This window comes from Salvelinus fontinalis, chromosome 14 (assembly GCF_029448725.1).
Source record: "Salvelinus fontinalis isolate EN_2023a chromosome 14, ASM2944872v1, whole genome shotgun sequence".
Taxonomy (NCBI): domain Eukaryota; kingdom Metazoa; phylum Chordata; class Actinopteri; order Salmoniformes; family Salmonidae; genus Salvelinus; species Salvelinus fontinalis.
Genome location: NC_074678.1, coordinates 53,110,455 through 53,182,543, shown reverse-complemented (window position 1 = coordinate 53,182,543; position 72,089 = coordinate 53,110,455). Strand labels below are relative to the sequence as shown.

General features: G+C 41.1%; 1 protein-coding gene across 2 annotated transcripts; it reads left to right on the top strand.

The window, feature by feature from the left end:
• The first annotated feature begins 13,680 nt into the window (after positions 1-13,680).
• On the top strand, positions 13,681-70,460 carry vtg3 (vitellogenin 3, phosvitinless). 2 transcript variants are annotated; one of them, XM_055862273.1, is made up of 28 exons: positions 13,681-13,766; positions 13,855-13,875; positions 13,979-14,130; positions 14,361-14,612; positions 14,727-14,888; positions 15,043-15,191; positions 15,806-15,956; positions 16,111-16,268; positions 17,453-17,618; positions 18,007-18,138; positions 18,369-18,587; positions 18,972-19,189; positions 19,284-19,381; positions 19,513-19,637; positions 19,722-19,820; positions 19,941-20,060; positions 20,222-20,411; positions 20,515-20,602; positions 22,531-22,716; positions 22,817-22,952; positions 23,043-23,211; positions 23,558-23,667; positions 23,763-23,858; positions 24,088-24,300; positions 29,744-29,889; positions 60,608-60,746; positions 69,849-69,957; positions 70,193-70,460. In XM_055862273.1, the coding sequence occupies exons 1-27, from the start codon at positions 13,727-13,729 to the stop codon at positions 69,954-69,956; spliced, it is 3,843 nt and encodes a 1,280-aa protein (XP_055718248.1). In that variant the 5' UTR covers positions 13,681-13,726; the 3' UTR covers position 69,957; positions 70,193-70,460. The 2 variants fall into 2 exon arrangements, with proteins under 2 accessions (XP_055718248.1, XP_055718249.1); XM_055862274.1 differs by having other exon boundaries at positions 70,166-70,460.
• Positions 70,461-72,089: the final 1,629 nt, after the last annotated feature.

Genomic DNA, 72,089 nt, shown 5'->3' with positions numbered 1-72,089 from the left:
ACAAACCCTGTGAACTGGTTTTGATAACTTGTCATTTCAAATCTTAATAGTGAAGTTAGGTAAGTCGGAAGCTTGTGGAGCAGGGCTTTGTAAAAAAAAAAGAGCGTAATGATGTGATCTACGTGACTTCAAAGATGTCCAGGAAACCTTTTGGTAAATAATACAGTGATGAGTAATAAAACTGTCTCCTGTCATTAAACGGAGGCCACTGTGTTCTTGGAGATACCCTTCCCCAGATCTGTGCCTCGACACAATCCTGTCTCGGAGCTCTACGGACAATTCCTTCAACCTCATGGCTTGGTTTTTGTTCTGACATGCACTGTCAACTGTGGGACCTCATATAGACTGGTGTGTGTCTTTCCAAATAGTGTTAGCATTAAGGTGGTGTGCACTAGTAGGAAGTCCACTGTGTGCAGCTCACCTTGCACTAATGAAAATAACCTGAGGATGTCTACTAGAGAGTTGAAAACAGCAGGTCTGGGACAGGTAGCACGTCCGGTGAACAGGTCAGGGTTCCATAGCCACAGGCAGAACAGTTGAAACTAGAGCAGCAGCACGGCCAGGTGGACTGGAGACAGCAAGGAGTCATCATGCCAGGTAGTCCTGAGGCATGATCCTAGGGCTCAGGTCCTCCGAGAGAGAGAAAGAAAGAGAGAAAGAGAGAATTAGAGAGGGCATACTTAAATTCACACAGGAAACCGGATAAGACAGGAGAAGTACTCCAGATATAACAAACTGACCCTAGCCCCCCGACACAAACTAATGCAGCATAAATACTGGAGGCTGAGACAGGAAAGGTCAGGAGACACTGTGGCCCCATCCGATGATACCCCCGGACAGGGCCAAACAGGAAGGATATAACCCCACCCACTTTGCCAAAGCACAGCCCCCACACCACTAGGGATATCTTCAACCACCAACTTACCATCCTGAGACAAGGCCGAGTATAGCCCACAAAGATCTCCGCCATAGCACAACCCAAGGGGGGGAGCCAACCCAGACAGGAAGATCACGTCAGTGACTCAACCCACTCAAGTGACGCACCCGTCCCAGGGACGGCATGAAAGAGCACCAGTAAGCCAGTGACTCAGCCCCTGTAATAGGGTTAGAGGCAGAGAATCCCATTGGAGAGAGGGGAACCGGCCAGGCAGAGACAGCAAGGGCGGTTCGTTGCTCCAGAGCCTTTCCGTTCACCTTCACACTCCTGGGCCAGACTACACTCAATCATAGGACCTACTGAAGAGATGAGTCTTCAGTAAAGACTTAAAAGTTGAAACCGAGTCTGCGTCTCTCACATGGGTAGGCAGACCATTCCATAAAAATGGAGATTTATAGGAGAATGCCCTGCCTCCAGATGTTTGCTTAGAAATTCTAGGGCCTGCGTCTTGTGACCGTAGCGTACGTGTAGGTATGTACGGCAGGACCAAATCGGAAAGATAGGTAGGAGCAAGCCCATGTAATTCTTTGTAGGTTAGCAGTAAAACCTTGAAATCAGCCCTTGCCTTAACAGGAAGCCAGTGTAGGGAGGCTAGCACTGGAGTAATATGATCAAAAAAATGTGTACATTAACATTATACATGATATTATGTTGAACAACATTTCACTCACAATACACATTTGTAACTGTATGTACAGTGTGTGCAAATGTAGAAGAGTAGGTGAAGTAGGCAAAGAATAGGCCATAGAGGCAAAATATTTTTACAATTTAGCATTAATAAAGGAGTGATAGACGTGCAGTTGATGATGTGCAAGTAGAGATACTGGGGTGCAAGAGGGTAAGTATTAATATGGGGATGAGGTAGTTGGGTGTGCTATTTACAGATGGGCTGTGTACAGGTGCAGTGATCGGTAAGCTGCTCTGACAGCTGATGCTTAAAGTTAGAGAGGGAGATATAAGTCTCCAGCTTCAGTGACTTGCAATTGGCAGCAGAGAACTGGAAGGAAAGGCGGCCAAATTAAGTGTTGGCTTTGGGGATGACCAGTTCCATATACCTGCTGGAGCGCGTGCTACGGGTGGGTGTTGCTATGGTGACCAGTGAGCTGAGATAAGGCAGGGCTTTACCTAGCACAGACTTATAGATGACCTGGAACCAGTGGGTTTGGCGACGGATATGTAGTAAGGGCCAGTATATGGGGTGGGTAGTATATGGGGCTTTGGTGACAAAATGGATGGCACTTTGATAGACTACGTAGAGTGTTGGTGGCTGTTTTGTAAATGACATTGTCGAATTCAAGGATGGGTAGGATAGTCAGATTTTCGAGGGTATGTTTGGCAGCATGAGTGAAGGAGGCTTTGTTGCGAAATAGGAAGCTGATTCTAGATTTCATTTTGGACTGGAGATTTTACAGTCTAACCAGACACCTAGGTATTTGTAGTTGTCCACATATTTTAGGTCAGAGCCGTCCAGAGTAGTGATGCTAGTTGGACGGGAGGGTATGGGCTGCAATCGGTTGAAGAGCATGCACTTAGCATTTAAATGCTGTTGTAGACCACGGAAGGAGTGTTGTATGGCGTTGAATCTTGTTTGGAGGTTTGTTAGCACAATATCCAAAGAAGGGCCAGATGTATGTAGAATGGTGTCGTCTGAATAGAGGTGGATCAGAGAATCATCAGCAGCAAGAGCGACATCATTGATATATAGAGAGAAAAGTCGGCCAGAGAATATAACCTTGCGGCACCCCATAGAGACTGCCAGGGATCCGGACAACAGGCCCTCCGATTTGACACACTGAACTCTATCAGTGAAGTAGTTGGTGAACCATGTGAGGTAGTCATCTGAGAAGCCAATTGAATTTACCACAGGTGGATTCCAATCAATTTTTTTTTTAAATGCTGTAAATTAAATAAATGTGGAAAAAGTCAAGGGGTCTGAATTCTTTCCCAAGGCACTGTACATAAAATCTTGCTATCATGGAAAGGACAACACCTTTCTATTAATCAAATCCCAGTTTAACTGTTTACCTATGACCCTGTTTAAACCTGACAAATTGTTTTTTAAATTTATATGAACAAAAAAAATATTCAATATAATAATATATATTGCACTACCAACATTGAAACAAAGTCAAATAAAATATGTCTAATTTAAATTTAAAATTACAGAATTTCTTTACTATCAAACAGGGACAGAGACAAACTTAACACACGAGTCAGAGTTATCCTTAAACTGTCACGGTTTTCTAAAGTTGAACCCAGAAGCAGACCAGGAGAGTAAGACGAAGATGAGTATTTATTTACAAGTTTGAATGTAGTGATAGAAAAATCCAAGTGACGGAGCGGGCAGCGGAGGTGAGTTGATGGGATTGATTAGGCAGATCCAATGAAGTAACTGAAGTCACCGATGACCAGGTAGGGATGAGATGAGTGTTCCGGGTGAATGACTGTAGACAGAAAAAACAGAGGTGAGTTCAAGGCAAGCAAACCGTACAAAACAACAAAACAAACTCTATCAAACTGGAGGCTGATACACTGGCACAACATACTGTTCATGGCTAACGATCCGGCAGGGAATGGATGTCAGGTCAGTGCTTATGAAGTGGAGGGGTGATGATCAGGACCAGGTGTGCAGATAGCGGATTGGAAACAGGTGCGGTAAATCAGAGATCTCCCAACCAGCTACGTCGCCCGGCAACCAGACAGGGTGCGTTCCAGGACACCGGAAAAAACACTCCAGGACAGAACACAGGCAAAAACAGACTCAGGAAGCGGGATTCGTGACATAAACTAAATCTTTAATAATAAGAGCTTTGCAATATCAATGACTTTCAACAATCACCATTTCTAATGAACCATTGAGTGAAAACCCATTGGCTACTGAGATCTTTTATAGCAAAGATCCACCCCCTAGTCGACATAACAAACCACAGATATTAGGAACAGTTCACAAAGGAAGACTTTATAAATGATAGAGGAGTATCCCGTAGCCAGATAGCATTCGCTATAAATTATCGTTCAGTTTGGTCCCTAAGATAAGGTTCTAATCTCGTTCCTGGTACTTCATAGCACAAAAACACCAACTCATCCAATGGCATAACTCAATTGTCAACTCTAGATACTCCCATCTCAAGTAAAACCCATTCTTGACCCCACTCCTGGACAAGCTCACTGAGGGGAGTGAGCCTCTAGGTCGTACACTATCCCAGGATAAGTGCAACATCAGAGAGGACATACAATGGTTCCAGACACTGCCATACACCTTCCCCCAATGTAAAGGAGGGAGTGACTTGCGCACAGACATTGTGGAGACAAATAATTGGTTCCCCATTAATCACGCCATCCCTTCACATGGTTTAAGAATAGGTAAAGACTTATTCAGATATGAAAACAATGTTCCATCCTGTTCTCTTCCCTTTCTGATATTCTGCATATCACGAGGGTCATGTGAAAGACAAGCCTGACCTCTCCCCTCTCTGGGCCCCAAGTGACTGAGCCCCAGCTGAGGGAAGAAGTACAACTGCCAACTCCAGAGTCCAAAGGGATACATTCTAATAACAAGTATATCACATAAGCATGTTATGCAGATAAGACATCGGAATTATCTATGTTACCCAACTAATTCTGATTCATCCGCCACACCACCCAATATGAAAAGGATTTGTAACGTTTCTATGTGTAATTTTATACTCAACTTCAATGTATACATAGTTTTGATGATTATGTTGAAATCAGATTGATGTAACAACCTTTTAGTCAGGGTAAGTCATTGCATGTAAGTTGAAGTTTTACCATAATTTCAAAGTTTACAACGCTGGTTGAAATTAGATAAACAGTACTGGTTGACTGATAAACAGTACTGGTATGTTTTGTTCGAAAATTTGCATATTTTGAGCTGAAATCAGTGGTTATACATGTTGCTATCGTGGCTACTTTTTCCACAACATCTAAACAGCAACGGTATTTTTCTGACACTATTTCTGATGACACACACATATTCTGACCAAATAGCTATTCATAAACATAACTAAAAAATACATGTTGTATAGGAAATGATAGATCCATTAGTTCTTAATGAAATCGCAGTGTTAGAATTCTAAAAAATAACTTCATTACGACATCCAGCTTCGGTATAGCTAGAGTACCCCAAAGTTGGGCGCCGGCGACTAGTTCACATGCACGACAGATATATGAAATAGCATCATAAAATGTTTCTTACTTTTGTTGATCTTCCATCAGAATGTTGGACAAGGTGTCCTTTGTCAAGAACAATCGTTGTTTGGATTTAGAACATCCATTTTTCCTCTTGAATTAGCAAGCGCACTAGCCAAGTGGCACAAAGCTCTCCATGTCAACAAACGGAAGAGAACGGAACACGGCAAAACTCCCGAAAAATGTTCAATAATCTGATGAAACTATATTGAAAAAACATACTTTACGATGATATGGTCACATGTATCAAATAAAATCAAAGCCGGAGATATTAGTCGCCTATAACGGCATCTAAACAGAAGGCAAATCAAGGTCCCCCTTCGCGCTCTCCAGAAAACAGGAAATGGGCGGACACGTCATACAAAGAGCTTGTATTCCACTTCAGACCAAGATAAACACTAAATTTCTTCTCTCACCGCCTCTTGACATCCAGGGGAAGGTCTACGAAGTGCACGTATACTAATACGTATCATGTCCATTTATAGGTAGGAAGTAGAACAGAGCTTCGATTTCATACTTTCCACTTCCTGGTCAGGAAGTTTGTGCCAAATGAGTTCTGTTTGACTCACAGATATAATTCAAACGGTTTTAGAAACTAGAGAGTGTTTTCTATCCAATAGTAATAATAATATCCATATTGTACGAGCAAGAATTGAGTACGAGGCTGTTTGAAATGGGCACCTTTTATCTGGCTACTCAATACTGCCCCTGCAGCCCAAACAGGTTAAGCATCAAATACATTGCAAGTTGAGGGATTTTCACAACAGTAGCCAGGATATAAAAAGTATATTGTCCTGCTAATAGGAATCATTTGCATGATGGGCTTCATTCTTTATTGTAACACACAGTTTCACACATAATGTGTAATTTTGTCTACCTTTCCAATTACTTTTAGAGTTTGGGAATTACAAATGTGTGCTTTCTTTTTAGTTACTTTGTTTTAGTTCGAATGTGCATACTTTTTTTCTTAAAATTATTGTTTTATGTAGGATGCTACATTTTTGACCAGTTGCAATTGACAGTAGGCCTAATTAAACAAATCCTACCTCTATTAGGCTGTTAGGTCTCATAGCCTACCTCAGCCAGTTATTTTATATAGGTCTAGGCTCCGAAAAAATAGACTCCAATTAAGCCCTCTTGTTGCTTGTAAAGTCAAATTCAAAAGGCACTCGCACATCTGGACTATCTTTGTGGAAATGTTAAAATAATGTAGGATAATATAACACAATATATATGGTAGGAGAAAAACCAACCAGAATCTTTTTTTTTGAGAGACCATACTCTTAGAAAGGCAAGTAAAAGGTCATATTGATAATTAGCTCCCTGGATGCAATTCATCTGGTTTCCACAGGGTGTCAGCAGTCCATGTTCAAGTTTTCAGGCTTGTAACTTCAAAAACAAATAAGAAATATCAGTTTTAGCAGAAAGACAGTCTTGGAAATTCGTGTTTGCGCACACCCCGAAGAAATTACGCACCTGCTAAAATTTGTTTCCTATTGAACATACTTCTTTCCATAAGAAATATTATAGTTAGATTACATTTTAGGGTTTCTTAGAAGTAAATAAAAATGTATTTTGACCTGTTGAAACAAAGTTTAGGGGTAGATTTCTGGATTCCTTTCTCTGCATGTTGAACGGGTGGATTACTTAAATCGATGGTGCCAACTAAACTGACTTTTTGGGATATAAAGGATTTTATCTAACAAAACAACACTACATGTTATAGCTGGGACCTGTTGGATGACAAATCAGAGGAAGATAGGTAAGTGAATATTTGACCGTTATTTGTGAATGTATGAATCCTGTGCCGGTGGAAAAATATTTTGATGTGGGGCGCTGTCCTCAAACAATCGCATGGCATGTTTTCGCTGTAATAGCTACTGTAAATCAGACAGTGCAGTTATATTAACAAGAATTTAAGCTTTCAGCCAATATATATATACATAAATATTTAAAATCCATATTGTTTATGATTATTTATTTGAATTGCGCACCCTCCAGTTTCACTAGCCCGATTCGTTCCACGCATCGAAAGGGGTTGGGGGCAAGGGAAAACAAATAAGTGCTACCAAATATAACAATATGCATAAAAAAATGTAAACTCAGTCATGGGAAGCACAAATAAAACATCATCAATCAACCAGAAAAACAGATACATTCCTCAACAAATAAATCCCCAATCAATGCTTGAAATTACCTGAACATCATGACGAAGTATGTTTTGAATTTTGTTCGACCAATACGGTGCATTAAAACTAAAAGTGTCACCCCCTGATCTGTTTCACTTGTCCTTGTGCTTGTATCCACCCCCCTCAAGGTGTCACCCATCTTCCCCATTTTCCTCCTGGGTATTTACACCTGTGATTCTGTCTCTGTGCCAGTTCGTCTTGTTTGCCAAGTCAACCGACGGTTTTCTCTTAGCTCCTGTTTTTTTCCCCCAGTCTCTCTTTTTCTCATCCTCCTGATTTTGACCCTTGCCTGTCCTGACACTCAGCCCATCTGCCTGACCACTCTGCCTGCCAGTGACCTCGAGCCTGCCTGCCACCCTGTACCATTTGGACTCTGCCCTGGTTATGAACTCTCGCCTGTCCCTGACCTGCCTTTTGTTTATCCCTTGGATTATAATAAATACCAGAGCTCAAACCATCTGACTCATGTGTCTGCATCTGGATCTCGCCTTGTGTCGTTATAAAAAAACAGATTGACCTAGCTCGGTGAAGTCTTAGGAACCTCAAGAGTTAACCAATCCTGTGAATGGGTTAGGCAACTCAGGTGTCTATACTTCAACAGCAAAGTTAGATCAGATGGACGTTTATGAAGTAGGGCCTTGTAAACAAAAAGGGAGTAATGTAGAAATCTACAGGTCCTTAGCAAAATCCAGCCAACCTTTTGATACAGGATGCAATGGTGGGTATCAAAACTGTTACCTGTAACAAAACAAAGTGCACTATGATAGATGGCATCCAAAGGTTTAAGAATAGTAGTAGCTGCGCTTTGATAAATAATATCACCATAATCAAGAACAGATAAAACAGTTGACCGAATAATCTGCTTCCTACTTCTTAGAGAGAGGCACGATCTGTTACTGTAGACAAATACAACTTTAAATCATAGCTTCTTAACCAGCTCATCTACATGGGTTTTAAACGTCAAATCCATATAAATCCAAATGCCTAAGTAAGACATACACTGTGTGTACAAAACATTAGGAACACCTTCCTAATATTGAGTTGCACCCCCTTTTGCCATTAGAACAGCCTCAATTTGTCGTGTATGGACTCTAAAAGGTGTCAAGTGTTCCACAGTGATACTGGCCCATGTTGAGTCCGATGCTTCCCACAGTTGTGTCAAATTGGCTGGTAGTGGATCTCTAAGTTAGCTTGTTCCATCTCATCCCACAGATGCTCAATTGGATTGAGATCTGGTGACTGGGTAGGCCATTGCAGTAAGCTGAATTCACTGTCATGTTCGTGGAACCATTCCTGGACAATCCTAGCCATCTGGCATGGAGCATTATCCTGCTGAAAAAAATCTAATTTGCTCTACTTTTATCAAGGGGGCCAATTTGGCCTTGAAAACACATCATCTCACCAACAGCCTTTAATGTTGACACACGGCATGATGGATGCATGTACTCATGGGGTTTTCTCCGTACCCTAGTCCTTCCATCAGCGTGAAACAGCAGGAACTGGGATTCATCAGACCAGGCAATGTTTTTCAAATTCTCCCGTGTCTACTGGTTTCATTCCTAAGCCCACTGTAACCTCTGTTGTTTTTTGCTGAAAGAAGTGGAACTCTGTAAGGTCGAAGGCTGCCATACCACATTCGTGTCAATGTACGACGAGTTGTGCATTCTTTTATTGGTCTTTGGCCACCAATGTTGTACACAAAATGACGCCGGAGAGAATGGCTGACGTTTTACATGCTCCTAACCAATTGTGCTATTTTGTTAGGTTTCTTTGCATTTTTGTACATAATGTTGCTGCTACCGTCTCTTATGACCAAAAATTACTTCTGGATCAGAACAGCAATTACTCACCTCGAACTGGAAGAAGCTTTCTCCTTTAACGAGTTCGACGCGAAGGATATACTGCTTTCACGGGAACAGGCCCAAATCCTGTCATTACTTGAAGAAAAGACAGATAAAAAGAGGGCGGAGGTCGGGCTGCCTTCTGAGAATTTGTAGGAGAGCGAGTAAACCCCCACTGCCATCCGTTCTAGTGGCCAACAAGCAATCATTGGAAAATAAAATCGATGACCTACGAGATTATCCAACCAACGGGACATTACAAACTGTAAGATCTTATGTTTCACTGAGTCGTGGCTGGACGACGACATGGATAATATAGAGCTGACGGGATTTTCCATGCACCGGCTGAACAGAGAAACTACGTCTGGTAAGACGAGGGGTGGGGGTGTGTTTATTTGTCAATAACAGCTGGTGCGCAATGTCTAATATTAAAGAAGTCTTGAGATATTGCTTGCCTGAGGTAGACTAACTTATAATAAGCTGTGGACCACACTGTCTACCAAGAGAGTTCTCATTTATATTATTCATAGCCATCTATTCACCAACACAAACTGATGCTGGCACTAAGACCAACTCTATAAGGCCATAAGCAAACAAAAAAATGCTCATCCAAATGATGCGCTCCTAGTGGCCGGGGACTTTAATGCAGGAAAAACTTAAAAACAGTTTTACCTCACATTTCTACCAGCATGTTAAATGTGCAACCAGAGGAAAGAAAACTCTATGCCACCATTACTCCACACACAGAGATGCATACAAAGCTCTCCCCGTTCTCCATTTGGCAAATCTGACCATAATTATATCCTCCTGATTCCTGCTTACAAGCAAAAACTAAAGCAGGAAGTACCAGTGACTCGTTCAATACGGAAATGGTCAGATGACGCGGATGCCACGCTACAAGACTGTTTTGCAAGCACAGACTGGAAAATGTTCCAGGATTCATCCAATGGCATAGAGGAGTATGTCATCGGCTTCATCAATAAGTGCATCAACGACATTGTCCCCACAGTGACCGTACGTACATATCCCAACCAGAAGCAATGGATTACAGGCAACATCCACATCGAGCTAAATGCTACAACTTCCACTTTCAAGGAGCTGGACACTAATCCGGACGCATATAAGAAATCCCACTATGCCCTCAGACGAACCATAAAACAAGAAAAGCGTCAATACAGGATTAAGATTGAATCCTACTACACTGGCAATGACACTCGTCGGATGTGGCAGGGCTTAAACTATTACGGACTACAAAGGGAAACCCAGACGCAAGCTGCCCAATGATACGAGCCTACCTACTAAATGCATTTTATGCTCGCTTCGAGGCAAGCAACACTGAAGCATGCACGAGAGCACCAGCTGTTCTGGACGACAGTGTGATAACGCTCTCGGTTGCCGATGTGAGCAATACCTTTAACCTCTCTGGGATCGCGGGACGCTTGCGTCCCAACAGCCTGTTAAAATGTAGAGCGCCAGATTCAAAAAGATTATATAAAATTAAACTTGATTAAGTCACACATATAAGATACCAAATTAAAGCTACACTCGTTGTGAATCCAGCCAACATGTCAGATTTCAAAAAGGCTTTTCGGCGAAAGCATAAGATGCTATTATCTGATGATAGCCCAATGTAAACAAGAGAGTGTAGCCTATTTCAACCATGCTGGAGCTACTCAAAACGCAGAAATAAAATATAAAACATGCATTACCTTTGACGAGATTCTTTTGTTGGCACTCCAATATGACCCATAAACAACACAAATGGTCCTTTTGTTCGATTAATTCCGTCCATATATATCCAAATTGTTCATTTATTTGGCGCCGTTGTACCAGAAAAAGCATCGTCCAATTTGCACAAAGTCACGACAAAATATCGAAAAAAATTACCTCAACTTTGCCAAAACATTTCAAAGTACTTTTGTAATACAACTGTAGGCATTTGTAAACGTTAATAATCGATCAAATTGAAGATGGGTCAATCTGTTTTCAATACAGGATATCAACAAACTCACGGTACTTTTCAAGTCTTGCTCAACTCTCAAACATAAATACAAGACGTCACTCCACTTCCGGGTCAATATCTTTCTCAGTTCTCTAATGAAAAACCTTAACCTTTTTCCATACAATGGCGACATCCAGTGGAAGCAGTAGAAACTGCGTGGATAGTGATTAGAATTCTGGTTTGCCCATGAGAACCCATTGAACACACAATGACTTAAAAAAAAAAAGGTTGGTCCTCAGGGTTTTGACTGCTATATAAGTTCTGTTATACTTACAGATATGATTCCAACACTTTTAGAAACTTCAGAGTGTTTTCTATCCAAATATACTAATGATATGCATATCTTATATTCCGAGGATGAGTAGAACGAAGTTGAATTTGTGCACGCTATTTTTCCATATGTGAAAACTCTGCCCCCTATCCCCAATAATTAAACAGGTCAACATTCACAAAGCCGCAAGGCAAGACAGATTACCAGTACGTGTACTCAAAGCATGTGCTGACCAACTGGCATGCGTCTTCACTGGCATTTTCAACCTCTCGCTGACTGAGTCTGTAATACTTACATGTTTAAGCAGACAACCATAGTCCCTGTGGCTAAGGAAGCGAAGGTAACCTGCCTAAATAATTACCGCCCCATAGCACTCACGTATGTAGCCATGAAGTGCTTTGAAAGGCTGGTCATGGATCACATCAATACCATTATCCCAGAAACCCTAGACCCAGTGTTCAACACCATAGGGCCCACTAAGCTCAGCACTAAGCTGAGGACCATGGAACTAAACACCTCCCTCTGCAACTGGATCCTGGACTTCCTGACGGGCCACCCCCACGCTGATCCTCAACTGTGGGGCCCCTCAGGGGTGTGTACTTAGTCCCCTCCTGTACTCTCTGTTCACCCATGACTGCGTGGCCAAACACCACTCCAATACCATAATTAAGTTGGCTGACGACAGAACAGTGGTAAGCCTGATCACCGACAATGATGAGACAGCCTATAGGGAGGAGGTCAGAGACCTGGCAGTGTGGTGCCAGGACAACAACCTCTTCCTCAATGTGAGCAAGACAAAGGAGCTTATCGTGGACTACAGGAAAAGGAGGGGTGGTGTTCCTTCGTGTCCACATCTCCAACAAACGATCACGGTTGAAACACACCAAGACAGTCGTGAAGAGAGCACGACACCACCACCTCAGGACACTGAAAAGATTTTGCATAGGTCCCCAGATCCTCAAAACGTTATACAGCTGCACCATCGAGAGCATCCTGACCGGTTGCATCACTGCCTGGTATGGCATCTGACCATAAGGCGTTACAGAGGGTAGTGCGTACGGCTCTGCTACCACACAGCAAGTGGTACCAGAGTGCCAAGTCTTGGACCAAAAGGCTCTTAATAGCTTCTACCCCCAAGATATAAGACTGCTGAACAATTAATCAAGTGGCCACTGGACTATTTACATTGACCCCCCTCCATGTGTTATGTACACTGCTGCTACTCGCTGTTTATTGTGTACGCATAGTCACTTCACCCCCACCTACATGTATAAATTACCTCTACTAACCTGTACCCCCGCACATTGACTCGGTACCGGTACCCCTTGTTTATAGCCTCATTATTGTTATTTAACTTTTTTTTTACTTTAGTTTATTTGTTAAATATTTTCTTAACTCTTCTTGAACTGCACTGTTGATTAAGGGCTTGTGAGTAAGCATATTATGTAAGGTCTACACTTGTTGTATTTGGTGCATGTGACAAATATAATTTGATTTGATTTGATTTTGACTGTCAGTTGCTCTGGAAAATTTGTGTCAGAGTCCTTTATCCTCTTTCATCAATGACCCGTTTTCGACAACTGGCCTGAAATTGTCTGGATGTCTTTTGGACGGTGGACCATTCTTGATACACAGAGGAAACTGTTGAGCGTGAAACAACGCTGCACCTGGCCATCTACTAGCATACCCTGTTCAAATGCACTTAAATATTTAGTCTTACCCATTCACCCTCTGAATTGCACACAAGCCATGTCTCAATTTTATCAAGGCTTAAAAAGCCTTCTTTAACCTGTTTCCTCCCCTTCATTACACTGATTGAATTGGAATTAATACCATGAAAGGGATCATAGCTGTCACCTGGTTAGTCTATGTCATGGAAAGCACAGGTGTGCCCAATGTTGTGTACATTCTGTGAATATATTTGTGCAAGCAGCACACTTTGTGCATTCAAATAAGGTCAAAGACGTTGAATTTCAAACAATTCTTTGTGATATACAATATGTGAGTTTCACCAAAGCACTGATTATTAGTGTCCATTTTAGGTCACTGTTTATTTTTCCTGAAATGTCCTCCTTTTGCATGTCATACTGACCACTGTCAATGTCACTGGTTACACTCATCTGACACACCTTTGCCCCCCTGTTACTTTATGTCCCTCATTGTTGCCAAAGATCTGCTGTGCAGACACTGGGTCATGTACTCGTATAGTCATTGTGAACATAGCATTGCATATAAAAGGAAACGCTGAGCTGCAGGATCCCACTCCTGGATTTCACCATGTGGTGGTTCTTTCTTTGTCACCTTGTTGCCTTGGCCGGTAAGTGTGTTAAAAATATGAAAATAATTTTTAATTAGCTAATTATGACACTTTTTGAATCTTTTTTTTTTTCATTTTTTCATTTCAGAATGTGACCATATCAGTTATGGTGAGTTGTTTATCAAGTGATTTGAAATGTATCATTTAAAACTAACGCTACATTCAAATGAGCATGTTTTCATGAATAATTCTATATCAATGATGTATTGTAGAGCCTGGCTTGAACCCTAAGAAAACCTATGAGTACAAATATGAGGGAATGGTGAATATTGGGCGTGGCATGCCAAACCTTGCAGAGTCTGGCGTGAGACTCATGTGCAAAGTCAAGATCATTGGTGTGTCTGCACAAAAATTCCTTCTCCGGGTATGCATTCAATTAAAATTTCCAATGCAAGGTACTTCATAGGCCTTTACCTCATTTTCAGAAGCGAAATATACTGCATGTGTTATTTTAAGGATCTACATTTCTTTTGATGAACATAAAATGTGTCAATATCCTGAGAATTTAAACAAACTCATTTGACAATGTTTTATTTAATCGTAAATAAACAATTCATTCTACCTGGTGATCCAATTATATTTTCTTGTTTTAAGGTTTCAAACTTGAACTTCGAGGAGTTCAATGGCATCCCAGGGAAGAATGCATTTGTTACGTCACCAAAGCTTACCAAACGGATTGCTGCCGAGCTCAGCAAACCCTTCATGTTCGAGTACGCCAAGGGACGGGTTGGTGACATTCACACCTCTGCTGAAGTATCTGACACCATCGTCAATATTGTGAGAGGCATACTTGGGTTTTTCCAAGTCACAGTCAAGACCACCCAAAGAGTGTATGAGCTGGAGGAGGTAACTAAAACAGGTTTTACATAAACAATGCTTACGTTATATTGCATTTTCATCTGTAAAGAAATTGCAGAGAGCACTGTTAATGTGAGGTTTATTCTACGTATTTGTTATCAGGTTGGGATCCATGGATTGTGCCAGAGTACCTATGCCAATGAGGAGGATGCCAACTCCCAAGAATTGTCAGTCACCCAAATTGTTGACATTAATAACTGCAAAAAAAAGGCAGCCATTTACAGAGGAATGGCACTTGCTGTCGACAACAAACTTTCCAAAGAGGTTTGTCTTTCCAATCCATAAAGCTATATGTCAACATGCACAATTCTATTTAAATGAGTATACAGTGCCAATACTACAGAGACCATCGAGGTAAATTGTATACTTTAACAGTCACTCACTTTCAATCATTTTTGTATTCTTTCACGTCATCTAGAGAGGTGACTCTGTCATTTCAACAGTGAGATATGTCTACACAGTGAAACCAACAGTTGACGGAGGCCTGATCAAGAAGGCTCATGCCTTGGAGCGCCAGCATTTCTCCCCATTCAACGTGAAAGGGGGGAACTCCAAACTGCAAGCCATGTATGACAAATCTCATTGTTTTCTTTCATTTCACTATATAAAATTGGGTGTCTGAAAATGAGAACCACCTGGTAGTTGGAGGACTCGAAAGAGATCCCACGGTTAGAGGCGTAATGACTAAACACCAACATACAGAATAATAGGTGAAAGTGGTTTATTTGCCATGTACACACTAAGGATGCGTTTCCACAGGCAGCCCAACTCTGATAATTGATGAAATCCACTAATTGTTCTTTTGACCAATAAGATCTTTTGCCAATAATTAAGCAAACAATAACAATTGGGCTTCCTTAGTGAAAGCACAGCCTAACACTAAGTTATGTGAAGGAATGTCCAGAAGGAGATGTCCAGACATGAGTTATAGGCTGCAATTACACAGACAGCCCAATTCAGTTTTCTTGCCCGATTATTGGCAAAAGAGCTGATCTTATTGGTCAAAAGACAAATTAGTGATAAAAAAAGATGAGAATTTGGCTGCCTGTAAACACAGCCTTAGACGAAATGCACCGAAGAGGTTCTCAGTCTTGGGGCTACAGTGAGGAACAAACCAGGATGACCAATTACCTGCCAAAATGTGTATGTGTAAGGTGCTATTCGTGTTGACTCTCCTTTAGGAAAGAACTTGTGCTGCTCAGGGTAACTGACACAGTGGGGGCACCTACTGTTGGTCCCATGATTAGCCGAGGGAATCTGGTTTACAAGTTTGTGAAAGCGTTGGCCCAAATCCCCATTTTGATGAAGAAGTTGGATGATCCAGTGCCCAAGGTAAAGAACAGCGTATCAATAATACTCACAACTTGCTCGAAAAAGTTTTTTTTTTTCCCCCCTCACCCTGTCATGAAGATGTTTATGGCTCATGATTATTTACTGCTAACATGTGATATGCCACAAACACATGCAACCACATTGTTGTTCACAGATTGCAGACATGATCAAACGTTTGGCCCAAGCGAACATCTACCAGACAGACAGTGCAACAAGTGAGGATGTTGTTTTTCTTTACCAACTCCTGCGCGTGACATCGCTAGAAAACCACGAGGTTCTGTGGAAACAGCTCTCAGGGAATGATGAACACAGGTGCATATTCATGTTTATTAAATGTATAATCATATTTATGACACTACCGTTCAAAAGTTTGGGGTCACCTAGAAATGTCCTTTGTTTTTTTGTCCATTAAAATGACATCAAATTGATCAGAAATACAGTGTAGGCATTGTTAATGTTGTAAATGACTATTGTAGCTGGAACTCTGGGATGCTGGCCTTCTAGGCAGAGTTCCTCTGTCCAGTGTCTGTGTTCTTTTGCCCATCTCAATCTTTTATTTTTATTGGCCAGTCTGAGCCATGGCTTTTTCTTTGCAACTCTGCCTAAAAGGCCAGCATCCCGGAGTTGCCTCTTTGCTGTTGACGTTGAGACTGGTGTTTTGCGGGTACTATTTAATGAAGCTGCCAGTTAAGGACTTGTGAGGTGTCTGTTTCTCAAACTAGACACCGTAATGTACTTGTCCTCCCGCTCAGTTGTGCACCGGGGCCTCCCACTGCTCTTTCAGTTCTGGTTTGAGCCTGTTTGCTTTGTTCTGTGAAGGGGGTAGTACACAGCGTTGTACGAGATCTTCAGTTTCTTGGCAATTTCTCGCATGGACTAGCCTTTGTTTCTCAGAAGAAGAATAGACTGACGAGTTTCAGAAGAAAGGTCTTTGTTTCTGGCTATTTTCAGCCTGTAATCAAACCCACAAATGCTGATGCTCCAGATACTCAACTAGTCTAAATAAGGCCAGTTTAATTGCTTCTTTAATCAGAACAACAGTTTTCAGCTGTGCTAACATAATAGCAAAAGGGTTTTCTAATGATGAACTAGCCTTTTAAAATGATACACTTGGATTAGCTGACACAATGTGAAATTGGAACACAGGAGTGATGGTTGCTGATAATGGGCCTCTTTACGTCTATGTAGATATTCCATTAAAAATGTACCGTTCCCAGTTACAATAATCATTTACAACATTAACAATGTCTACACTGTATTTCTGATCAATTTGATGTTATTTTAAACAAAAAAAAATGTTTTTCAAACAAGGACATCTCTAAGTCGCCCCAAACTTTTGAATGGTAGTGTGTAGATATAGGCAAATTTGTATATTAATTTAAACATTCTATGGTTTCCATTGTAAACATTTCTATGTTAAGTGTAATATATCAAAGGATTGCCTATGTTTCCTACAATGTGAGTTTTTTTTTATTGTCATCCTTCTCTCTTGTCAGACGATGGCTTTTGGACACGATTGTTGAAGTTGCAGACGCAAGAGTTCTCAAATTCCTGAAGAACAGATTCAAAGCCGGTGATATATCAGCCAACGAGGCTGGACAAACACTTCTGATCGCATTTAATCATTTAGCAGCAGAGACTGACCTGCTGGAGATGGCCAAGGTGATTGTCTTGGTTGGAGGTGTAACATACAGTTATTTAAATTGCATATGTTTATAAGAACTGAGGTTGGGGCATTCGTATACTTTAGTTTAACTTTTACTCAGAAGTATGCTGGTATTACATAGTTCATATGGCATATCACTCCCACTGCCTGGCTACTGTAAAACATGGAACTGGAATCCCACCGTACTAATACACAGACTGGATTTTGGCATAATGTTCACTATATTACAGGAGGTATTGTTATACGGTAGAAAGACAAAGAGTACATTGTCCCTACATGGGCTTATAGACTATTTAACTTTTTTTTTTATACTAGATGACAAAATCATGTGGTCGATGTGATGTGTTCAGAGTGATTCATAATCTATCAATCGTCCCTCTGTAGGAGTTTCTGTCCATGCCCTTCAGTAAGTCCCACCCAATGCTGTGGAACACTGTGGTGCTGTCCTATGGATCACTGGTCTACAGGTACTGTACCTATGAGTATGGTCCGTCTTGCCCGGTGGCAGTTGTTCAGGTAATAGGCTACATTACCATTGCATTACTTACTGGTAAAGAAACCAAATGCATAAGCTATGTTCCAGTTTATTCTGGTTATATGACAGAAGATGGAATTGTGAATGTTATGACTACTGCTGCGTTAATCTCGTGTAGCGTTGCTGTTGTTCAGACTCATTCTGTATAGATATTAGCTGCAAATCACTGCGGATTAGAGAATTCAAGATGTGACACGTCTGTCTCAAACAGCCCCTGTTGGACATGGCGATCGATGGCCTGAAGAGAAACAGTGAACTGGACATGTTGCTAGCCCTGAAGGCCATTGGGAATGCTGGCCACCCCTCCAGCATTAAGACCATCAGGCGCTTCCTCCCCGGAGTGTCTGCCACTCCTGTGACCCTCCCAGCCCGTGTGCTAAGTGCAGCCGTGCAGTCTCTGAGACACCTGGCAGTCAGAGACCCCCACAGCGTTAGTAGTAGTAGCAGTAGTTTGGTTTACTTCATTGTGTACACATTCACAACTAAAAGCTGAATTCCAGAATACAAACAAGAAAAGAAAAAGGTGATCATATTTAGGAAGTGCGTCATAGATATTGTGGTTCTGGCGTCAGAGTTGAATTGGTGTCAGTAACATTTCGACATACTCACACTCACATTAGGATATCAAGTCAATTCCCAACGTCAAAATTAATTAAATACCTCATTGACAAATATGCAACTGAGTATCTATTGATTTACTAAATTGACTTTATATCAGATGAAATGATAACCAGTTGACATACAGTCGGATTTTGTATTAGTCCCAGTCTAATCTCTTTGATAATATGACTTTAGCTACTGTATGTGCTTTCAGGTCCAGGACATCACAGTGAGCATGTTTGTGCAGAGGCACCTTCCCACTGAGATCCGTATGTTGGCATGTATGATCCTGTTTGAAACTAAGCCGCCTTTGGCTTTGGTGTCTACAGTGACTGAATTCCTATTGGAGGAGGCTGACATGCATGTGGCTAGCTTTTCTTACTCTCTCATTAGGAGCATTGCCAAATCAAGCACTCCGGACAACCACTTCCTGTGAGTGTTTATATCTGGGCAGAGTGAACATCTGTTCTGTCAATGCTTCTGATTATGCATTTCAATTGTGGCTGTTTTGTTATCTTTGTTAAAGCTCAACAGCCTGCAATGTCGCTGAGAAAATCCTGGCCCCTAAATTTGGTCGTGCCAGTTACCACTACAGCAAAGCTATGCGCCTAGATTGGTTTAATGGTAAGTTCAAAGGACCTGTAAGCGGCATGGGTTTACTTTGAGAGCATACAGCATATGAAAGGCCGAGGAAACTGTTTTCTTCGCTCATCAGCAAAAAACATTGACTGACCACATATCTCTTGAATATCCAGACGACTTCTTGATTGGTACAGCCACTGAGATCTTCATGCTGAAAAATGCTGCAAGCTCCATCCCGACAGAAATAGTGACCAAAGGGAAATTCCATTTCATTGGCAAAATATTACAACTTGTGGAGGTAATGTTCATATGAAATTTTTTTGTACTTGTTCTGTTTCATGCTGAAGTAAAACATTATTTGACTATTGTTTGTGTCATAAAGCTTGGTTTCCGTGCTGAGGGAATTAAGGAACTGTTTAGACAGAACATTCAAGCTAACGGCCATCTCAGCTACACTGACTTCGAGGCCATATTCAAAGTGGTGAGTTCATGACTTTTCAAAACGCATACTGCACTGTTGAGGGCACTAAAAAAGTGCCCTCAAATGTACTGTATCATCCCTTCAAACTAAACTTTGTTCTATTGAATCATCTTCTTTCAGCTGCAAGATTGGCAGACATTGCCCGAGGATAAGCCTCTGTTGTCTGCCTATACACGAATCTTTGGTCAAGAGTTCTTCTTCGCGGATTTGAACAAGGACTTAATTCAGAGTATTATCAAGGTGAGATTTCTACAGTCAATCAAGTATTGCATGTTACTCAGTATAACATCATGTCCCTCTCTATCCACTCTGGGCAATAACGAAACCTCATGATACACATTTCCTGTGGTCTCCATAAGCTGTTACACACTGTGCTCTTCTGCCACGGTCTCTCCATGCAGACTGTCAGTCCATCTGCAGGCAAACAGAGCCCAGTCTGGAGAATGATTGAAAATCTTCAGAAGGGGATGTCATGGCACTGGACCAAGGCCTTCCTTACGTTTGAGACCCGTTACATCCAAGCCACCTCCCTCGGTCTCCCACTGGAAATCAGCAAATATTATAACACAGTAACAACCATTACCGTCAATGGTAAACATTGAATACCAAGGCCATTTGAATTCCAAAGCAGAATACCATTTTTTAAATAAATATATACATAATCAATAAAATGCTAACATTTTCTCTTATGTAGCTGAGGCTGCAATCAGCCCACCACTGACTGATCGCCTGGGACAACTGTTGACCTCAGATGTTTCACTAGCGACTGATGGATTTGCTGGGTAATATATGTATTTATGTTTTGGTAGCTGGGGCAGTCAAAGTCCTTGCATATTTGTATGTTTCTTGTAAAGGATTGTGAGAAAAGAGAGGTAGTGCTAGAGCAGTGGGTTGCTTGGAGCACTATCAAGTAAGTGTGATCGGGAGGCACTGAGGGCAGCGGCTTACACAGCTTGACCACCCCAGGCCTCGGCAAGTATGTATTCAATATTTTGCATCATATTATGAGAAGAACAATACTATGAGGAACCCTCCCAGATCAATCGCTTCATGGCTCAATTATTGTTCAATGCTAATACAGTGAAGTGGAAAAAGTATTTCATCCCCTGCTGATTTTGTACGTTTGCCCACCGACAAAGAAATGATCAGTCTATAATTTTAATGGTAGGTTAATTTGAACAGTGAGAGACAGAATAACAACAAAAATTCAGAAAAACGCATGTCAAAAATTGTCTAAATTGATTTGCATTTTAATGAGAGAAATAAGTATTTGACCCCTCTGCAAAACATGACTTATTACTTGGTGGCAAAACCCTTGTTGGCAATCACAGAGGTCAGATGTTTCTTGTAGTTGGCCACCAGGTTTGCGCACATCTCAGGAGGGATTTTGTCCCACTCCTCTTTGCAGATCTTCTCCAAGTCATTAAGGTTTCGAGGCTGATGTTTGGCAACTCGAACATTCAGCTCCCTCCACAGATTTTCTATGGGATTAAGGTCTGGAGACTGGCTAGGCCACTCCAGGACCTTAATGTGCTTCTTGAGCTACTCCTTTGTTGCCTTGGCCGTGTGTTTTGGGTCATTGCCATGCTGGAATACCCATCCACGACCCATTTTCAATGCCCAGGCTGAGGGAAGGAGGTTCTCACCCAAGATTTGACGGTACATGGCCCCGTCCATCGTCCCTTTGATGCGGTGAAGTTGTCCAGTCCCCTTAGCAGAAAAACACCGCCAAAGCATAATGTTTCCACCTCCATGTTTGACGGTGGGGATGGTGTTCTTGGGGTCATAGGCAGCATTCCTCCTCCAAACACGGCGAGTTGAGTTGATGCCAAAGAGCTCCATTTTGGTCTCATCTGACCACAACACTTTCACCCAGTTGTCCTCTGAATCATTCAGATGTTCATTGGCAAACTTCAGACGGGCATGTATATGTGCTTTCTTGAGGAGGCGGACCTTGCGGGCGCTGCCGGATTTCAGTCCTTCACGGCGTAGTGTGTTCCCAATTGTTTTCTTGGTGACTATGGTCCCAGCAGCCTTGAGATCATTGACAAGATCCTCCCGTGTAGTTCTGGGCTGATTCCTCACTCTTCTCATGATCATTGCAACTCCACAAGGTGAGATATTGCATGGAGCCCCAGGCAGAGGGAGATTGACAGTTCTTTTGTGTTTCTTCCATTTGTGAATAATCGCACCAACTGTTGTCACCTTCTCACCAAGCTGCTTGGCGATGGTCTTGTAGCCCATTCTAGCCTTGTGTAGGTCTACAATCTTGTCCCTGACATCCTTGGAGAGCTCTTTGGTCTTGGCCATAGTGGAGAGTTTGGATTCTGATTGATTGCTTCTGTGGACAGGTGTCTTTTATACAGATAACAAGCTGAGATTAGGAGCACTCCCTTTAAGAGTGTGTTTCTAATCTCAGCTCGTTACCTGTATAAAAGACACCTGGGAGTCAAAAATCTTTCTCATTGAGAGGGGTCAACTACTTATTTCCCTCATTAAAATGCAAATCAATTTAGAACATTTTTGACATGCGTTTTTCTGGATTTTTTTTGATGCCATTCTGTCTCTCACTGTTCAAATGAACCTACCATTAAAATTATAGACTGATAATTTCTATGTCAGTGGGCAAACGTACAAAATCAGCAGTGGATCAAATACTTTTTTCCCTCACTGTATAACTGATTGTGTTTTATATGTAATTTTGCTGCAGTTTCTCAAAGGACCAATTTGTCTTCCATGGGATAAACACTGACATTTTCCAGTGTGGTGTGGAACTGAAGAGTAAAACAGTAGTTGCCATGCCATGGGAAATCAGCATGAAAGTGAACATCAAACAAAATACATTTGAAATTGACCTTCCTGCTTGCCAAGAGGAGACTAAGCTTTTCTCAGTCAAGTATGTTTCTCACATTTCATTACGCCTGTCGAAAACAATAGTTTAAGTGTCGAAATGGATAGTAATTTAACAGATGCTCGATTTCTTTTTGTTACAATAGGTTTGACGTATATGCGGTCTCAAGGAATATTGAGGAGCCATCACTTGCTAAAATGACCCCAATGATGCCTGACTCTATTGAGGCTAATGAGGATATAGAGCCACCTAAGCAAAGCTATTTGACCTCTGGACAAAAGGTACAACCACTCTCCAAGGCAAAGATTATTACACGCAAAATAAGATAGATATGTGTGCACTCCTAATATGCTTTCTTTTTTGCTAAGTAGATTGTCAAATTTGACACTTACCATCCACAAGTAAAGGTGTGTGCAGAGGCTAACATCTATGGGGCAGCTTTCTGTGTTGAGTCAGAGGCAACGAGATCACACTACATTGATGAATACCCCCTTTACTACTTCTTGGGATACACCAACTTTGCATGTACAATTCAACCAGGTAAAGGCATATACAAGTATAAAGTATGACATAATATGCCTTTTCTTGTACATTGTTTTGGACTGTAATTTATTAAGCCTTATTGGATGTGCCAGGAACTGGTCCAGTGGTAGTGCTGCCGACCCCGGACGGCACATCAGCCCTGTGGCAGGGTTCAGTCCTTGCTTACACCTTACTTAACTGGACCTATTCTATACACCCCTCTAATCTATCTTTGCCTTTCATTCTTTCACAATAAAGCAAAAAAACATTTGAAAAGAAAATGGAATTCCATTTTTAAAAAAACAAGCCTCATTACATTTCATAAGTGTGACTATATAATCGAATTCCTCTCTTTCATGATCAGTCCAGTCCAACAAACCTGTTGACAAGATTCACATTGAGATGAACGCCAGCCCAACCAAGGACCCAGTTAGTGTCCGCCACCTGCTTGACACCCTGCGGAGGCTTTCCAAGGTACTTGGTCATGGTTGTACTGTCATGATCTGCACACATGCATTGCTAAGTTCATACAGGATGTGACCATTTCTACTCTATTTTTGTGTTTGCAGGACGCAACCAATAGTTTCCATCTCTCCTCTGGTTCCTCAAGCAGCGGAACGTCTCATCAAGCAAGCTTCAAAGCCAAAGAAGCTTCTGCTTCTGAGGTAGGGCTATGGCTGAAGTGCACCACTGACTACTGTAACTTTTTGTTGTGGTCTTTGTTAAGAGGGGGGGGTGTATTCAATCTCAATAAATATTCAAAGACAGTTTCATTACTGTCTGCATTATTTCAGACATGGCGACAGTATTATGTATTTCACTCTGAAACCTAGTTGTGTTTACAAAACAGTGATGGTGGTATAAAGACCTTTGTGCCTTCTTGTACTCCTTCAGGTTTGGAATGCCAATCCTGAACCATTGTTCACCATCAAGGTTCTGGCCATGAGTGGCAAGACAAAGCCAGAGGGTTACGAAGCAGCTGCTTACTACACTCCTTCTACCCAGATGGACAACACCCAGTTGATCGTGTCTCAGGTTGGGGAGGATGCCAACTGGAAATTGTGCACAGATGCTAATGTGGATAAGGTCCGGCAGGAGCAGCTAAAGGTAATCAGGGTTGGGTAGGTTACCTTCTAAATGTACTCTGTTACTAGTTAACAGTCCAAAATTGTAATCAGTAACTTAACTTTTGGATTACTCAAACTCGGTAACGTAATCTGATTACATTGAGTTAATTTGAGATTACTTTCCCCGTAAGAAGCATTAGAAGACAAAAATGTATGCTACCAATTGAACAACATTTATTGCAGGATAAATCAATGTTAAAGTTTACATAGCTGGCAATACATGGAAGTTAAATATTACTTTACAGGTTGGTGATGTAGGCTTATTCTAACCCATCGCTTTCTACTACATATAAACTACACGTTTAAATTATATCTTTACATTGAAAACCAAAGTCTATCAGAATTCCAGTCATTCCAATAAATGATATGCTCCTTGATAGATTAGCCAAATTGTTCATTTTTTTTATTTCACATTTATTTAACCAGGTAAGCCAGTTGAGACAAGTTCTCATTTACAAATGCAACCTACCAAGATAAAGTAAAGCAGTGCGACAAAAACAGCAACACAGAGTTACATGTCAATAACACAATAGAAAAATCTATGTACAGTGTGTGCAAATGTAGAAGAGTAGAGATACTGGGGTGCAAAAGAACAAGAGGATAAATAACAATATGGGGATGAGGTAGTTGGGTGTGCTATTTCCAGATTGGTTGTGTACAGGTACAGTGATCGGTAAACTGCTCTGACAGCTGATGCTTAAATTTAGGCAGTTTAAATTTGCATCGTGCAGCACAATCTCCAAAAAGTTCTGGGACACTGTAAAGTCCATGGAGCATAAGAGCACCTCCTCCCAGCTGCCCACTGCACTGAGTTTAGGAAACACCGTCACCATCGATAAATCCATAATTAAACAGTTCAATAAGCATTTTTCTATGGCTGGCCATGCTTTCCACCTGGCCACCCCTACCCTGGTCAACTGCCCTGCACCCCCCACAGCAACTTGCCCAAGCCTCCCCCATTTCTCCAGCACCCAAATCCAGATAGCTTATGTTCTGAAAGAGCTGCAAAATCTGGACTCTTACAAATCAGCAGGGCTAGACAATCTGGACCCTCTCTTTCTAAAATTATCAGCCAAAAACATTGCAACCCCTATCACTAGCCTGTTCAACCTCTCTTTCGTATTGTCTGAGATCCCCAAAGATAGAAAAGCCACCGCTGTCATCCCCCTCTTCAAAATGGGAGACACTCTGGACCCAAACTGCTACAAACCTATATCTATCCTACCCTGCCTTTCTAAGGTCTTCGAAAGCCAGGTCAAAAAGCAGATCACCGACCATTTCGAATCCCACCATACCTTCTCCGCTATGCAATCTGGCTCCCGAGCTGGTCATGGGTGCACCTCAGCCACGCTCAAGGACCTAAACGATATCACAATCACCATAGATAAAAGACAGTACTGTGCAACCGTCTTCATCGACCTGGCCAAGGCTTTCGACTCTGTCAATCAGCACATTCTGATCGGCAGACTCAACAGTCTTGGTTTCTCAAATGACTGCCTCGCCTGGTTCACCAACTTTTATTTTTTATTTTTTTATTTTTTATTTTACCGTTATTTTACCAGGTAAGTTGACTGAGAACACGTTCTCATTTGCAGCAACGACCTGGGGAATAGTTACAGGGGAGAGGAGGGGGATGAATGAGCCAATTGTAAAACTACTTCTAAGACAGAGTTCAGTGTGTCAAATCGGAGGGCCTGTTTTCCAGACCTCTGGCAGTCTCTATGGGGGTGCCACAGGGTTCAATTCTCGGGCCGACTATTTTCTCTGTATACATCAATGATGTCACTCTTGCTGCTGGTGATTCTCTGATCCACCTCTACACAGACGATACCGTTCTGTGTACTTCTGGCCCTTCTTTGTACACTGTTAACCTCTCTGGGATAGATGGGACGCTTGCGTCCCAACAGGCATGTCAAAATGTAGAGCGCCAAATTCAAAAAAATTATATAAAATTAAACTTGATTAAATCACACATATAAGATATCAAATTAAAGCTACACTCGTTGTGAATCCAGCCAACATGTCAGATTTCCAAAAGGCTTTTCGGCGAAAGCATAAGATGCTATTATCTGATGATAGCCCAATGTAAACAAGAGAGTGTAGCCTATTGCTAGCGCTACATGCTACATGCTAGCGCTACTCAAAACGCTAATATAAAATATAAAACATGCATTAAAACATGATTCTTTTGTTGGCACTCCAATATGTCCCATAAACATCACAAATGGTCCTTTTGTTCGATTAATTCCATCCATATATATCCAAATTGTCCATTTATTTGGCGCCGTTGTACCAGGAAAAACAGCATTCAATTTGAACAAAATCACGACACAATATCTAAAAAAAATTACCTCTAAACTTTGCCAAAACATTTCAAAGTACTTTTGTAATACAGCTTAAGGTATTTGTAAACGTTAATAATCGATCAAATTGAAGACAGGTCAATCTGTTTTCAATACAGGATATCAACAAACTCACGGAACATTTCATGTCTTGCCCAAATCTCAAACATAAACAAACGACGTCACTCCACTTCCGGGTCAATATCTATTTCACCTCACTAAGAAAAAAACTTAACCATTTTCCATACAATGGCGACATCCAGTGGAAGCAGTAGAAACTGCGCATTTACTGATTAGAATTCTGGTTTGCCCAAAACAATCCATTGAACATAGAGGAACTTAACAATAAAAAAGTTAGTCCTCAGGGTTTTGACTGCTATATAAGTTCTGTTATACTTACAGATATGATTCAAACAGTTTTAGAAACTTCAGAGTGTTTTCTATCCAAATCTACTAATTATATGCATATCTTATATTCTGGGGATGAGTAGCACGAAGTTGAAATTGCGCACGCTATTTGTCCCTAAGTGAAAACTCTGCACCCTATCCTCAAGAAGTTAACTAACCTCCAGATGAGCTTCAATACCATACAACTTTCCTTCCGTGTCCTCCAACTGCTCTTATATACAAGTAAAACTAAATGCATGCTTTTCAACCGATCGCTACCAGCACCTGCCCGCCCATCCTGCATCACTAGTCTGGACGGTTCTGACTTAGAACATGTGGACATCTACAAATGCCCAGGTGTCTGGTTAGACTGTAAACTCTACTTCCAGACTCACATTAAGTATCTACAATCCAAAATTAAATCTAGAATCTGCTTCCTATTTCGCAACAAAGCCTCCTTCACTCATGCTGCCAAACACACCCTCGTAAAACTAACTATCCTACCGATCCTCGACTTCGGCGATGTCATTTACGAAATAGCCTCCAACAGTCAACTCCACAAATTGGATGCGGTCTATCACAGTGCCATCCGTTTTGTCACCAAAGCCCCATATACTACCCACCACTGCAACCTGTATGCTCTCGTTGGCTGGCCCTCGCTTCATACTCGTCGCCAAACCCACTGGCTCCAGGTCATCTACAAGTCTTTGCTAGGTACAGTCCCGCCTTATCTCAGCTCACTGGTCACCATAGCAGCACCCACCAGTAGCACGCGCTCCAGCAGGTATATCTCACTGGTCACCCCCAAAGCCAACACTTACTTTGGCCGCCTTTCCTTCCAGTTCTCTGCTGCCAATGACTGAAACGAACTGAAAAAAAATCACTGAAGCAGGAGACTTAATTCTCCCAAAATAACTTTAAGCACCAGCTGTCAGGGCAGCTCACAGATCACTGCACCTGTACATAGCCCATCTCTAAATAGCCCATCCAACTACCTCATCTCCATACTGTTATATTTTTTTTTTTGCTCCTTTGCACCCCAATATCTCTACTCGCACATTCATCTTCTGCACATCTTTCACTCCAGTGTTTAATTGCTCAATTGTAATTATTTCGTCGCTATGGCCTATTTATTGCCGTACCTCCCTTGTCTTACCTCATTTGCACACACTGTTTATAGACTTTTTTTAAATTGTGTTATTGACTGTATGTTTTATTCCATGTGTAACTCTATGTTGTTGTTTGTGTCGCACTGCTTTGCTTCATCTTGGCCAGGTCGCAGTTGTAAATGAGAACTTGTTCTCAACTAGCCTACCTAGTTAAATAAAGGTGAAATAAAATATATATTTATACCTTGTTTGTTTACATTTACAATGTTTACAAACAAGGGAGAAAAACAAGCTTATATGTTGGGTTCTTATGGAGTGTGACAGTTGAACTAAGCTCATGAGGCATTTACAAGTTTTATTCGTCAAGAATCAATGTATATATATATATATATATATATTACTGTACATATAATGTATTAGTCCAAAAATGGATGTAGCAACTACATATTGCCCCTTTAAGTCTATCAAAAGTGTACGAATTTGAGCATGTGTCCATTAGGCCTATGTATTTTCTTTTCTTATCAGCATAAATTAGATTGGAATAAAGGTGGGCATTTTATTGCTCATAGGCTTGGATCCACACTATGTAGCTGTTCCAAGAGCGCATATTTCACTCGCTGTCCACTGGTTTCAAAAACAATGATTGTTGTGCAAATTAAAATTCTTGAATTCAACCATTATTGGGTTCAAATACACATTTACATTTGTGAACAGCCATCCACAACAACCACAATCCGTAAGGCGCAAATAGCTAAATGAGAGAGCAGCAGTGTGATTCACATCAATGCGCTATGTAGATATCAATAACAATTGATATCCGTTTCGCCATAGACTACAACACTGCTGTTATCCTTACCTCCAAGCGTTTGTTCAAGTTGGATAATCTTTGTATGCCGGCAGTAGTCACACCATTGGAAGACATAGCTTGGACTGTAGACTACAAAAGTCTATTCCTGCTCTTTTCCCGCGATCCATCAAACACATTTGGTGTGTCATCATAATGGTCTCGGACTTGTGGTCAGACACTCAGGTGGAACAAATGTACATTTGAATGTCAATTTAAAAAACACAGAAGTGACAAATATGTTTTTGCAAACATAATTTCTGAATTTAAAAGTGATCATCGAAGAAATCTAGTTTTTCAAAAGTATCTGTAATCTGATTACAATATTTTTGCTGGTAACGTAACGGATTACAGTTTAAAAAAATTGTTACCCCCGCCCCCAACCCTGAAGGTTATAGGCAGTACAATCTAAGAAAAGAAGGTACTAACTAGAACCTAAAAGGTTCTTCAGCTGTCCCCATATGAGAACTGTTTGAAGAACCATTTTTTGGTTCCAGGTAGAACTCTTTTGTGTTCCATGTAGAAATATTTCCCCAGAAGGTTCTACATGGAACCAAAAACAGTTCTACCTGGAACCAAAAAGGGTTCTCGTATCAGGAGAGCGGCAGAATCCTTTTCAAACTCTTTTTTCTAAATAGTGTAGATACAAGGTGGGAAGAGATATCTCTCAATAGGGATTGGAGAAACATGATATGTTAATTCAATGTGATGGCTTCATAAGTGTTCTCTTTTTCATGTTAGATGCACGTAAGATGGGGAGATGAGTGTCAGTCATATGAGATGTCTATGAAAACTGCCACCGCACATCTGCCTGGGTCCAAACCCACTCTGAAGGCCAAGATTCACTGGAAGACTGTTTCAGGGTACATGACAGAGGTTGGAAAAAGGTGAGACAAGCACACATTCAGTACACTGAAAAGTATATTCAGTTTCCCAAACCTACTGCAATCAGAGTAATGTATTAGCAGGTCGTGTGACTATTCACATTGTATATAAACGCTATTGGTTCCTTAATGAAAAACAACTTCACTTTTATGCTGATGACACTGTGATGTACTGACTCCTCTGTGAACCAGGCTATAGCCGATCTACAGACTGCATGTAATGTCATACAAAAAGCACTTGTTGACCTTAAACAAGTAGTTTGGAAAAAAGTTGTTTTCTAGAGAGCCCACAACATTGACGCCACTGATTTAACCCTTTGGACCCCAATAGAATTATAGAATGCTGCTGTAGATTACTGAGAATTTTCAAGATTAAGCACATTTTCTCACAAATTTCAAATAAACAGACATAGCTCAAGAACAAAAAACAAATGACAATCACAAGTCAACTTAGGTTAAATATGACACTACATTCATGTCAATAGGAATAAAATCAATTTTGTCTCCCATTGTGTAAAGACACTCACTATCAAAAAACAATTAACACTCGAGTATTTAAATTGTACAACATTTCACCAAATTACTCATTCAAACTGTACCAACTATGATATATTTATATTATTTATATATACAGTAGCAGTCAAAAGTTTGGACACCTACTCATTCAAGGGTTTTTCTTTATTTGTACAACTTTCTACATTGTAGAATAAAAAGTGTTAAACAAATCAAAATACATTTTATATTTGAGATTATTCAAATAGAAATACGTTGCCTTGATGACAGCTTTGCACATTGGCCTTGGTCTGCAAGGTGACCAAGAACGTGATGGTCACACTGACAAAGCTCTAAAGTTCCTCTGTGGAAATGGGAGAACCTTCCAGAAGAACAACCATCTCTACAGCAGTACACCAATCAGGCCTTTATGGTAGTGTGGCCAGACGGAAGCCACTCCTCAGTATAAGTCACGACAGCCCGCTTCGTTAGCCAAAAAGGCACCTAAAGGACTCAGACCATGAGAAACAAGATTATCTGGTCTGATGAAAACAAGATTGAACTCTTTGGCCTGAAAGCCAAGCGTCACATCTGGAGGAAACCTGGCATCATCCCTACGGTGAAGCAAGGTGGTGGCAGCATCATGCTGTATGGACTGGGAGACTAGTCAGGATCGAGGCAAAGATGAACAGAGCAAAGTACAGTGATCCTTGATGAAAACCTGCTCCAGTGTGCACAGGACCTCAGACTGGACCCCGAAAGGTTCACAGCAAAGGTTCACCTTCCAACAGGACAACGACCCTAAGCACACAGCCAAGACAACACAGGAGTGGCTTCGGGACACGTCTCTCAATGTCCTTGAGTGGGCCAGCCAGAGCCCGGACTTGAACCCGATCAATCATCTCTGGAGAGAGCTTAAAATAGCTGTGCAGCAACGCTCCCCCTACAATCTGGCAGAATTTAGCCAAGAAGACTCAAGGCTGTAATCGCTGCCAAAGGTGCTTCAGCAAAGTATTGGTCTGAATACTTAGTATGTAAATGTGATATCTGTTTTTAATACATTTTCACACTAAAAATATATTTTTTGCTTTGTCATTATAGGGTATTGTGTGTAGCTTGATGAGGGAAAAAACGATTTAATCAATTTTAGAATAAAGCCGTAATGTAGCAAATGTGGAAAACATCAAGGGGTACGAATACTTTCAGAATGCACTGTATATGTTATGGACAAAGTATATTTTACTTCAGATATCTTTTTTTTTGTCCAATCCTTCAGCTACCCACATTCCCTTCCATCTAGGTGCCATATATTTTCCAACTGTGTTGTGATGTTTCACTAAAGATTTTAACCTTTCTATTCTTATAGTTTCTATGGATAGTAAATGAAATATATTTTTTTGTTATTTTTGCAATTTTTTGCTATTATATTATTGATTGTGTTGTGACTTTACTTTCATTAATCTGAAGACTGTTATTTATCTAATGGACCTAAATATATTTTATTGTTACTGATTTAAATGAATGATGTAACAATTAACTCATTAAGATCTGGGGCACCACGAGAGCGGTTCTTTAGAGTTTAATTTGTTAGATGATAACTCTATAAAGGGTTTCATAAACAGTCAACTTATTAAATCATAACCTCGTATCATATCATAATTCAGAACAGTCGTAACCTCCTTGTATCTGCAAAAACCTGAGTCTTACCTTACTTATGATTCAGTACTACACAAATTGGAATAATGATTTCTTTACTAGCTAACAGACAGACATTTCACGTTGTTACATTTAGAAACTACTCTCAATTATAGTAGCCCGCTTGGAGTAAGAAATCATTAAATTATTTACGTGAAAGGTCATATCTGTCAGAACCGGGCCACATTGGAAAGGGGGTTGGGTCTTTTCGTGGCATGCTTGTAAGGCTCTTATTGTCCAAAATGGTTCCGACAAGTCTCATACTGTTTGTAGTTGTCATGTGGTCCTGAACAGAACTACAGAGTTGATTCTCCTTTCGTTCGCTCTGGAAGATGCTTCTTTGAAGATAGGCTAGCCAGCCGTGTCAATGGTTCCCAGTGGGGTGATGAGAATAGCGTAATATGATGATTTGAACAGAGTAATGGGATGGTCCCACTTAAATTCGCTTTTCTAGATAATTTACTTAGGACAGCTAATCAGCCATACCAGGGATTGTCTGAGAGGTGACAATATCGTCTCTACCTCGTGTTGAGATTCAGAGTTCGAACCACATGAGCTGCAGCTCTACATCTCTCTGGTCTGATATGTTAATTTCGTAACCCATCATTTATGCAGTTTGTTTGAGAGGGGCGGTTCCGTCAGGCTGACACGCTCTCTGACCTCACTCAGGGGCGTTACTTGTCACTTGTAGAAAGTTATGTACAACTATTATCTCTTATGGCTCCTAAACTCATGTCCCACCCTTCACAAAAACACTTTCATAATTTTTCATGTTTCATGCACAACGCATGGGATGGACACTTTCCAAGTTAGTATTTCCTTTAAAACATTTTTTTTACATCACAAAATAACAACCAAAATGTAATTATTGTTCTTTAGATCGCCTCTGACCTTATCCCTCGTTCAATGTTAGAAATATTTAGTCGGGAGTATGTGAAACAAAGTCACATTCCTCTGGTAAACATTGGAGAGAGATGCTGACTGTTGATTTACAACAGGGTGTGAGGTCTTAACCCCCACCAGTCCCCCCCCCCCCTCTCTGCAGGTGAGAGGGGGTTTGGTTGAAGTTATTTATTGCAAAGCTGATCTGACCTATTCGGATCCTCACACAATAGTCATGACAGTCCCCCTCTGGTGGGTTCAATCTTGGAAGGATTCTACAAGTTGCAACCCACCAAAAGAATGGTCATGGGATGGCCTGGTTGTGGATCATCGTTCCGGACGGTCGTCCAGTTGTCCAGACTGGTGGATATAGGCAGTGACTTTGACAGTCGTTAATAATGCACAACACTCACGCAATACGGTATTACATTTTTTCCCCAAATGAGCGGCGTCGGGGCACTTGTTTGTGGCAGTATCACTTCCTAAGTGTCAAAGAAAATGAAAATGAAATTAAGAATAAAACACAACAAAAAGATATACAAAACATAGTTACCACACTTTAACCTGTTGGGGATGGGGGCGCTGTTTAGACTATTTATGCTAATGTGGCTAATTTTTTAAACGGCTTCCCACAAAATCCTTGATCGTACAATATGCATATTATTATTATTATTGGATAGAAAACAGTCTATAGTTTCTATAGGAGTTGAAATTTTGTCTCTAAGTGGAACAGAGCCCATTCTACAGCAATTTCCCTGACATGGAGTCAGATTTGAGAAACGTTGGCCACTTTTCTGAAGTCATTTAAACGGGCACTGTCGTTGCTATGACTATACGGACACTTCTTACGTCTTCCCCTGGATGCCTTTACGTGATGACGATTCCAACGGGCTCGATTGCTCGTTCACAGGCCCTACAAATGAAAAAAACCTTTAGCTAGCAAGTCTTTTCTTGCTGCGTAACGCGCGTGGAAGACACCGACCCTCTCCTGTTCCAAGCATTAGTTTAGCCTGTTATATTTCTCCGGTCATCTTTTCACTCGTTATAGGAGTTACAAACATCACAAAGTAGTTAATTTAAAGCGTTTTATAGCAATTTATATCCGTTTAGTGCGATTTTGGGACATTTATTTTTGCAACGATGTGAAAAGTTGGTCACGCTTTTCAGTTCATCCCGAACGTAGTTGACATTTCCACATGGCAAGAGGACAGCTTTCCACCAAAAGACGATTTCTCCCAAGAAAGGATCCTTTGCCCAAGATACTGATGGAAGAACAGCTCAAGGTAGGACATTTTTATTATGATAAATCGTGTTTCTGTCGAAACATTTTAGTGGCTTAGGACGCCATGTTTTTTGACGTAGCTTCGCTTGGCGCAAACTGTATTGAAAAGTAAGGATAAATTAAAAAATGTAATAACGCAATTGTATTAAGAATTAAATTGTCTATCAATCCCTGTCCACCCTATATTTTTTAGTCACGTTTATGAGTATTTATGTATAAGAGTAGATCACTGTCTAAGTGGCGCAAGGACGTTTTCTTTACCAGCTTGTCTACATTTCACATTGTCTAACCATGATTTTGGTGGCTAAATATAAACATTTTCGATCAAACTGTATATGCATGTTGTAATGTGATGTTACAGGAGTGTCATCGGAAGAATTCTGAGAAGGTTAGTGAAAAAATTAATATCTTTTGGCGATGTTGACTTTTATCGCTCACTTTGGCTAGAATCAATGCTGGGCTGCTAATTGCTATGTGCTAAGCTAATATAACGATTTATTGTGTTTTCGCTGTAAGACACTTAGAAAATCTGAAATATTGTCTGTATTCACAGGATCTGTGTCTTTCGATTCGTGTATGCTGTGTATTTTTACGAAATGTTTGATGATTAGTAGTTAGGTAAACACGTTGCTCATTGTAATTATTCTAGTCCATTTGTGATGGTGGGTGCAATTGTAAACTATGCCATCTACCTGAAATATGCACTTTTTTCTAACAAAACCTATCCCATACCATAAATATGTTATCAGACTGTCATCTAATGAGTTTTTTTGTTGGTTAGGGGCTATAAATATCTTAGTTTAGCCGAATTGGTGATGGCTACTGGTGTTGGTGGACAAATAAAAGATGGTGGAATATGCTAATGTGTTTTTAGGTAATAGATGTACATCTTTACATATTGTGTCTTCCCTGTAAAACATTTTAAAAATCGGAAATGTTGACTGGATTCATAAGATCTGTGTCTTTCATTAGCTGTATTGGACTTTAATGTGTGAAAGTTAAATATTTTAAAAAAATATTTTTTTTGAATTTCGCGGCACTGGTTTTTCAGTGGGGGGGGGGGGGGGAGTGCCGCTAGCGGCACGCTGATCCTAGACAGGTTAATCATCTAATTGGACTCTATTCTATATACGTCCACGATCTTGTCATATCTAGGGTGATTCTACTTAGTGGTGTGTTAGGGCGCTATCCTAAGTTGGTAACTACATGATAAGTTATTACCAGCATGTGTGTTAACCATCAGAAGAGTGTTTTGGAGATTCGCTTCCACTAAGTGACTACTAACTCCTCTGTCGCTGTTATCAAGGGCAATTCGAATTGTTAGGTCTCAAACCTTCTTACTGACTGTGGCTGGACTGACCGTTGCTGGCATTGATATTAGTATCCAAGGGGACCAGCTAAGCTACCAATTTATTCCGTAATGTTATCCTACACATGATTAGAGCATTTAAATAGTTGCATTGTAGTTGAGACTATGCATGGCAAGGAAGGATTATTGTTACCATTTTTTGGGGGGAGTTGCAAAGTCCACTGCACTTCTTTTATGACCAGTGTGGGACACCTCAGTGATATGGCAGATGTATTCTAAGGTTATCCCCGTCAAGAGGCTTGTCCACTCCTCTCTGTTCTCGTGGGGAAGTTTACAACTTGATTTGTTTCCTGATCGGGCGGCCTCGTACAGTGCTGCAAATAGCCCCGATCCACCCCCCACTGGCCTTGACGACGCTTACCATGAGTCTGGACTAGTAATCCCGCCCTTTGTGTCTCGGGACCTCCCCACCAGCGGTTGGTGTTGGTGTCCGAGGCACAAACGAAAAGATTGTGCCCTTTGTACGAGTTGTCAGCAGCCGCATTTTTAGTAGATTGGCTGTAACTCTTCTAGTGTTTGTACTTCAAAACACTCAGTGGCTGACGTGGCCTGCCATTCGCCACAACATCTGCATGTGGCAACCGTTCCAGCACCTGCGAACTGAGACAAGGATATCTTTCGGCAATATTGCAGTTTTTCACCAGTTGGAGTCACCGGGTCAGTGGTGGGACTGACACCGTTAGTTTTATTGTAAGGGGTTTCAGTCCCACTCCAAGCAGAAAGCGTATCATCGGAAGCAGAGTCCACTCTGAAAGTTGATGCTTTGTTTCCTGATACGACCACAGTGCTTGTGGAAGTGTCTGAAGGACAAGAGAAGTTCATCTTAGCTATGGTATCGCATGACTCCAAGGAGGAGGGAAGTTGCTCACTCACAGAGAATGTTGGCTCAAAATATTGAAAATAATAGTCTATCAGGTTTGCTGATTGAATGTGACGAGATAGCGTCATATCTGCTTGAATCATATTCTGCACCAAGAGGTATCGAAATGGTTTTTTCCCAAGGGGTCCTGTCAACAGATGCTCCTTGTGGATGACTGTGTTACAGCCAGCGTTAGGAGAAGACAGTGTGGTCAGTGGAGACGGCACGATTACCTCTGACCACAATTGGTTGTTTTTCCAATTCATCAGAGAAACCAAACGATCCATCAAGTCTGCTCCGAGTAGCAGGTGTTCAGTGTTGAGGCTGGTATCATACACAGGGTGAATAAGCGAAACATCTTGGAAGTATACTTTTAGCGTTAGTCGCATTGTGAGAGGCGAGGTAGTCTGAGTTAACCCTCAAAGTTTGTCTTATCGTTCTGTTCTTAACCAACGTTACCTGGGTTCACAGCACTTTTGAGATCATTGTCAAGCCCGAATCAATTAGCGCATCATGGGTTAAGCAGTCTTTGAGTTCCGTTTTGTGGTCATATTACCCACACAGTTGAGTGATTGTTCGCAATGGCGTAATGCATCATTTGTCTTCATGGTGAAAACAGATTGACTTATCAGAGTTTGAGTGGAGTTGGCTATTGCGATGTTGTTTACATTGTGCGTAGCAACATTTGTATCTGAGTATATAGTCAAAGCCTGTAGGCTTGTTTCTTGATCGAGCGGGCCGTGGATAGGGTTGAGTCAGAACGGGGGTAATTTAATAGTTTACGTCCTCGCTAATGGTGTTAAATTCGGCTGACCTGTTCTCCGGGAAGTCCACGCCTAGTCATGGTGACGTATCTTTTTCGTCTTTCTCAAATGTTGCTGCTTTTGTATTTCTCTTAGCAGAACGTCTTGAGAGCATTGGTCTACGATTTGATCGTCATTGAAGCCTTTTGACCCTTGTGCCCTGACACTTTGTGTGGGTTGGGTGCAGCAAAGTCGCTGTTTTGTCATCCGACTTGGTCATTGTGTTCATTACCTGATCGTCTTTGGTCTGCAGCATTTGGACTGGAACATTATTGCTTTCAGTGTTGTTAATCAAAATGGCATACATGTTATCAATTTGCCCGCCCCTGTTTGTAGCGAACTCGCACGATTTATATAGATTTGCTTGGACTTCGTCGTATTTACTTTTGGCTAAATCGAGTTGCTCCTGTAAAATACAATTTTGTTCCTGTAGACGATGATTTTGTTCAAGAGTTTGTGCTAGTTCGTCGTCATAAGTTTTTGCCATTTCTTTTAATTGTTCAGTTCTCAACTGCAGTTCTTCGTCTAGCAGTATCTTTTCCTTTTCTGCTTTTGTTATTAGTTAACTGGTTCTCTCCACCTGTCCCTTCATCTCAACCGTTTCTTGCTCGTGCTTCTGCTGTGCACTGCGGAACTTGACCGATGTCAGTCTCTGCTGGCGGCCATACCTCAGAGCTAAATTCGAGAGAACCGTACAAGGCCTGCGCCTGTTGGTTTATCTTGGAGTCTGTTTTTGGCATTTCTGCAGTTTTTTCACTTATTGCATTGTGATCTAACATTCTCAGCCCTTTGGCATAGTTTGGGATAATATTGCTGTTGATTTCAGCAATCATCCTTTCCATGGGTGAGGGTTCACTAATTAGCAGGGGAATGGGGGCCACCCCCTCTGATAGCTTGCTCATTATTATTATTATTATTATTATTATTATAATTATTATGTTTTGTAAAGTTTGGGATTTGAGATGATGGATTTTTTTTAAAATATATATATAGACGTTAATGAATCATCAATACTTAATCAGTAATGTGGGAGTTGGACATCAATGAACTTGCAAAAGCAAATCTTATTGATTTACAATGTTATTCAAATCACAATGCATAGAGTGGGTAGCCATTTGATTAGCTGTTCAGGATTCTTATGGCTTAGGGACCTTTTGGTCCTAGACTTGGCGCTCTGAAACCGCTTGCCATGTGGAAGCAGCGATAACAGTCTATGAGTGGGGTGGCTGGAGTCTGACAATTTGTCTGACAAGTTATATTACAGTCCGTAGAAACATGTCAAACGAAGTATAGAATCAATCTTTAGGATGTTTTTAACATAATCAATAATGTTCCAACCGGAGAATTCCTTTGTCGCTCTCACGTGAACGCACGAGACTGAGCTCGTGGCTCTCTGGCAGACCTCTGACTCATTCCCCTCTCATTCGCCCCCAGTTCACAGTAGAAGCATCAAACAAGGTTCTAAAGACTGACATCTAGTGGAAGCCTTAGAACGTGCAATTTGACCCCATAGACACTGTGTATTCGATAGAACAAGAGTTGAAAAACTACAAACCTCAGATTTCACACTTCCTGGTTGGATTTTTTCTCAGGTTTTTGCCTGCCATATGACTTATGTTATACTCAGACATCATTCAAACAGTTTTAGAAATTTCAGAAGTTTTTCTATGCAAATCTACTAATTATATGCATATTCTAGCTTGCATATTCTAGCTTTTTTTTGACGGCACCTGAACGTGCCTTACAATCAGCGATTACCCCTTATAGAATGCTAGCACAAATGAGGGTTTAGTCAGGAATAGTCATGGATCATCATGCGCAAAAAAGTCATTCTGGTCTCTGAAAACTCTCTCCCTTCTGAATGCACGGTTTTCAATGTATTCCAATAACGCAAGAACAGGCACGGTTTATTTTTTCCAATTTGAAACACTATTTATAGAACATCGCATTCTGTTTTTAATTCAAAACACCTTGTGTCCGGCAATTAATTCCTCACAGCTTTAATTTATCATTTCTAACAAATTGTTCAATTAGCTAATGTAAGGTTCACCACAGGCTTGGATGCATATGCGTCCCAAACTGCAATACCCCTACATAACCAGGAGGAAAATCATTTATGTCAAGTCTAGACTTTGCATAGAGGTAAGATCATTTCCACGTCAAAGCAAGATAAATAACTACTTACACATGGTTTTCTGCGTAAGTCATACTTAAGGTCAAAATTGATCATATGTCCAATTTATAAATGATACCCCAGGAGTACCCAAGAACTATTTGAGAATGTCTTGTTACACACCTAGGTGGCAAAGGTCCGGATGGATAATGTAATTTATCGGCGTAGTAACAAACACCCACCTCACAACCCAAGCAACCCCAAACTGTTCACACTCCTCTTGTTGTCGGAGAGAAAATATTGCACACCAACCGATTATGTTAGGTATGAGCTAAGTCACAGAAAAAGACAGCCATTTTTCCAGCCAAAGAGAGCAGTAACAAAAAGCAGAAATAGAGATAAAATGAATCACTAACCTTTGATGATCTTCATCAGATGACACTCATAGGACTTCATGTTACACAATACATGTATGTTTTTTACGGTAAAGTTCATATTTATATTAAAAAAATCTGAGTTTAGACGGGACGCTACTGTCTCACTTGGCAAAAAGCCTGAGAAAATGCAGAGCGCCAAATTAAAATTAATTACTATAAAATCTAACTTTCATTAAATCACACATGAAAGATACCAAATTAAAGCTACACTGGTTCTGAATCAAGCCAACATGTCAGAATTCAAATAGGCTTTTCGGCGAAAGCATACGATCCTATTATCTGAGGATAGCACAATTGTAAACAAAGAGAGATACGCATATTTCAACCCTGCAGGCGCGACACAAAACGCAGAAATAAAAATATAATTCCAATATGTCCCATAAACATCACAAATGGTCCTTTTCTTCGATTAATTCTGTCACTATATATCCAAAATGTCCATTTATTTGGCACGTTTGATCCAGAATAACACAGGTTTCAACTTGCTCAAACGTGACGATAAAATATCTCAAAGGTAAACTTTGCCAAAAAATTTCAAACTACTTTTGTAATACATCTTTAGATATTTTTTTACGTTAATAATCAATAAAATTGAAGACAGGATGATCTGTGTTCAATACAGGATTAAAACCAACTGTAGCATGCTTTCTGGTCTCGCGCCTCTAACAAACCTGACACGTCGAGTGCCTCGACTTCAAGATGGCCGTACTTCTTCATTACACAAAGGAATAACCTCAACCAATTTCAGTGGAAGCCGTAGGAACTGCAAGCAGGTCGCTTAAAAACCTAGTTTCCCAATGAAAACTTATTGAAAAGAGAGTGACCTCCAAAAAAAATACATCTGAATGGTTTGTCCTCGGGGTTTCACCTGCTAAATAAGTTCTGTTATACTCACAGACATGATTCAAACGGTTTTAGACACTTCAGAGTGTTTTCTATCCAAATCCACTAACAATCTGCATATTTTATCTTCTGGGGATGAGTGGCTGGAAGTTGAATTTGGGTATGCTTTTCATCCTAATGTGAAAATGCTGCCCCCTACCCTAGAGAAGTTAATAACGCAGGGCAGACAGACAAGTTCAATACTTTATCCCCCTTCCACCTGCCTCTTACATTTTTGCGGTAATGCTGCAGTTGGTTGTAATTTTGGATAGAGCAAACATTTCCATCTATTTTTGTCAGCTGCATGTGTGACATGTTATGATATCATACTGTTTCCTATTTTTATTTTTGTATATATATTTTTTTATCAATAATAGTATATTTGAGTTTAACCATATTATTTGTTCTTTGTTTTCTGATGAATTAAACTTTCTACGGCTTGTTTTAAAAACAGAGATATTCTGGAGATTATTTCATTTTAAAATAACCAAAAGTAACAGGTTGAAATCTGAATTAAGTGGAAACGGGGTGAGCCATTCTTACTAATCTGCTAGAGAAGCAGTTTGGATTTTAAGTGTAGTTTTTGCATGACTGAAGCCTTTAGTGAGAAGTCCAATGCTTCAATCATTTTTTTGCCAGTTTAATTTTGTCTGGCTTGCCATTCCAAATAAAAAGTATTTTTAATTTTTTTGCTCATATAATTTGAGAAACATGTCGTTAGGTGTAGGCAGGGCCATAAGCAAATAGATCAACTGGGATATGAGTAAAGAGTTAATCAGGGTGATTTTTCTACAAATTGACAGGTATTTTCCTTGTCATGGTATAAATATCTAACCTATTTTTGCTCACTTTCTATTAAAATGTATTGTAGTGAGATCATTTCTTTCTTTCACGATATGAATACTGAAGATGTCCACCACCATCAGACCATTTTATTGGTAAACTACACAGTAATGTAAAAGTTGTGATCCAATACGTAATTTAATACACGTATCATAATTTGGTTGTAATCCAGTGTAACGGCTGTCCTCCTCTTCTTCATCCGAAGAGGAGCAGGGATTGAACCAAGGCGCAGTGGAGTTTGAATACATAATGAATTTATTGACAAGACGAAAAAACACGAACTTGACTATACACTAACAAAACAAATAAACGGTGTAGAACAGATCTGAACGACGGACTCACATAACACACGAGAACGCACGAACCGGGAAAAAGCCTACACATAAATGACACTTAACAAACAAACCGAAACCAGTCCCGTGTGGCGCAACGACATACACAAACACAGGAGACAATCACCCACAAACAAACAGTGAGAATACCCTACCTAAATATGACTCTTAATTAGAGGCAAACGCAAACCACCTGCCTCTAATCAAGAGCCATACCAGGCAAACCAAAACCAACATAGAAACAGATAACATAGAATGCCCACCCAACCTCACGTCCTGACCAACTAACACACAAAAACTAACATAAATAGGTCAGGAACGTGACAGTACCCCCCCCCACAAGGTGCGAACTCCGGACGCACCAGCACAAAGTCTAGGGGAGGGTCTGGGTGGGCATCTAACCACGGTGGTGGCTCAGGCTCCGGGCGCGGTTCCCACCCCACCATAATCCATCCTAACTTCCTCCCTCCAAGAATGTCCACCCTCTTTTGACCCCCACAAAATCCCCTTAACAACATATCTAATAAGGACAACACCGGGACAGAGAGATAAATCAAGACAGAGGGATAGATAAGAATATAGAAGTAGATAAAGATAGAGAGGGAGATCAGGATAGAGGGGCAACTCCGGACTGAAAGGCAGCTCCGGACAGAGAGACAGCTCTGGACTGATGGGCAGTTCTGGGTATCTAGCCTTTTCAGGCTGAAGGTCAGCTCATGGCTGACTGACGAATCTCGACGCTCATGGCTGGCTGACGGCTCTCGACGCTCATGGCAGGCTGACGGCTCTCGACGCTCATGGCAGGCTGACGGCTCTCGACGCTCATGGCAGGCTGACGGCTCTCGACGCTCATGGCAGGCTGACGGCTCTCGACGCTCATGGCGCTCTGACGGCTCTGGCTGCTCATGGCGCTCTGACGGCTCTGGCTGCTCATGGCGCTCTGACGGCTCTGGCTGCTCATGGCGCTCTGACGGCTCTGGCTGCTCATGGCGCTCTGACGGCTCTGGCTGCTCATGGCTCGCTGGCGGCTCTGGCAGATCCTGTCTGGTTGGCGGCTCTGGCAGATCCTGTCTGGTTGGCGGCTCTGGCAGATCCTGTCTGGTTGACGACTCTGGCAGATCCTGTCTGGTTGGCGGCTCTGGCAGATCCTGTCTGGTTGGCGGCTCTGGCAGATCCTGTCTGGCTGACGGCTCTAGCGGCTCCTGTCTGGCTGACGGCTCTAGCGGCTCCTGTCTGGCTGACGGCTCTGTAGGCTCATGGCAGACGGGCGGCTTTGCAGGCTCATGGCAGACGGGCGGCTTTGGAGGCTCCTGGCAGACGGATGGCTCAGACGGCGCTGGGGAGACGGATGGCTCAGATGGCGCTGGGGAGACGGATGGCTCAGATGGCGCTGGGGAGACGGATGGCTCAGATGGCGCTGGGGAGACGGATGGCTCAGATGGCGCTGGGGAGACGGATGGCTCAGATGGCGCTGGGGAGACGGATGGCTCTGGCCGGATATGGCGCACTGTAGACCTGGTGCGTGGTGCCGGAACTGGAGGCACCGTGCTAATGATAAGCACCTTCCTACTAGTGCGGGGAGCAGGGACAGGGCACACTGTATTCTCAAAGCCTACTCTATCCCTGATGCGTGGTACCGGCACTGGTGACGCCGGGCTGAGGACAAGCACATCAGGATTAGTAGGGGGAGAATATACAGTGTGTACAGGGCTCTGGAGACGCACTGGTAGCTTAGTGCGTGGGGCCGGAACTGGAGGCACCGGGCTAGATACACGCACTACAGGGAGAGTGCGTGGAGGAGGAACAGGGCTCAGGATACGCACTGGTAGCCTAGTGCGTAGTGTATACACTGTAGGTACTAGGCTGGGGCGGGGAGGTGGTGCCGGAAATACCGGACCGTGGAGGCGTACTGGCACTCTTGAGCATTGAGCTTGCCCAACCTTACCTGGTTGAATGCTCCCGGTTGCCCGACCAGTGCGGGGAGGTGGAATAACCCGCACCGGGCTATGTAGGCGAACCGGGGAAACCATGCGTAAGGCAGGTGCCATGTATGCCGGCCCGAGGAGACGCACTGGAGACCAGACGCGTTGAGCCGGCCTCATGACACCTGGCTCAATACCCAATCTAGCCCTACCAGTGCGGGGAGGTGGAATAACCCGCACTGGGCTATGCACTCGTACAGGAGACACCGTGCGCTCTACTGCGTAACACGGCGCCTGCCCGTACTCCCGCTCTCCACGGTAAGCCTGGGAAGTGGGCGCAGGTCTCCTACCTGCCCTTGGCCCACTATCTCCTAGCCCCCCCCCCAAGAAATTTTTGGGAATTACTTACGGGCTTTTCGGGCTTCCGTGCCAGACGCGTTCCCTCATAGCTCCGGTTCCTCTCCCCGGTAGCCTCTGCTCTCCTCAGTGCCTCCACCTGTTCCCATGGCTTTTCGGGCTTCCAGCCACGTCTCCTTGCTGCCTCCTCAAACCACCGTTCCTGGGCTTTAGCTGCCTCCCTCTCTTCCTGAGAACGGCGATTTTCTCCTGCCTTAGCCCAGGGACCTTCTCCATTCATTATCTGTTCCCATGTCCAGAAATCCTTGTTTTGTCCCTTACTCCGTTTATTTTTCCCTTGCCGCTTGGTCTTAGGTTGGTGGGTGATTCTGTAACGGCTGTCCTCCTCTTCTTCATCCGAAGAGGAGCAGGGATTGAACCAAGGCGCAGTGGAGTTTGAATACATAATGAATTTATTGACAAGACGAAAAAACACGAACTTGACTATACACTAACAAAACAAATAAACGGTGTAGAACAGATCTGAACGACGGACTCACATAACACACGAGAACGCACGAACCGGGAAAAAGCCTACACATAAATGACACTTAACAAACAAACCGAAACCAGTCCCGTGTGGCGCAACGACATACACAAACACAGGAGACAATCACCCACAAACAAACAGTGAGAATACCCTACCTAAATATGACTCTTAATTAGAGGCAAACGCAAACCACCTGCCTCTAATCAAGAGCCATACCAGGCAAACCAAAACCAACATAGAAACAGATAACATAGAATGCCCACCCAACCTCACGTCCTGACCAACTAACACACAAAAACTAACATAAATAGGTCAGGAACGTGACATCCAGAGAGGTTAGAAAAAGTATATAGATCCTCTATGAGGCTGTGGAGGGATCCAAATTGTGTTTTAAAAGAAAACATAAATCATGAGTGTACAATGACACCTTTTTAAGCCCTGGATTTCCACCCCATTGATATTATTGTTGGATCTGATAATAATAGCTAACATTTTGATAGCCATAATAAATACATATGCCGATAGTGGACAACCCTGTTTAACTTCTGATTAACTCGTCTTGACAGTTTAATACTTTCTGAGAATTAGGCATTATTTACTATTTAATAGCTAAGGTTACTATATATAACTTTAACCAATTGTATAAGAGATTCTCCAAAATGCTAATATTCCAGGCATTTATATATAAATTCCAGTTGTACTTCATCAAAATCCTTTTCAAAGTCAACTATGCATACCAGGCCTGGTTTCCAAGATTTTTCCCAGTATTCTATTGTTTACAGTACCTATCTTACATTATCTCAAATGTATTGTCCATGTAAAAAAAAGTGTCTGGTTAGTATAAATAATATCCGACAATAGCTTTTTATTCTATGCGCTATGCATTTTCCTATACTTTTTGCGTCACGAAACTGAAGTGTAAGGAGCCTCCAATTTCTCAAATGGACTGGATCTTTATATTTACCACCTCGGTCCTGTTTCAGTAATCGTGAAATCAGACCATCCTGCTGAGTAGCTAATAATCTAGCATTTTTATAGGAGTGGATAAAACATAATAACAGTCCTCTGAGTACATAAAAAAAGGTTTGATATACATTAACTGTGTTGTCATTCAGCCATGAAGTTTTCCCAGACTTAAAGGCTTTAATTGTATCATTAAATTCATCCTCTGTAATTTGGCCTTCACATGAGTCTTTCAGTACAGCTGTTAATTTTACATAATTGATAGAAAACAAATCCTTACAATTAACTTTGGTTAGGGGTGATGGAGGAAACTGAAACTAAAACATATGCTTTAGGTACTTTGCTTCCTCTTATAAAATATTGTTTGGTGTAACAAGTTTCAGGAAATTATTTTTGGTAGCAGTTCTATGTGGAAGATAAAAAAAATATTTGGTGCATTTTTTCCCATATTCCATCCAGTTCGTTTAATTTTTTATAATATATTAAGACTTGATCTTTCTTGATTAAGTTCCTCCAGTTCTTTTTGCTTTTCCTCTAACTTATTCTGTGCCGATATGGTAAATGTTCCATTGCTATCTACCTGTACTGTTAGCCACTCTATTTCCTTTGTTTATTAATAAGAAATCTTCTGACCTAAATTGCTTTTTTTTAAAGATGAGTATTGAATTACATGGCCTCTAACGGCACATTTAAACATGTCCCTTAAAATAAGGGAATCTGCTGTACCTATGTTATGTTGGAATAAGTCAGTTATAAATGATTCTGACCTGGTTAAAAACAAGTTGTCATCCAATAGGCTTTGATGCAATTTCCAATAACCTCGCCCATGTGGAAATTCTGGAAGAGTAATGTAAAATGTTTGGTGCCAGTGAGAATGACATAAGAAAGTTTTCAAGATGACTAGCTTGATTGAGCCTTCGCCATGTATACCTCACTAGGTCAGGATATGTAAAGCTCCATATGTCAACTAGTTCCAATATATCCATGATATTCGTGATTTCCTTAAGTACAGGAGGATGATAGTTTGTTGTGTGATTTCCTTTATGATCCATTGAGGTATTTAAAACCGTATTATAATCTCCAAAATAATGATAGAGTCTTGTATTGTTTGTAGGCTTTATAAATTATTATATATATTTTCAAAGAAGCATGGATCATCATTATTTGGACCGTATAGATTAATGAGCAAAATCTGTTCATGGTCCAATAACATATTGAAAAGTATCCATCTACCTTGCGGATCTGTTTGCACAATTAGCATATTCGAATCTAAATTATTGTTAATTAATATGATAATCCCATCTGAGTTTCTTTGCCCATGGGAGAAGTATTTATCTCCCCCGTCCTTTTGAGTGAGTATCCTGTAAACAATATACTGTATATATTATACTCCCTCTCTTTTAGCAAGGTAAAAACTGTTCGTCTTTTACTATTATCTGCTAAGCCATTCCAATTATAACTGGCTATACTTATTTCACCATTTACCATAAGAAGATACACATTTCAATTATATTCATCATAATATATGTTTGTAAACTTACCATTACAAAAGTACCATGATGATTGAATGTCCATATAGTTGTACCATGATATTTGCGCTCGTACTGTATAAACCTCCTGTTGTTCTCCACTATTTCACCTGCTAAAACCTCCCCCCATCCTAAATTGGGTTGTCGTCCCAGTGACTGGCAGACCTCCTCTGTCCACCTGGATCATAGGGCCTTTGAGAGATTGGGACCCAACCTTTAAAAAGAGCACACACTGCCACCTACAGAACAGAAGCAGATTAACAGCAAACAGCATGCCCAACGCCCTCGCCTCGATTGTATTGTATACTTTTAATATAAAAAAATATTGCATATCTTAATTTATTTTCACAATTAACAAATAATATGCATAATAATGTAGGCACTTCATACGAAGGATTGTTACCTATAACCAAGACTGGCATTATTTAAAAAAAAATTGGGGCCAATAAATTGTTATCTTGGGAAACAATTATTGTTAGTCATCCTATACTCTCCCTAACATCATTACCCCTTAGCAACAGATATGGGATATATACATGCTCTCCCCACCCTTCCCCCAAAAACAACCACAAGCTTAGATGTTCCAGTTGTTCCATCCTAGAGCCCAACTCAAGAGAATACTTAAAAAATACACTGCTCAAAAAAATAAAGGGAACACTAAAATAACACATCCTAGATCTGAATGAATGAAGTATTCTTATTATATACTTTTTTCTTTACATAGTTGAATGTGCTGACAACAAAATCACACAAAAATTATCAATGGAAATCAAATTTATCAACCCATGGAGGTCTGGATTTGGAGTCACACTCAAAATTAAAGTGGAAAACCACACTACAGGCTCTTCCAACTTTCATGTAATGTCCTTAAAACAAGTCAAAATGAGGCTCAGTAGTGTGTGTGGCCTCCACGTGCCTGTATGACCTCCCTACAACGCCTGGGCATGCTCCTGATGAGGTGGCAGATGGTCTCCTGAGGGATCTCCTCCCAGACCTAGACTAAAGCATCCGCCAACTCCTGGACAGTCTGTGGTGCAACGTGGCGTTGGTGGATGGAGCGAGACAAGATGTCCCAGATGTGCTCAATTGGATTCAGGTCTGGGGAACGGGCGGGCCAGTCCATAGCATCAATGCCTTCCTCTTGCAGGAACTGCTGACACACTCCAGCCACATGAGGTCTAGAATTGTCTTGCATTAGGAGGAACCCAGGGCCAACCGCACCAGCATATGGTCTCAAAAGGGGTCTGAGGATCTCATCTCGGTACCTAATGGCAGTCAGGCTACCTCTGGCGAGCACATGGAGGGCTGTGTGGCCCCCCAAAGAAATGCCACCCCACATCATGACTGACCCAACGCCAAACCGGTCATGCTGGAGGATGTTGCAGGCAGCAGAACGTTCTCCACGGTGTCTCCAGACTCTGTCACGTCTGTCACATGTGCTCAGTGTGAACCTGCTTTCATCTGTGAAGAGCACAGGGCGCCAGTGGCGAATTTGCCAATCTTGGTGTTCTCTGGCAAATGCCAAACGTCCTGCACGGTGTTGGGCTGTAAGCACAACCCCCACCTGTGGACGTCAGGCCCTCATACCACCCTCATGGAGTCTGTTTCTGACCGTTTGAGCAGACACTTGCACATTTGTGGCCTGCTGGAGGTCATTTTGCAGGGCTGTGGCAGTGCTCCTCCTTGCACAAAGGCGGAGGTAGCGGTCCTGCTGCTGGGTTGTTGCCCTCCTACGGCCTCCTCCACGTCTCCTGATGTACTGGCCTGTCTCCTGGTAGCGCCTCTAATGCTCTGGACACTACGCTGACAGACACAGCAAACCTTCTTGCCACAGCTCACATTGATGTGCCATCCTGGATGAGCTGCACTACCTGAGCTACTTGTGTGGGTTGTAGACTCCGTCTCATGCCACCACTAGAGTGAAAGCACCGCCAGCATTCAAAAGTGACCAAAACATCAGCCAGGAAGCATAGGAACTGAGAAGTGGTCTGTGGTCACCACCTGCAGAACCACTCCTTTATTGGGGGTGTCTTGCTAATTGCCTATAATTTCCACCTGTTGTCTATTCCATTTGCACAACAGCATGTGAAATTTATTGTCAATCAGTGTTGCTTCCTAAGTGGACAGTTTGATTTCACAGAAGTGTGACTGACTTGGAGTTACATTATGTTGTTTAAGTGTTCCCTTTATTTTTTTGAGCAGTGTATATATTGAATATTAAAACATATTATCTACTTGCAGTGAAGCAGCTCAATATTTACATTACGTTCAGTCATCTAACAGAGCGAACCACAGAAACAACCAGGGTCAATGCCCTGCTCAAGGGCATGTCAACAGATCTCCCACAAGGTCAAAAATAGGGGGCCGATCCAGCGACCTATCAGCCACCGGCCCAAGCTCCCTTCCACCAGCCTTTCAAGATCCCCCCCATAGTTCCCAGAGAGCTGCCCCTCAACCATCCGAGACCCCCCCCCACAGTCCCCCGCCCCCACCGACAAAAAAATCATAATAAAATAATTACATTCCCCAACCAGCAACTCCACTCCCACTTATCTCCAATTCCACATCCCAGCCCTCAGCTTCCCTCAGGCCATCCCACCTATCTCTGCTGGCCACCCCCTTCGGATTTCTACGCACCATATATCTTTCAACTATCTAATCGAACAGAATCCACAGATTGAGAGTTGAAGATAAGTAATTTTACTTAGAGTATTAGTATATTGGTAATTGGCTACCAGGTCTCTCCAGATCTCCCTACAATGCTATTTCTAGGGTCAGTTTTAGATTAATGTTATGCTTTTTCAGCCATTCCTGAACCTGAGACCAGAAACAGGCTACCTGAGGGCAATACCAAAATAAATGGTCTATTGATTCTGTATCCTCACAACAAAATCTGCCGAGCTGCGATGATTGTATGTCCCAAATATTCAGCATATTTTTGAAGGCAGGAATTATGTACAATAATGTTTGCTGAAAAGCAAGTCTTGAATCTTGCGTCGTTTTATACATCATCTCATACACCTTGTACCATGGAATCGGTACATCAAAAACCTCTTTCCAACTATTTTGCAATCTGTATGGCACATCCTGGTCCTCAAATGAAACTGGTATACTTTCCTATTTATGCTATTTTTATTCCTCCACCAGTTTTGATCCTTTATTTTGGGCAGAGAGACTTGTTCCCTACCTCCTCCCGCTGCCACCTGCCTCCTTCATTTTTGGGGTAATGCTGTAATCAATTGGTTGTAATCTTGGTTTGAGCAGACCTTCCCATACATTTCTGATAACTCCATGAGAGACATAACTCTTCCATTCCAATTTAGAATATAATTTAAAAACAAAATACCTTTTTAAAACATATTTTTCAAAAATACAGATATTTTATCAACCAGCACATTTGAGTTCAGCCATAATATTTTTTGTAATATTCTAACTTTTTAGGGAGATGAAATTTGACTTGAGACTTGATGTGCAAATGCAAAGTTGTACAGTTGTAGCGGTTTGAGAAGGCATGCAAAATTGAGCAAGAATGTGGAGATTGGCTGAAGGATCTCAGATACAGCCCTGTCCTCTGAAACATACACTCTGGTCCCCCGATGTGGCCATTTCCCCAAGCATCTCTGAGCAGTCAGACCTTTTGATTATTTTGTGCCACCAAGGCCACAATCATTTCCCCCCTCTCTGATTGTCTAAGTGTGACCCCCTCCCAATGGGTTAACCTGTCTAGCCCCTGGGTTCCGCTAGCGGAACCCCCCCCCACATTCAACTGAAAAGGCAGCGCGCGAAATTCAAAAAATATTTTTTAGAAATATTTAACTTTCAGACATTAACAAGTCAAATACAGCAAATGAAAGATAAACATCTTGTGAATCCAGCCAACATGTCCGATTTTTTAAATGTTTTACAGCGAAAACACCACGTATATTTATGTTAGCTCACCACCAAATACAAAAAAGCACAGACATTTCTTTCACAGCACAGGTAGCTTGCACAAAACCGACCAAATAGAGATAGAATTAGTCACTAACCAAGAAAAAACTTCATCAGATGACAGTCTTATAACATGTTATACAATAAATCTATGTTTTGTTCGAAAAATGTGCATATTTCAGGTATAAATCATAGTTTACATTGCAGCTACAATCACAAATAGCACCGAAGCAGCTAGAACAATTACAGAGACCAACGTGAAATACCTAAATACTCATCATAAAACAATTATGAAAAATACATGGTGTACAGCAAATGAAAGACAAACATCTTGTGAATCCAGCCAATATTTCAGATGTTTTAAGTGTTTTACAGCGAAAACACAATATAGCATTATAGTAGCTTACTACAATAGCCAACCACACAACCACATTCATTCAACGCAAAGGTAGCGATAGCGAGAAAACCAGCAAAAGATATACATTTATTCACTAACCTTCACAATCTTCATCAGATGACAGTCCTATAACATCATATTACACAATACATATATGGTTTGTTCGAAAATGTGCATATTTTGAGCTGAAATCCGTGGTTATACATTGTGAAAACGTAGCAACCTTTTCCCAGAATCTCCGGATATATTTCTGACACTCACCTAATCTGACCAAATAACTCATCATAAACTTTACTAAAAAATACATGTTGTACAGCAAATGAAAGATACACTAGTTCTTAATGCAATCGCCCTGTTAGAATTCTAAAAATAACTTTAGTACGACATACAGCTTACGTTATAGCGAGACAGCGCCTGCAATGAGGGCGGAAAATAGTACTAAACATTTTCCACAGATATATGAAATAACATCATAAATGGGTCCTACTTTTGATGATCTTCCATCAGAATCTTGTACAAGGGGTCCTTTGTCCAGAACAATCGTCGTTTGGTTTTAGAATGTCCTTTTCTCCTGTCGAATTAGCAACCAAAGCTAGCCAAGTGGCACGAAGCTGTCCATCATCACCAAACGCAGAGAACGGAAAAAGCCAAAACTCCCGATAAACTTTCAATAATCTGATAAAACTATATTGAAAAAACATACTTTACGATGATAGTATCACATTTATCAAATAAAATCAAAGCCGGAGATATTAGCCGTCTATAACGAAAGCTTTTCAGAACGCAATCCAGGGTTCCTTCCCGCGCCTTGCTGAACAAAGGAAAAAGTGGTCACGTCATTCAAAGAGCTCTTGTTCGGCCTCAGATCAAGCTAGACACCCCATTCCACCTCTCACTGCCTCTTGACATCTAGTGGAAGGCGTATGAAGTGCATGTATATCCATAGATTTCAAGCAAATGAATAGGAAGGCCCTGGAACAGAGCCTCGATTTCAGATTTTTCACTTCCTGACAGGAAGTTTGCTGCAAAATGAGTTCTGTTTTACTCACAGATATAATTCAAACGGTTTTAGAAACTAGAGAGTGTTTTCTGTCCAATAGTAATAATAATATGCATATTGTACGAGCAAGAATTGAGTACGAGGCAGTTTAAGTTGGGAACGATTTTTTACAAAGTGAAAACAGTGCCCCCCTATCCCAAAGAAGTTGCAGCTAGTGTTACCTGCTGTGATAAACTGCTGGGTTCGTTGTCTGAGTCAGGCGCAGAACACAGTTTTGAGAAAAACACAAAAGTCTTTACTCAAAATATCATACAAAACCGGAATATCTCCAACAAGGAAACATAACGTAAAGAGAGAACCCTCCAACGCACACGGTAACACAAAACAATCAAGGACAAAACAGAAAGGTAGACGAGAGGGTTAAATAAGGAACATAATAAGGTCATAGAAATCAGGTGTGCGTAATCAAGACAAAACAAAAGGAAAAAGGAAACATGGATCGGTGATGACTAGAAAGCCGGTGACGTCGACCGCCGAACGCCGCCCGAACAAGGAGAGGAGCCGACTTCAGCCGAAGTCGTGACACCAGCACTGCCATTACTTGGGTGGGGGTCTCCACCAGAATTCCCATCGGCTAGATAAAAGGTATTCAAGGTTCTCATTTGCAGCTTTGAGAAATTCCTTGTATATTATGCTCACCCACCCGGTGGCTTTGGCTTTGTTGGAGCAACCCTGTCAGACAGGCTCAGAATCTTGAGGGGCGGTGCTGCTTTAGTGGGGCTCTGACAATTACATTTATTTTAATCCTACTTTGTAACACAACAAAATGTATAAAAAGTCAAGAGGTTTGAATACTTTCTGAAGGCACTGTATGTTCAAGAGTAGCAGCATCGTGTGTGATGAGACAAAGTTAGTGCAAAAAGAGTCAACGTAATATTCAGCAGTCTAATGGCTTGGGGGTTGAAGCTGTTCCGGGTCTTGTTGGTTTCGGGCTTGGTGCATCGGTACCGCTTGCCGTGAGGTGGCAGAGGGAACATTCTATGACTTGGGTGGCTGGAGTCTTTGAACATTTTAGGGCATTCCTATGACACAGGCTGGTATAGAGGTTCTGGATAGCAGGGCCTCAATGATGTACTGGCTATACACACTTCCCTTTGTAGTGTCTTGCGGTCAGATCCCGAACAGTTGCCATACCAAGCAGTGATTCAGCCAGTCAATATGCTCCTGACGGTGCAGCTGTAGAACCTTTTCGAGGATCTGAGGGCCCGTGTCAATTTTTTCCGGGAATCCTGAAGGGGAGGAGGGGTTGTTGTACCCTCTTCGTGGTTATTTTGGTGTGTGTTGACCATGAAAGATATTTAGTGATTTGGACACAGAGGGACTTGAACCTCTCAACCTGCTTCACTACAGCCCTGTCAATGTGAATTGGAGCATGCTTGGCCCTCCGTTTCCTGTAGTCCACGATCAGCTTCTTTGTCTTGCTGAAGTTGAGGGAGAGGTTGTTGTTCTGGCACCACACTGCCACGTCTCTGACCTCCTCCCTGGAGGCTGTCTTATCGTTGCTAGTGATCAGTCCTACCACCGTTGCGTCATCATCAATGGTGCTGGCCGTTTTATGGGCTCTGTTTTGCGATGATCTTCAAAAAATAAAAAATAATAATGTTTCCTCCATCATTCTCTATGACCAAAAATTGCTTCTGGACATCAGAACAGCGATCACTAACCTCAATTTGGATGAAGAATTCTACTTCAATGACAGGACATACTGCTCACCTGGGACCAGGACATTATCCCCGACACTCGGAAGAGGAAAATTTGTTAACCTGTCTTGGATCAGCGTGGCGCTAGCGGCACCCCCCCCCCCCCCCCACTGAAAGACCAGTGCCGCGAAATTCAAAAAAAATATTTTTTTAAAATATTTAACTTTCACACATTAAAGTCCAATACAGCTAATGAAAGACACAGATCTTATGAATCCAGTCAACATTTCCGATTTTTAAAATGTTTTACAGGGAAGACACAATATGTAAAGATGTACATCTATTACCTAAAAACACATTAGCATATTCCACCATCTTTTATTTGTCCACCAACACCAGTAGCCATCACCAATTCGGCTAAACTAAGATATTTATAGCCCCTAACCAACAAAAAAACTCATTAGATGACAGTCTGATAACATATTTATGGTATGGGATAGGTTTTGTTAGAAAAAAGTGCATATTTCAGGTATATGGCATAGTTTACAATTGCACCCACCATCACAAATGGACTAGAATAATTACAATGAGCAACGTGTTTACCTAACTACTAATCATCAAACATTTCGTAAAAATACACAGCATACACGAATCGAAAGACACAGATCCTGTGAATACAGACAATATTTCAGATTTTCTAAGTGTCTTACAGCGAAAACACAATAAATCGTTATATTAGCTTAGCACATAGCAATTAGCAGCCCAGCATTGATTCTAGCCAAAGTGAGCGATAAAAGTCAACATCGCCAAAAGATATTAATTTTTTCACTAACCTTCTCAGAATTCTTCCGATGACACTCCTGTAACATCACATTACAACATGCATATACAGTTTGATCGAAAATGTTTATATTTAGCCACCAAAATCATGGTTAGACAATGTGAAATGTAGACAAGCTGGTAAAGAAAACGTCCTTGCGCCACTTAGACAGTGATCTACTCTTATACATAAATACTCATAAACGTGACTAAAAAATATAGGGTGGACAGGGATTGATAGACAATTTAATTCTTAATACAATTGCGTTATTACATTTTTTAATTTATCCTTACTTTTCAATACAGTTTGCGCCAAGCGAAGCTACGTCAAAAAACATGGCGTCCTAAGCCACTAAAATGTTTCGACAGAAACACGATTTATCATAATAAAAATGTCCTACCTTGAGCTGTTCTTCCATCAGTATCTTGGGCAAAGGATCCTTTCTTGGGAGCAATCGTCTTTTGGTGGAAAGCTGTCCTCTTGCCATGTGGAAATGTCAACTACGTTCGGGATGAACTGAAAAGCGTTTCCAACTTTTCACATCGTTGCAAAAATAAATGTCCCAAAATCGCACTAAACGGATATAAATTGCTATAAAACGCTTTAAATTAACTACTTTGTGATGTTTGTAACTCCTATAACGAGTGAAAAGATGACCGGAGAAATATAACAGGCTAAACTAACGCTTGGAACAGGAGAGGGTCGGTGTCTTCCACGCGCGTTACGCAGCAAGAAAAGACTTGCTAGCTAAAGGTTTTTTTCATTTGTAGGGCCTGTGAACGAGCAATCGAGCCCGTTGGAATCGTCATCACGTAAAGGCATCCAGGGGAAGACGTAAGAAGTGTCCGTATAGTCATAGCAACGACAGAGCCCTTTTAAATGACTTCAGAAAAGTGGCCAACGTTTCTCAAATCTGACTCCATGTCAGGGAAATTGCTGTAGAATGGGCTCTGTTCCACTTAGAGACAAAATTTCAACTCCTATAGAAACTATAGACTGTTTTCTATCCAATAATAATAATAATATGCATATTGTACGATCAAGGATTTTGTGGGAAGCCGTTTAAAAAATTAGCCACATTAGCATAAATAGTCTAAACAGCGCCCCCATCCCCAACAGGTTAATGTAAGGCCGACGTGGGGGCAGCCTGATAAAACTACAGAGGTGCTCTATTGGCAAATGTACACTTACTGGAGAACGAACTAGACAAGCTCCTTTCCAGACTATCCTATCAACGGGACCTGAAGAACTGTAATATCCTATGCGTCAGCCGTGGCTGATCAAGGACAGCAGTTGCGAAATCTCTAATTATAAGTAAGTATCGAGATTCTGCTCGCCTGAGTTAGAATACCTACTGATAAGCTGTAGAACATACTATTTATCAATAAAGTTTATATCTATATTTTTCGTAGCTGTATACTGACCACCACAAACCGATGCTGGCAGTAAGACCAGACTCCTCGTGGCTGGTGATTTTCATACAGGAAAACTGAAATTCGTTTGATACATTTTTTTACCAGAATGTGACATGTGCAACTAGAAAAAAATGCTATATCTTCTTTATTCCACACACAGAGATGCATACAAAGCTCTCTCTCACCCTCAATTTGGCAAATCTGACCATAACTCTATCCTCCTATTCCTGTTTACAAGGAAAAACTCAAATGGGAAGTACCAATGACACGCTCAATTTGGAAGTAGTCCGATGAAGCGGATGCTAAGCTATAAAACTGTTTCGCTAGCACAGACTGGAATATGTTCCTGGGTTCATCTAATGACATTGTCCCCTCAGTGATCATACATACAGTACCAGTCAAAAGTTTGGACACCAACTCATTCAAGGCTTTTTCTTTATTTGTATTATTTTCTACATTGTAGAATAATTGTGAGGACATCAAAACTATGAAATAACACATATGGAATCATGTAGTAACCAAAAAGGTGTTAAACAAATCAAGATATATTTTAGATTTAAGATTCTTCAAACATGAGGTAATATGTACATGTAGGCATAGTAATTAAAGTGACTATACATAGATAATAACAGAGAGTAGCAGCAGTGTAAAAGAGGGAAGGGTGGGGGCAAAGCAAGTAGTCTGGGAAGCCACTTGATTAGATGTTCAGGAATCTTATGGCTTGGGGGTAGAAGATGTTTAGAAGCCTCTTGGACCTAGACTTGGCGCTCCGGTACCACTTGCCATGCGGTAGCAGAGAGAAAAGTCTATGACTAGAGTGTCAGGAATCTTTGACAATTTTAGGGCCTTTCTCTGACACCACCTGGTATGGAGGTCCTGGATGGCAGAAAACTTGGCCACAGTGATGTACTGGGCCGTATGCACTACCCTCTGGTGTGCCTTGCGGTCAGAGGCTGAGCATTTGCCACACCAGGCAGTGATGCAACCCATTAGGATGTCTCGGGGGTGCAGCTGTAGAACCTTTTGAGGATCTGAAGACCCATGCCAAATCTTTTCAGTCTCCTGAGGGGAATAGGTTTTATCATGCCCTCTTCACGACTGTCTTGGTGTGTTTGGACAATGTTAGTTTGTTGGTGATGTGGACAGCAAGGAACTTGAAGCTCTCAACCTGCTCCACTACAGCCCCATCGATGAGAATGTGAGCATGCTCGGTCTTCCTATTGCTGCAGTCCACAATCATCTCCTTTGTCTTGATTACGTTAGGGGAGAGGTTGTGGTCCTGGCACAACACTACCAGGTCTCTGACCTCCTCCCTATAGGCTGTCTCGTCGTTGTGATTGATCAGGCCTACCACTGTTGTGTCATCGGCAAACTTAATGCCGATGGTGTTAGAGTCATACCTGGCCGTGCAGTCATGAGTGAGCAGGGAGTACAGGAGGGCACTGAGCAAGCACCCCTGAGGGGCCCCCGTGTTGAGGATCAGTGTGGCGAATGTGTTGTTACTAACCCTTACCACTTGGAGGCGGACCGTCAGGAAGTTCAGGATCCAGTTGCAGAGGGAGTTGTTTAGTTCCAGGGTCCTTAGCTTAGTGATAAGCTTTGAGGGCACTATGGTGATGAAGTTGAGCTGTAGTCAATGAATAGCATTCTCACATAGGTGTTCCTTTTGTCAAAGTAGGAATGCAGAGATTATCCGTTCACCTACTCTGCATCTCACAATGACACGGCGGTAGGAACCAAAAATCTCAAATTTGGACACATCAGACCAAAGTACAGATTGCCACCGGTCTAATGTCAATTGCTCGTGTTTCTTGGCCCGAGCAAGTCTCTTCTTATTATTGGTGTCCTTTAGTGGTGGTTTCTTTGCAGCAATTTGACCATATAGGCCTGATTCACGCAGTCTCCTCTGAACAATTGATGTTGAGATGTGCCTGTTACTTCAACTCTGTGAAGCATTTATTTGGGCTGTAATCTGAGGTGTAGTTAACACTAATGACTTTATCCTCTGCAGCAGAGGTAACTATGGGTCTTCCTTTCTTGTGGCGGTCCTTATGAGAGACAGTTTCATCATAACGCTTGATGGTTTTTGCGACTGCACTTGAAACTTTCAAAGTTCTTAACATTTTTCAGATTGACTGACCTTTATGTCTTAAAGTAATGATGGACTGTCATTTCTCTTTGCTTATCTGAGCAGTTCTTACCATAATATGGCTATCTCCTGTATACCACCCATACATTGTCACAACACAACTGAGTTGCTGAAACGCATTAAGAAGAAGTACATTTCACAAATTAACAAGGCACACTTGTTCTTTGAAATGCATTCCAGGCGCCTACCTCGTGAAGCTGGTTGAAAGAATGCCAAGTGTGCAAAGCTGTGATCAAGGCAAAAGGTGGCTACTTTTAAGAATCTCAAATATATATTTTGATTTGTTTAACACTTTTTTAGTTACTACATGATTCCATGTGTTATTTCATAGTTGTGACGTCTATACTATTATTCTACACGGTAGAAAATTGTAAAAAAAAATAAAGAAAAACACTTGAATGAGTAGGTGTGTCCAACCTTTGACTGGTACTGTACATATCCAATCAGAAGCCATGGATTACAGGCAACATCTGCACTGAGCTAAAGACAAGAGCTGCCGCTTTCAAAAAATGGAGGACTAACCCCGAGCTTAGAAGAAATCCCGCTATGCTCTCTGACGAACTATCAAACAGGCAAAGCATCAATACAGGACTAAGATTGAATTCTACTGATGCTCGTTGGATGTGGCAGAACTTGCACACTATCACTGATTACAAAGGAAATCCAGCCACGAGATGCCCAGTGACACAAGCCTACCAGATGAGCTAAATGCCCTCTATGCTCGCTTGAAGGCAGGCAAAACTGAACAATGCGTGAGAGCACCGGCTGTTTGATCACGCTCTCTGTAGCTGATGTGACTGAGACCTTTAACATTCACAAGGCTGCAGGGCCAGACGGATTACCAGGATGCGTACTCAGAGCATGTGTTGAGCAGCTGGCAAGTGTCTTCAGTCATTTTCAACTTCTCCCTGACCCAGTCTGCAATACCTACATGTTTCAAACAGACCACCATAGGTCCTATGCTCAGGAACACCAAGGTAACCTGTCTGAATGACTATCGCCCCGTGCCATTCACATCTGTTTGCCCTGAAATGCTCTGTCATAGCTCACATCAACACATCATCCCAGACACCCTGGAACCACTCCAAATCGCATACCGCCCCAACAGATCTACAGATGATGCCATTTCTATTGCACTCCAAACTGCCCTTTCCCACCTGGACAAAAGGAACACCTACGTGAGAATGCTCTTAATTGACTACAGATCCAACACCACTGTGCCCTCCAAGCTCAACACTAAGCTAAGGTCCCTGGGACGGAACACCTCCCTCTGTAACTGGATCCTGGATTTCCTGATGGGCCGGTCCCAGGTGCTGAGGGTAGGCAGCAAAACTTCCTGACAGGACGCTCTCGGGTGGTGAGGGTAGGCAACAACACATCAGCCACACTGACCCTCAACATGGGAGCTCAGTCCCCTCCCATGTTCTGGGATTAGGGCCTGGTCCGGGGTGAGCAGTATGTCCTGCTTCGCCGACTCGTTGAAGTAGAAATCTTCATCTAAATCGAGGTTAGTGATCGCTGTTCTGATGTCCAGAACCTCTTTTCGGTCATATATGGCCATTATTGACAACTCGTAGATCTGAACATGGCATCCTGTTAATTTATAAAACTCTTATGCACAAACTCCCGTGTTACCTTATATCATTGCTAATTTACAGAGGTACGAGATAGCCATTGCTGTGAGCGGGTATGGGAACTCTTCAAATTCCTTCCGTTACTACAGATTTAGATTGTCTTTACACACCACACATGGAACAGATTTTTAAATACCTCACACTTTGATGCATTAGTGCCCTTTTGGGCAGTTCAGAGTAATGTGCATGTTTTCTTGTTTTGTGTTTTTGTATTTTTGTGTTTGCTGTGCTCCCGCCTTGATTGATTGATTATCGTGTCACTAACTTCTTGCTTCTTTTGTAATGCAGGGCTCCCTTGTAAAAGAGGCATTGGTCTCAATGGGATTTCCCCCTGCTTAAATAAAAGTGAAATAACTAAAATAACTACATTATCTCTTTCTCCTTTAGTATTGAGAAGTACATTCCAGGCATGGCATTCCTTTTGGGGTTTTACCAGGAACATGACACAAATGCCAAACATGAAGTTTCTGCATCAGTTGTTGCAGCAACAAGAGGCAGCATTGCTATGACGATCAAGCTCCCTGATGTGGGTAATACACTAAGCTATCAATACATTGGTTATAAATATGTTTTTTATCCATATTAATAATTTCTAAGACTCACTTTATAAAACGATATAATGGCTTATAGAAAAACATGTGTATAAATGCTTTATGAATTGTTATAAATGTTAACCATTTAAATGTAATTGTAATCCATTGTAATAAGGGCTGCACGATTAATACAATTGTTGCATGCTCAATATCTATATAGGAAGAGGCTGCGATATTTTGAAACACCCCTTCTGTAACAATTTTTTTTTCTTTTGATTTATTGTTCGTCTTTTGGCCGCTTCCCAGTCCCAATCCCACACACCAAACCCACACAGTCAATCATGCAGATAGTTCCTCGTGCTCGAGATTCACTCTGCATGCATGGACCAAACAACAGCATACAGTTAACAGATTTTTCCAAACATGCTTACCACTTTGCTTCTTAAAACTTCTTATGGCTTGGGGGCAGTATTTCGACGTCTGGATGAGAAGCGTGCCCAAAGTAAACTGCCTGTTACTCAGGCCCAGAAGCTAGGCTATGCATATAATTGGTGGATTTGGATAGACAACACTCTACAGTTTCCAAAACTGTTTGAATAATGTATGTGAGTATAACAGAACTGATATGGCAGGTGAAAACCTGAGGAAAATCCATCCAGGAAGTGGGATTTTTTTGATGTAGGTATTTTCAATTGAATGCCTAAAGACTATCTACTGGGATTGGAGCCAGATTGCAGTTCCTATGGCTTCCACTAGATGTCAACAGTCCTTAGACATTGTTTCAGGCTTGTTTTCAAAAAAATTGACGACCTGAGGGTTAATTATAAACATCGTTTGACATGTTTCAACGAACTTTACCAGTACTATTAGGATGTATTCGTCTGCATGTTTTGACCGCCTTTGAGCCAGTGGATTACTGAAAAAAACGCGCCAACAAAGCTGAGTTTTTGGGACATAGAGGGACTTTATCGAACAAAATTAACATTTGTGTAGCTGGGACTCTTGTGACTGCAACCATATGAAGATCTTCAAAGGTAAGTGATTAATTTTATCGCTATTTCTGACTTGTAATTCCTTTACTTGGTTGTAAAATGTTTGTATGCTTTTGTAAACGGGGCGCTGTCCTCAGATAATCCCATGGTACGCTTTCGCCGTAAAGGCTTTTTGAAATCTGAAAAAGCGGATGGATTAACAAGAAGTTAATCTTTAACCTGTCTAGGATCAGCGTGCCGCTAGCGGCACCCCCCCCCCCCCCCACTGAAAAACCAGTGCCGCGAAATTCAAAAAAATATTTTTTTTAAATATTTAACTTTCACACATTAAAGTCCAATACAGCTAATGAAAGACACAGATCTTGTGAATCCAGTCAACATGTCCGATTTTTAAAATGTTTTACAGGGAAGACACAATATGTAAAGATGTACATCTATTACCTAAAAATACATTAGCATAATCCACCATCTTTTATTTGTCCACCAACACCAGTAGCCATCACCAATTCGGCTAAACTAAGATATTTATAGCCCCTAACCAACAAAAAAACTCATTAGATGACAGTCTGATAACATATTTATGGTATGGGATAGGTTTTGTTAGAAAAAAGTGCATATTTCAGGTAGATGGCATAGGTTACAATTGCACCCACCGTCACAAATGGACTAGAAAAACTACTTAGAGCAACGTGTTTACCTACTTACTAATCATCAAACATTTCGTAAAAATACACAGCATACACGAATCGAAAGACACAGATCCTGTGAATACAGACAATATTTCAGATTTTCTAAGTGTCTTACAGCGAAAACACAATAAATCGTTATATTAGCATAGCACATAGCACATAGCAGCCCAGCATTGATTCTAGCCAAAGTGAGCGATAACGTCAACATCGCCAAAAATATATTAATTTTTTCACTAACCTTCTCAGAATTCTTCAGATGACACTCCTGTAACATCATATTACACAATCCATATAGAGTTTGATCGAAAACGTTTATATTTAGCCACCAAAATCATGGTTAGACAATGTGAAATGTAGCTCAGCTGGTCAGAAAATGTCCTTGCGCCACTTAGACAGTGATCTACTCTTATACATAAATACTCATAAACGTGACTAAAAAATATAGGGTGGACAGGGATTGATAGACAATTTAATTCTTAATACAATTGCGGAATTACATTTTTTAATTTATCCTTACTTTTCAATACAGTTTGCGCCAAGCGAAGCTACGTCAAAAAACATGGCGTCCTAAGCCACTAAAATGTTTCGACAGAAACACGATTTATCATAATAAAAATGTCCTACTATGAGCTGTTCTTCCATCAGTATCTTGGGCAAAGGATCCTTTCTTGGGAATAATCGTCTTTTGGTGGAAAGCTGTCCTCTTGCCATGTGGAAATGCCAACTGCGTTCGGGATGAACTGAAAAGCGTGCCCGGCTATTCACATCGTTTCAAAAATAAATGTCCCAAAATCGCACTAAACGGATATAAATTGCTATAAAACGCTTTAAATTAACTACCTTATGATGTTTTTAACTCCTATAACGAGTGAAAAGATGACCGGAGAAATATAACAGGCTAAACTAACGCTTGGAACAGGAGCGGCTCGGTGTCCTCCACGCGCGTTACGCACCAAGAAAAGACTTGCTAGCTACAGGGTTTTTTCATTTGTAGTGCCTGTGAACGCGCAATCGACCCCATTGGAATCGTCATCACGTAAAGGCATCCAGGGGAAGACGTAAGAAGTGTCCGTATAGTCATAGCAATAACAGTGCCCTTTTAACTGACTTCAGAACAGTGGCCAACATTTCTGAAATCTGACTCCATGTCAGGGAAATTGCTGTAGAATGGGCTCTGTTCCACTTAGAGACAAAATTTCAACTCCTATAGAAACTATAGACTGTTTTCTATCCAATAATAATAATAATATGCATATTGTACGATCAAGGATTTTGTGGGAAGCCGTTTCAAAAGCTACCCAATTAGCATAAATAGTCTCAACAGCGCCCCCATCCTCAACAGGTTAAGCGGATGTATAATACTTGTATTTTTTATGAATGTTTATTATGACTATTTCTGTATTTTGAATTTGCCGCTCTGCAATTTCACCGGATGTTGTCGAGGTGGGTCGCTAGAGGAACGCCTGCGCCAGAAAAGTTAAATAATTCCCCTTATCAAACCACTTGAGTGTTGCTTTAGCAGTATGCTTCGGGTCATTGTATTGCTGGAAGGTGAGCCTCCCTTGCAGTTTCAAATCTCTTGAGGACTGAAACATGGTTCCCTCAAGAATTTCCCTGTAGTTAGCACCATCAATCCTTCAATTCTGACCAGTTTCCCTGTCCCTGCCAATTAAAATCATGTTTTTCTTGGGGTGATGAGAGATGTTGGGTTTGCGCCAGAGATAGCGTTTTCCTTGATGGCCAAAAAGCAAAATTTGAGGCTCATCTGACCAGAGTACCTTCTTTCACATGTTTTTGGAGCCTCCCACATGCTTTTAGGCGAACACCAAACATGTTTGCTTATTTTTTTCTTTAAAACCTCTTTGGGCTAGAGGGGAGTATTTTGTGTTATACATCAGTTTAAAGCTTAAATTCTTGTTCATCTAACTGCATTGTCCGATTTAGAATAGGTTTTACAGCAAAAGCTTGCCATGCGATTGTTTGATGACGGCGCCCCACATTCAACGTATTTTTCAACCAGCAAATGTTCCATAAAATCACAAATAGCGATTAAATATTCACTTACTTTTTGAAAATCTTCCTCTGATTTGCAATCCAAAGGGTCACAGCTAGATCTCCCCCACGGCACGAACCCAAGGAGGGGCGCCAACCCATAGAGGAAGATCACTATCCATGTGAGAGATGCAGACTCGGTCCCGACCTTTAACCTTTTATGGCTGCAGGCCGGTTTCGCGCCCGTCCAAGTGCAGGTCGCGAAATTCAAAAGATATTTTTTTGAAATATTTAAGAACTAGGTTATCTATCATTTCCTATACAACAGGTATTTTTTAGTAAAGTTTATGAATAGTTATTTGGTCAGAATAGGTGAGTGTCAGAAATATATCCGGACATTCTAGGAAAAAGATGCTAAGTTTTCACAATGTATTACCACGGATTTCAGCTCTAAATATGCACATTTTCGAACAAACCATATATATATTGTGTAATATGATGTTATGGGACTGTCATCTGATGAAGTTTATGAAGGTTAGTGAAATAATTAATATCTTTTGCTGGTTTTGTCGCTATCACTACTGTTGCCTTGAATCAATGTAGCTGTGTGGTTGGGTATTGTAGTAAGCTAATATAATGCTATATTGGGTTTTCACTGTAAAACACTTAATGCAATCGCCGTGTTAGAATTCTAAAAATAACTTCAGTACGACATGCAGCTTACGTTATAGCGAGAGAGCGCCCAAAATCTGGGCGCAAACTAATAGTAAACATGTTCGACAGACATATGAAATAACATCATAAATGGGTCCTACTTTTGATGATCTTACATCAGAATGTTGTAGAAGGGGTCCTTCGTCCAGAACAATTGTTGTTTGGTTTTAGAATGGCCTTTTTCCCTCTCGATTTAGCAAGCAAAACTAGCCAAGTGGCGCTAAGCTCTCCTTCGTGAACAAACGCAGAGAACACAACACGCCTAAACTCCAGAAAAAATTTCAATAATCTGATTAAACTATATTGAAAAAACATACTTTACGATGATATTGTCACATTTATCAAATAAAATCAAAGCCGGAGATATTAGATGTCTATAAGGAAAGCTTTTCAGAAGCCAAAGCTGATGTCCATTCCGCGTCTTCCTGAACAGAGGAAATTGGGGTCCTGTCATTCCAAGACCTCTCTTTTGACCATAGAAATACCTATACACTCCATTTCACCTCTCACAGCCTATTGACATCTAGTGGAAGGCGTATGAAGTGCATGTATAGTCATAAATCTCAAGCAAATTGATAGGGAGGCCCTGGAACAGAGCCTCGATTTCAGATTTTTCACTTTCTGACAGGAAGTTTGCTGCAAAATGACTTCTGTGTTACTCACAGATATAATTCAAACGGTTTTAGAAACTAGAGAGTGTTTTCTATCCAATAGTAATAATAATATGCATATTGTACGAGCAAGAATTGAGTACGAGGCCATTTGAAATGGGCACCTTTCATCCAAGTTACTCAATACTGCCCCTGCAGCCATAAGAAGTTAAGTCTTTATTGAGTCAAGTGACGCATCACTCCTAGGGATGGCATGGAAGAGCACCAGTAAGCCAGTGACTCAGCCCCTTTAGCAGGTTTTGAGGCAGAGAATCCCAGTGGAGAGAGGGGAACCGGCCAGGCAGAGACAGCAAAGGCGGTTCGTTGCTCCAGTGCCTTTCCGTTCACCTTCACACTCCTGGGCCAGACTACGCTCAATCATAGGACCTATTGAAGAGATGAGTCTTCAATAAAGACTTAACCTTTCACGAGTATCTACCCCGGGTCCGGGAGCACCCCCCACCCCCCCCACACTGAGTAGCATAGCCTAGCATAGCGTCACAATTAAATAGTAGCATCTAAATATCATTAAATCACAAGTCCAAGACACCTAATGAAAGATACAGATCTTGTGAATAAAGCCACCATTTCAGATTTTTAAAATGTTTTACAGGGAAGACAAAATATGTAAATCTATTAGCTAACCACGTTAGCAAAAGACACCACTTTTCTAACTACATCAGTTTCTTACTCCATCAGGTGCTATCACCAATTCGGCTAAACTAAGATATTGATAGCCACTAACCAAGAAAAAACCTCATCAGATGACAGTCTGATAACATATTTATGGTATAGGATAGGTTTTGTTAGAAAAATGTGCATATTTCAGGTAGATATCATAGTTTACAATTGCACCCACCGTCACAAATGGACTAGAATAAATACATAGAGCAACGTGTTTACCTAATTACTAATCATCAAACATTTCGTAAAAATACACAGCATACACTAATCGAAAGACACAGATCCTGTGAATACAGACAATATTTCAGATTTTCTAAGTGTCTTACAGCGAAAACACAATAAATCGTTATATTAGCATACCACATATGCAAACGTTACCAGAGCATTGATTCTAGCCAAAGAGAGCGATAACGTAAACATCGCCAAAATATATTAATTTTTTCACTAACCTTCTCAAAATTCTTCAGATGACACTCCTGTAACATCACATTACAACATACATATACAGTTTGTTCGAAAATGTGCATATTTAGCCACCAAAATCATGGTTAGACAATGACAAAAGTTGCCCAGCTGGTCAGACAATGTCGTGCGCCATATTAGACAGTGATCTAGTCGTATACATAAATACTCATAAACGTGACTAAAAAATATAGGGTGGACAGCGATTGATAGACAATTTAATTCTTAATACAATCGCTGATTTACATTTTTTAAATTATCCTTACTTTTCAATACAGTTTGCGCCAAGCGAAGCTACGTCTAACAAGATGGCGTCATAAGCGATTAACATTTTTCGACAGAAACACGATTTATCATAATAAATTGTTCCTACTTTGAGCTGTTCTTCCATCAGAATCTTGGGCAAAGAATCCTTTCTTGGGTCTAATCGTCTTTTGGTCGAAAGCTGTCCTCTTGCCATGTGGAAATGCCAACTGCGTTCGGCATGAACTGGAAACCTGCTTCAAAGTGTCTCAGAAATAAATGTCCCAAAATGCGCACTAAATGGATATAAATTGCTATAAAACGGTTTAAATTAACTACCTTATGATGTTTTTAACTCCTATAACGAGTAAAAACATGACCTGAGAAACATTACTGGCTACACTAATGCTTGGAAAAAGAGAAGGTCGGTGTCCACCGCGCGCCCGACGCAGCTGGAAAAGAGTTCCTACCTACAGGTTTTTTTCATTTATAGTGGCTGTGATTGCGCAATCGATACCATTCACATCGTCATCACGTAAAGGCATCCAGGGGAAGACGTAAGCAGTGTCCGTATCCTGATAGCGTTCACAGTGGCCTTTAAACTGACTCCAGATCAGGGGCCAAAATGTGTGAAATCTGACTCCATGTCAGGGAAATTGCTGTAGAATGAGTTCTGTTCCACTCAGAGACAAAATTCCAACGCCTATAGAAACTAGAGAGTGTTTCCTATCCAATAGTAGTAATAATATGCATATTGTACGAGCAAGAATTTAGTAGGAAGCCGTTTAATCTGTAATGCAATTATGCTAATGAGAAAACAGCACCCCCTGTAGTCACAAGAAGTTAAAGGTCGAGACCGAGTCTGCATTTCTCACATGGATAGGCAGACCATTCCATAAAAATGGAGCTCTACAGGAGAAAGCCCTGCCTCCAGCTGTTTGTTTAGAAATTCTAGGGACAGTAAGGAGGCCTGCGTCTTGTGACTGTAGCGTACATGTCGGTGTGTACGGCAGGACCAAGCCCATGTAATGCTTGTAGGTTAGCATTGAAACCTTGAAATCCGCCCTAGCCTGAAGTTTATTTAGTTCTTTATCCGGGTAGCTAGAAAGTAGAGCATTGCAATAGTCTAACCTAGAATTGACAAAACCTTGGAATAATTTTTCAGCATAATTTTTGGACAGAACGATTTGACGTAGATGGAAAAAGCTGTCCTTGAAACAGTCTTGATATGTTAGTCAAAAGAGAGATTAGGGTCCAGAGTAACGCAGAGGTACTTCACAGTTTTATTTGAGACAACTGTACAACCATCAAGATTAATTGTCAGATTCAATAGAAGATATCTTTGTTTCTTGGGACCTAGAATTAGCATCTCTGTTTTGTCCAAGTTTAAAAGTAGAACATTTCCCACTTTCCACTTCCTTATGTCTGAAACACAGGCTTTTTGGGAGGGCAATTTTGGGGCTTCACCATGATCATTCTAATGGCCATCCATTTCTATGATTCCAAAAGTTTACCGAAGTGACTACACTGAACAAAAATATAAACGCAACATGTAAAATAAAAGATCCAAGAATGTTCTATATGCACAAAAAGCATATTTCTCTCAAATTTGTTTACATCCCTGTTAGTGAGCATTTCTCCCTTGCCAAGATAATCAATCCACCTGACAAGTGTGGCATGTCAAGAAGCTAATTATACAGCATGATCATTACACAGATTAACCTTGTATAAAGGCCACTAAAATGTGTAGTTTTATCACACAACAAAATGCTACAGATATTTCAAGTTTTGGTCACAGATACCTTAAAAAATTGCCCTCACAATGGGCCTCAGCATCTCGTCACGGTATTTTGGTGGATTCAAATTGCTATTGATAAAATCCAATTGTGTTTGTTGTCCGTAGCTTATGGAGTGTGCTATTGGCATGCTGACTGCAGAAATGTCCCCAGAGCTTTTGCTAGAGAATTGAATGTTAATTGCTCTACTATATACCGCCTCCAACGTTGTTTTAGAAAATTTTGCAGTACATCCAACCGGCCTCACAACCGCAGATATTGAAATAGATTCATTAGGCCCTAATCTATCAATTTCACATGACTGGGAATACAGATATGCATCTGTTGATCACATCGTGTAGGTGAGCGGTTTGCTGATGTCTGCCAAATTTTCATTGTGAACAAAAGTACCCCTTGGTGGCAGTGGGATTATGGTGTGGGCAGGCATAAACTACAGACAATGAACACAATTACATTTTGTCAATAGCATTTTGAATGCACAAAAATACCGTGACGAGATCCAGAGGCCCATGTTTTTAAGTTATCTGTGATCAACAGATGCATATCTGTATTCCCAGTCATGTGAAATCGATAGATTAGAGCCTAATGAATCTATTTCAATTGACTGATTTCCTCATTTGCCCTGTAACTCAGTAAAATCTTTGGAATTGTTGCATGTTGCGTTAATATTTTTGTTCAGTGTAAAATTGCAATATTTGGTTAAAAAAAAATTGCAATTCGATTTGTTGCCAATATTGTGCTGCCCTAATTGTAATACAAAATACATGCTTACTATTTATTAATATTTTTAATGCTTGCTCATGACCTTTATTATGAAGTGTTTCTAGCTGTTTTTGGTGCTTTTCTAACAGTATGTATTTCTCATTACATCAGTTGACAGTATATCATCAGGCGATCGCTATTCCAATCCAAGTGACCGATTTTGAGGATGGTCAACAGTACATGGGAAACTCAACATTGGAGATGGATAGAGAGCTATAAGGTAAATTACAATAAATGTTTTTGGTTTGAAAAAAAGTGTGTACTGAGCTCAGTTTATAAATGTACAGGTGACTTTTATATATTTGATATGGATTGTTCTTAACGCCCCATTATTCCCCCGTCTTACTTCATAAGGTGTTGTGCTCAAAACATCAGGGGCCTTTGTTTTTTAGCATAAAGGTTATGAATCATGTTGATTGTTTTACTAGTCTTACCATTGCCATTGTGCACTGCAGAAGGACAACGAAAGGAACAGACATCCATGACCATGCAGTGAATGTTTTCATCGGCAATGAGGCAAATTGCATACATTCCCATTTCTAAAAAGTGAAGATCTGGAGAAGGCATCCTACAAACCGAACATAAGTCTTATTTGTACAAAAAGATGTGTTAGACTTTCATTTGGATATCATATCTGAAATCAATATTTTCAAATGTCTACCTTCTTTCACTTGACAGTTTGCCTATCGATGTGAAATAAAATGGTATTCTGCATCATTCAAATTCATTGAACATTCATTATTTGAAAGAATGTCGGTTTCACGAATATGTAAACATTCCCAAAATTATATTGAATAAATTTGAATAAAAATGAGATCCCAAAATATAACTAGAAGATTTGATTCCATCCTAATCCTCAAAAATTGCATTTAGGGACATTTTTGATATACAGCAATTGTCAAAAGTTCGGACACACCTACTCATTCAGGGGTTTTTCTTTCTTTTTACTATTTTCTACATAGTATAATTAATAGTGAAGGCTTAAACTATGAAATGACACATATGGAATCACATAGTAACCAAAGAATTGTTAAACAAATCTAAATATATTTTCGATTTTAGATTCTTCAAAGTAGCCACACTTTGCATTGATGACAGCTTTGCACACTCTTGGCATTCTCTCAACTAGCTTCACCTGGAGTGCTTTTCCAAAAGTCTTGAAGGAGTTCCCACATATGCTGAACCCTTGTTGGATGCTTTTCCTTCACTCTGCGGTCCAACTCATCCCAAACCAGCTCAAGCGCAAACCAGATGGGATGGCGTATCGCCGCAGAATGCTGTTGTAGCATGCCTTAAATTCTAATTAAAATCACAGACAGTGTCACCATCAAAGTAACCCCACACCATCACACTTTCTCCTCCACGCCTCACAGTGGGAACCACACATGCGGAGATCATCCGTTCACCTACTCTGCGTCTCACAAAGACACGGCGGTTCGAATCAAAAATCTCAAATTTGGACACATGAGACCAAAGGACAGATTTCCACCGGTGTAATGTTCATTTCTCACATTTCTTGGCCCAAGCAAGTCTCTTCTTATTATTGGTTTCCTTTAGTAGGGGTTTCTTTGGAGCAATTCAACCATGAAGGCCTGATTCACGCAGTCTCCTCTGAATAGTTGATGTTGAGATGTGTCTGTTACTTGAACTCTGAAGCATTGATTTGGGTTGCCATTTCTGAGGCTGGTAGCTCTAATGAACTTATCCTCTGCAGCAGAGGTAACTCTGGGTCTTCCTTTCCTGTGGCGGTCCTCATGAGAACCAGTTTCATCATAACGCTTGATGGTTTTTGCGACTGCACTTGAAACTTTCAAAGTTAATGAATTTTTCCGAAATGACTGACATTCATGTCTTAAAGTGATGATGTACTGTCATTTCTCTTTGCTTATTTGAGCTGTTCTTGCCATAATATCAACTTGGTATTTTTCAAATAAGGCTATCTTCTGTATACTACCCCTATCTTGTCACAACAGAACTGATTGACTCAAATGCATTAAGAAGGAAAGAAATTCCACAAATTAACTTTTAACAAGGCACACCTGTTATTTGAAATGCCTTCCAGGTGACTACTTCATGAAGCTGGTTGAGAGAATGCCAGGAGTGTGCAAAGCTGTCATCAAGGCAAAGTGTTGATACTTTGAAGAATCTCAAATATAAAATACATTTATATTTGTTCAACACTTTATTTGGTTACTACATGATTAGTCCGGGTAGCCATTTGATTAGCTGTTCAGCAGTTTTATGGCTTGAGAGTAGAAGCTGTTCAGAAGCCTTTTGGACCTAGACTTGCTGCTCTGGTACCGGTTGCCGTGCTGTAGCAGAGAGAACATTCTATGACTAGGACGGCTGGAA

What these genes read in the sequence shown, in the direction of transcription:
- vtg3 (XM_055862273.1), top strand. Translation starts at nt 13,727, where the DNA reads ATGTGGTGGTTCTTTCTTTGTCACCTTGTTGCCTTGGCCG. An exon ending in CAGTCAGAGACCCCCACAGC is followed by an intron (nt 18,588 to 18,971) that starts GTTAGTAGTAGT and finishes ATGTGCTTTCAG; the next exon opens with GTCCAGGACATCACAGTGAG. An exon ending in AAATATTACAACTTGTGGAG is followed by an intron (nt 19,638 to 19,721) that starts GTAATGTTCATA and finishes TGTGTCATAAAG; the next exon opens with CTTGGTTTCCGTGCTGAGGG.